General features: G+C 32.4%; 1 protein-coding gene across 1 annotated transcript; it reads left to right on the top strand.

Moving 5' to 3' along the window:
* Positions 1 to 33,139: 33,139 nt before the first annotated feature.
* LOC124539410 (titin homolog) lies at positions 33,140 to 69,032 on the top strand. The gene is made up of 6 exons (XM_047116802.1): positions 33,140 to 33,251; positions 35,156 to 35,367; positions 39,465 to 39,678; positions 57,367 to 57,544; positions 66,631 to 66,767; positions 68,899 to 69,032. Exons 1-6 carry the CDS (start codon positions 33,176 to 33,178, stop codon positions 68,979 to 68,981), a joined length of 900 nt encoding a protein of 299 aa, XP_046972758.1. The 5' UTR covers positions 33,140 to 33,175; the 3' UTR covers positions 68,982 to 69,032.
* The last annotated feature ends 3,057 nt before the right edge of the window (positions 69,033 to 72,089 follow it).

The following is a 72,089-nucleotide window of genomic DNA, read 5'->3' as shown; positions in this document are numbered from 1 at the left end:
TCAAATTAAATTCAATTTTACATGGGGTCGGCGCAGCATGCTTCATCCATACTTCTCGGCCGGACGTCATCTCACAAGTAACATTTTTTCTAAGCATGTCCTCTTTAACACTATCCCCTACCTACATCTACTTGGTGGTAGGGCTTTGTGCTAGCCCGTCTGGGTAGGTACCACCCACTCATCAGTTATTCTTCCGCCAAATAACAGTACTCAGTATTGTTGTGTTCCAGTTTGAAGGGTGAGTGAGCCAGTGTAACAAGGGACATAACATCTTAGTTCCCAAGTTTGGTATCACGTTGACGATGTAAAGAATAGTTAAGTCTTACAGTGTCATTGTCTATGGGTGATGGTGACCACTTACCATCAGGTGGCCCATATGCTCGTCCGCCAACCTATACCATAAAAAAACCATCCACATCCAAGCTCAAGACCGTCTTCCAACATGATTCTCATTCCTATTCGTAGCGAATAATATATAAACGATAAAAAAATCTCTACCGGCCTATATAGTAATCTAAATTACTTTACCAATGAATGATAATGCCGGCGAGATTGCGTGATTAAACATAATTCAGCTAAAATCAACAAGATTGTACGAATAATTTCGGTTTCTTTCGTTTCTAGAATAAATATTTTTATCGCTTCCGCATTCGCTCTTTGTGAATAATGAAATAAATCTCGTATGTATTTAGTTTTATGACGTTATGACGTGATGAGCTGATTTCTGTTTGTGTACGTTGAATATCAATGTAGGTTTTTATGACTGCCCACTTGTAATCTATTTGACCTACTTGTGACTTCCCTATTTATCTATATTATATTTTTTATGATAATTCTCAGTAATTAATTAGTTTTATATTAATTATTGAGTATTATTGTGGATATAATTCAATCAGATTAAATTGTGTATAAAATCACTTCGATGAATTTCGCCTATTCTTTCTAAGCCTTTTTCTTTTTCGCCTTTGTTTTGTAAGTATAAAAAACTTTACTCTTTTGTTTTTGAATTGAATTTGATAGTTAAATTTAAATTGCTAATTTCATTGGTACTATACATTGTTAATTTTTTATTCGAAGTACATTTATGTAATTCTATTTGAACTCTTTTTTATATGTCGACTATAAAATATAAAACAATCGTTCAAAAGCGTTTGTGTGCTAAGGATATTATAACACTAATGATTACTTAGTTAATGACCTTGGGAATGAGATGATCGCCACCAGCCCTTCAAATAACGAAAATATATTTATCGTACGAAAATGTAAAAAAATCGGATTAAAATTAAGTATATCCCGCTGAGTTCTTTAACCGAGCTGTTAGGTAATTTCTGAACTGATACTAGATTTGTGACAACGAATAAGAAAGTGTAACACTTCTACATTGAATAAAGCATTTTGACATTCAATAATTTGAAACATCACTAAGTACGATTGTCTATTATATTAATTGAATTCCCCTCAGCGTATCAGATACGCCGCATTAAACGTAAAACTTAACTGAAATAATGAATGGCAATTCAACGGAGCCATACTCGTGTTTCAATGAGCAATCGTTTTAACCACACGCTTCTAATTGTGCAATCTAGCTTGTACAATTAAGCGAGAGGAAGCGGGAATACTTGAATGGTAGCTGGTATATGTAGGGTAGTATTGTTTTTATATTCAATAATATATTTAATAAAATAACATATTTTATTTAATTTATTAAGCGTTAATATCTTGCGCTTTTATTATATATTATTATAGTAATTGCCGTATTTCCATGTTTTATTGTGTATTTAATCGTAACAGCCTGTTAATTTCCCACTGTTGGGCTAAAATTAGGAGCATATTCAACTACGGTGCTCCAGTACGGGTCGGTAGATTCATTTGACAGAATTTCGATGAAATAAGACACATGTAGGTTTCTTCACGATGTTTACCTTCAACGCTGAGCTTGCGATGAATTATAAATACAAATCAAGCACATGAAAATTCAGTGATGCTTACGTGAATTTGAATCCGCACTCATCATTTAAGATGTACGCGCTCTAACCACTGGAACATCTCGGCTAAGTTTTATTGACATGAGCTTTAATTTTAATATAAGTAAATATTGCATACTTATCTTGAAAACGGTTAAGTGAAAGAGATCGGGAGAATTTTATAAAGACATTTTCTAAGAATTCTGATAAGACCTCAGATTGTTATATCTCGTTAGATAGTCAATGGAATATATCTATTCTGTAGCATAACTATAAATAAATAAGTAAAAACACATTTACGTTCGGATATCTGCACTAAAAAAACAAACTTATTTAGTACAAAAATCGGAATAATAAAAATAATAACTTATGAAATACAATAGTTAAGAAATCGGTATTTGTTTGTTAAAACCTTAGAGTCCATTACCCTGAAAACGGTTGGGTTTAGGTTGGGATGTTTTATAGTCAAATCAGTCAGGATGTAGGGTAACTTAACCAGTAAACCTGTATATTATATTATATTTACATTACAAGTGGATCTGAAATATACCCGTAGTCGAAAACAAAACATTTCCATTGAGAGACAGAATATTTTTCCTTAAAGGATTAATGCACAAGGCCAAACATAGGCGCTATATCTAATTGGGTCACTTACGTCTTAAGCTATTATATACCTACATATATATGTGAGATAGAGCTTGATTTAATGCACAACACGGTTTTTTAGTTCATATTAACTCTATTATTTCTTTCAACGTAATGATATAAATCTTAGTGACAGACAATACAATAATTGACAGACGTTTCTGACATTACAAGTTGCCAGTCATTATCAAATACATAATATGCTTAAAATATATATAAACTATTTCCACATATATGATATCCAATTCTTCGTACATTTTTTTATGGTATAGGTTGGCGGACGAGCATATGGGCCACCTGATGGTAAGTGGTCACCATCACCCATAGAGAATGACGCTGTAAGAAATATTATCTATTGCTTACATCGTCAATGTGCCACCAACCATGGGAACTATGATTTTATGTCCCATGTGCCTATAGTTACACTGGCTCACTCACCCTTCAAACCGGAACACAACAATACTGAGTACTGTTATTTGGCGGTAGAATAACTGGTGAGTGGGTGGGACCTACCCAGACGGGCTTGCACAAAGCCCTACCACCAAAAAATTATACCACATACTAATGATATTTATTTATGTTGGGAAATACTTATGAAGAGTTTGTGGTAAGCTCATTGCTTGATACTCGATCTTCGACCAGCGACCGGCGCTGACAAAACTGTTATCTTCAGACAGAGTCACAGCAGTGCTTCCTCGTCAGTATTATCTTTGGTGTAACATTGTCAAGAGTGGTGTCTCCTTGTATCCATTGTGTATATAATATGCCCATGGTGTTAAATGGAATTTCGAGTAGGTATGATACCTATTCGATTTAAAAAATATATATGATAACATAATTAACATTTCCTGAAGTTGTGGAAAATGTTATGCAGTATATAATACACTAGCTGTGTCCGCGACCTTGTACGCGTTCGAATTTAACAAAAAATATATTATTGTAGACTAAGTTACTCCCTATTTCATCAGTTATCTGCCAGTGAAAGTCCCGTAAAAATCGGTCCAGCTGTTCCAGACTTTATCCGGAACAAACAGACAGACAGACAGACCGACAAAAATTGTAATAAATGTTATTTTGGTAAGAACCCCGTACAAATACATATATATATATATATATATATGTATTAAAATAGCCCTTTTTACATTGAGTAAAAAGGGCTATTTTAATATTAAGAACAGACACCCCAATTTTATTATATGTATAGATTAAAATGCATTCATACAGTATAGATATTCTATCAAGTAATTCTATCTGTCTGTTGCTTTATCACGTCACAACCAAATATGAACACCAGACACGAATTTGATTAAATTTATGAAGCGTGTTAGAACTACGAGGAAGGACATAGACTACTTTTTTAACCAAAAATTTCGTTAAACCCCCTTCCTAAAAAATAAGCAAAGTCGTGAGCAAAACCTAGTGTATTATAAAATTATAAAAACACATGAAAATACTTGAGCGTGTCAGGTATTGGTAGTTATGTTAACGATATGCTAATATGCCACTTTGTATATATGCCGGAAAAGGGTAGAAAGTGGAAAACAAAACAATTATTTGGTGCGTCAGATATTCAGTTGATAGATTTACTTTAAAATACTCTGATTCAAAGAACTGTCGATGCGGAAGTGACGTAAGGTGGTAGTGAATTTTCCTGCTAAATACACATCTCATTTTCTTTACTAATAAATTGCAATCCGACGAAGTTAGGTCGGTAGTTAATAAAGCAATAATGTCCGTAAACAAGCAATATTTAGAGTTTATTATCTTTGTAATTAATATACAGTTAAAATATACTTTGTATAATCAAGAAATGGTTCTGCAAAATTTGTTGTTACATAGAAAAGAAAAACCCTGGTGAACAATCTATTATTAGCATTACCGTTACGAAATAATAGAAAGCAGTTGAGGTATTTTGTAAGAAAAATGATAGACGTAAATAATAGCATTTACCATAACATTTCACGAAGAGTGTACAGTACCTTATTGTCTGTAGTTGGTTAAAACTATGATGAACAGTTACAGAATATTATATCGTCGTAATTCCAAAGTTTAACCGTCTCAAGTAAGTATTGAGTATAATATTAATGCTCGGTTTGCGAACTTCTACCCTACGGTTTCATCGGTTCGACCGCAATACCGCCTAAGAGTTGGTTTATATGAGGCTATTTTGTCATTGGACAAGTATTCACTATTTACACTACTTTTTTATCATTAATTATTTGTCCTCAGTATTTTGTTCATGATATTCTGATTTTTATTTTAAGTATTAATCAATTCCTTGATTGTGATAAATGTATCTTTTGCACTTTTATAACGCGACTTCGTTTATTCGTCGAGTCATCGCAGAGTCAAATTAAATTAAGGACAGCCATTATTCCCAGAGACGATTGCGGGTTCAAATCCAGGAAGGAACACTGATTGTTCATGTGCTTAATTTGTGTTTATAACTCATCTCGTGCTCATCGGTGAAGGAAAACATCGTGAGGAAACCTACATGTGTCTAATTTCATAGACAATCTGCTACATGTATTTTCCACCAAACTGCATTGGAACAGCGTGGTGGAATATATTCCAAACTTTCTCCTCAAAAGGAGAGGAGGCCTTAGTGTGGGAAAATTTACAGGCTGTTGATGTTTGTTGTTTTATTGTTCCCAGTGAACTTCTTTAGTCTTCCGAATGTACTATTTTTTATGGTATAGGTTGGCGGACGAGCATATCGGCCACCTGATGGTAAGTGGTCACCATCACCCATAGAAAATGACGCTGTAAGAAATATTAAATATTCCTTACATCGTCAATGTGCCACCAGCCTTGGGGACTAAGATGTTAGGTCCCTTGTGTCTGTGGTTACACTGGCTCACAACAATACTGAGTACTGTTATTTGGCGGTAGAATAACTGGTGAGTGGGTGGTACTTACCCAGACGGGCTTGCACAAAGCCCTACCACCAAGTAAATGTCTATGTCATTAGATCAGCACACATCCTTTTACACATCAATATATCGTATGTACTATTAATATTGGAATACAATATTAATAGTACATACGATACAATACATTGGAAAACTCTATGCTAATGATGGTCGGACCGGACAGTTTAATCGAGGCAGTAAATCGGACAAATGCATCGTGATCGATAGTCTTAATGGATACTGCCAATGCAAAATGTTGTATTCAAATACTATAATATATTTGGTTTATTTGTTTGCGCTATAAATCTATGTATATGTGTGTCTGTGTGTGTGACCTGACTGACTGAAATCAGCGCACAGTTTTACACATAAAGTCTTTTTAAATTTAAATTTCGAATCGTTTAAACGCTTAAGGTTTGACAGCGGGCAATGTATTTGATTATTTGGTCGGAGTTAGATTCTCCCACACATCACTTGCTAACAATCTAGGCTGCCCGAGAATTTAATACATTTTTTTATTGCTTAAATAAAATAAAATTAGATTCAAAATAATTATATTCAATTTAAAATATTTATTTCGAACACTAAAACCGTAAATGTTATATTGTCAACATAAATGACATAAAAATACTAAGGCTTAGTATCTTTATGTCATTTATGTTGACTTTATTATCAAATTCAATCAAATTAGCGTTAATTAATTACTCTCTGTTTACAAATATCTACTTAGTAAAGTAACACCCTGTAAATTTCCCAATGCTGGGATAAGGCCTCCTCTTCCATTAAGGAAAGGGGTTGGAACATATTCCACCACGTTGTTCCTACGGGTTCGTGGAATACACGTGTGGCAGAATTTTGATAAAATTAGACACATGCAGGTTTCCTCACGATAATTTCCTTCACCACCGAGTACGAATTATAAACACAAATTAAGCACACATATATATATAGAGTGGTGCTTGCCTTCGCAATCATCGGTTACGATGCATTCGTTCTAACCACTGGGCCATGTCAGCTCAATATCTACTTAAGTATAAATTATTATAAGGATTTAGTTAAACGTGTAGTTATGAAATCACTTAAATATCTTTATTCTAACTTCTGACAACAGTGCTAATATTTAAGTAACAAGTTTAAAATATAGGTAATGTTTTATTCTATAATTAATTTATGTTCATAAATAGTATATGAAATATACTTTATTGTATATTAGTAATTAATTCTCAGTATTAATACATTTCCATTACATTTTGTTTATTTTTTGTTAACAAAAACCATTAAGGCTGATACATGTGTCAGGAATTATATTTAAAATTTATTTATTCACAGTATTTATTAAAACTTACTTGATATAAGTGTACTTAATGGTAATTGTTTTGTGATTTCTTTGATAATACATGTATTTCAGAGGAATATATTAATATATATTTGAATATTTGTGAAATGCGGTTTGATAATCATATATAGTACGACACAACTTAGACATAGCATCGGCAAAATTCGTAAAACCTATCATATCCGAATTAAGTACCCCATCTCAAATTTTCAATATTTATTTCTCATGTGAATATAATCTTTACATACACGTAACAACGTATAATAATATGACCTAATATATTCGTCAATTTGACACGTCGATTTGCTTTCTCGGGTTGAACTGACGCGAGAGTCTATAGCGTCGAATGGCGCGATTGGGAGCTATTTCTATTGGTTGGGTTAATCGGCATTAATCGGTTTTACGAATTTTGCCGATGCTACATTTAAGTTGCGTCATACTATACAAGTAACATAATAGTACACTTAATATAAATATTCATACAAAAACGTACCGTACTGTACACACACATTCAAAGCGTTGGCACACATGTACACAACTCGCGAAGAAGAATTAAATTGGATTCGAAAAATGTATAGAATAAATTTTATATTATAATTGAATTAAAAGTATTCTAAGAATTTTAATACATGTTAAATAATTTTATATTACGATTAAAACGTTTTATATAAAAGCTTCTTCATCTGTTAAAGTATTGTGCTATTCTTTATAAGTTATGTTTTTTTTTTTTAATTTATAAAAAATATTTATAATATAGTCTGATCAGCAGTGATATACAACTTTGTTTTTTTTTAATGAGTGGTCAGGATTTTGTTGGATGTTACGTTGAATTATTTATAGTAAGCACATCACTTGCTTGGTGTTATGGGTAAGTTTACTTATAATATCAGTGTTATTAGGGCCCCAAGTGACAAAGCGTCTTCGTGCCCAAGGTATGTTGCACATTGATGACGTGACGTAGGCAACAATAACAACAATAACATCCTGTAAATTCCCACTGCTGGGGTCCGCATTGGAACAGCGTGGTGGAATATTTTCCAAACCATCTCCTCAAAGGGAGAGGAGGCCTTTAGCCCAGCAGTGGGAATTTACAGGCTGTTGTTGTTGTTTGTTGGAATGTAGATTACACGTAGAAATTTCGCTTCGCAATATTTGATTGAACATTATTTGTATATTTGTAAACAAATGAATTGATCAAACGTACAAACCATACGCCACTGTAATAGATATGTAATATGAAATTATTGACGTTGAAATCCTTTCGCAAATTTTTTATATATAAGTGTTTAAATTTTAAATCAATTTTTGTGTAATGCTTCATATAAATTGATTGTGTAGGCTATTTTCAAACTCAAACTCAAATTGCTTTATTGAATATAGAAGTATTACACTTTCTTATTGATGTTTAATCGAAACAGTACCACCGGTTCGGAAAAGAAAATACCCTGAAGAACCGGCGAAAGAAACTTAGCGGGTTTTTTTGTCTCATATATTATATAAACATATATACATATTATAGATTTTGTACTCCAAAATTGTCACTTATAATTACATTTTATTTTACTAATTTCAAAATAGTATGTTAATTCTAATTCGGGTTTTGTGGCTTAAGCATTATACATTGACATGTATATTTGAGGTTAATGAGAACGCTGTTTAGATGAAACAGATAATTAACTGAATGGTAATCATAAGAAAATATTAAATTTGCTTGCTCTTTGCTCTTAACTGTAATTTTATAATTATAAGATATACGAATTTTATTACTTGTGTAATTTTCTGTGTTTAATATTTTACACTATTTAATAAACATTGTTTAAACTTATAAATGAACAGTAATGAAATAAAAAAACACAATCAATGGCTAAAAAGGGATTTATATTTATTTGTTTTTTATTCATATGTCAATAAATAGGCCCACTGGCAAATGGCCTTTTTTTTTGGCTCGAAAAACGCTTTACGAGCTTCCCCCACGTGATGGAAGTGGGGGGGTGTGTGGGACTCCCCGGTTTCCTGGTGCACCCAGGACCACCGGGTTTACCCACTAAAAAACCAGCGGTACTCCTCTCTTTCGGCGGGCGCCACGGGATCGCTTACGCATGCTACCGTGACGCCCTGACGGTCGACCCGCCTATGCTGACCTCCAACTCTGGCAAATGGCCTGATGGTACTGCACATATATATACTGTTCTATAAAATTAATTAATGCGTAAACAATTTCAAATTTCATTAAATTTCAAGTTACGTTAGCTGTAGTCGGAAGGCTGTAAAAAAAACCAAAAACTATTATAAAAGTAATTTGATTAAGCAAAATTAATTTTACACGATGTAAGCTTGAACATTATAATAATAATGTGAAAAAATATAGTGGAGAATCTTGATTCTAAATTGGAGTTTCGCATTCCCGGAAAATGTACATTTTTGTTTGTTTGTCCACGTCAGCTATCCTGGGCTATGTGTGTGTAACTTGCAAAGTATATTGACATATCAAAATTGTGGATATAAATAAACTCACACAGGTAAATATTATTAAAAGTATGCTTAAATTTAGAGTATGGCACAATTCTGTTTGTTGTTGAAAAAATGTCTTACAGCAATTTGTCATATCCATATGCTCTTATTATTCACAATATATTGTTAAAAATATACTTAAAATTAATTGTCATCCATTACTCATTTTTGACTAATCTGCAACGCATAAAAACAAAAACAAATGGCCCAGTGGTTAGAACGCGTGCATCTTAACCGATGATTGCGGGTTCAAATCCAGGCAATGTCTAATGTCATCGAAATTCTTCCACATGTGCATTCCACTAACCCGCATTGGAACAGCGTGGTGGAATATGTTTCAAATCCTCTCCCTAATGGAAGATGAGGCCTTATCTTATCAGTGGGAAATTTACAGGCTATTACTTTACTTTACAGATTATTTGTACAAAATTATTGATAAAACTAGCATTATGAATACGTACGTGTGTACGTTCGCATACATTATTAACACACACAAACATACAACAATAAAAATATTTTACAGAAGGTATTGTTTTTCATATGTAAAAAATATGTATTTTATTAAATGTAATCTAGCAAAGAACAGTAAGCTAGTTTCGTATTCTAATCACCTGTACAAAGGTTTCAGAGACGTGAATGTGTACTGCACTTTATAATTAGAGCGGTCTCTACACACAGTCATTGTTGTAAAACAAATGTACTTGTTTTATACGAACTTTTGAACAATACAGCCACAGCGCGTTTTAATGCATGAGAAAACGTGAAACAAATGCTTTAAGAAAATTTAAACTGAATTGTTTGTAATTAGAGACAAATTTTTAAACGTTATGTTAAAAAACAAAATGCAAACACTCACACATGCCCACTCACTCACACACATGCACGAATACAAACACACAATTTATTTTTTTCTGTTTGACACATAACATAAAATAATCGCTATGTTAGTTACTAGTAGTCGCCCGCGGCTTCACTTGCGTTTAAGGGTTGCGTTGGTTGTTATGGGTTAGGCAAAAGTAGCAAAAGTAGCAAAAGTGGCCCATGTCCTTTCTTGGAGTTCAAGTTTGCTTTATACCAAATTTCATCAAATTCGGTTCAGCGGTTTGGTCATGAAAGATCTATAGACAGAAAGAGTTACATTCACGTTTATAATATTATAATTAATACAGATTAAAATCTTCATTTCAAGTTTTTTGTCTAAGAAATATGTCCATCTCTCATTAACTCCATGCATTAGAAAAAGAGACACATATAATATACACAGACGTGCAAAAGTTGGCGTCATGTATTCGGTAGGCACTCCTACCTAATTTCGTAGGATTAATCAACTTAATGTGAATTAACGGTTACACATTTATTAGATTACGCACGGGTTCACAGGATTGCTTTATCCCCTGAAGCCGAAAATACCACAAGTAATTCTATATTCATCTCGTTTTTAAATGATCTACTCGAAACCACTTTTCACGCGTTCCGTCCGATTTAATTCGTACCGTAATAAAACGTTATTTAATTTATTTATTTATGAACACTTTATGTGCCTCCTAATTTTGCTCGGGTAATATTCAAGTTAGACATATATATTTTTGCAAATGTACGAAAATAAAAAAACAAAAGAAAGCAATTAGTAGTTAGATACTATCTTGAAACTAGGTTCCATAACAACTAAGTATATCATTGTAATATTTTTTCTTTGTAACGTAGGCAGGCCGATGGGTAAACAACAATAACAAGTACTCCTGATTGGCGGTAGAATATCTGATAACTACCCAGACGGGCGTACAAGATTTCATTGTTGTGAATTTCAGACAACAATAATTGGTTCAAGGAAATATTGTTTAAAAACTTGATTAGAAAGAGAAAGAGCGATCGTATGAAAAGCACAACAGTTTATCCTTGAGTGACGATTTCGTTGCCAGCGCAAAATAAGTTCGTTTCAAAAAAGTCGTCTAAATATTTAAACCATTAACTTTGCCCAAACATATCGGAAGTACTTGCATACATAATCTTTAAAATTAATCAAACATGAAAATAAACCTTATCGTCATACATTTTAAATACATTTCAGACACTTAGATATTTATGACCTTATTGTAAACTGATACTGACTGTACGAAATTTGTTTACGGTAATCTGGTACTATCAGACTTATCCTTATGTCGCCTAAAATTAGAACAGAGTATTCGACCTATTCATTACAAATCTTATATATTAAGTTTTCGTGTATCTGTTATAGTCTTGGCAGCATTCGCTTGGAAAGTTACCAGACCTACTATTCTCTCTCTAACTACATCGACATAATAAGATCTCAAAAAACATACAATATAGAAGAATATTATAACTTTGAAACTATTAACTAATAGATATTATGTAAATCTTTCAATTAAGTCTCAATTGGATGAAATTTTGCATGAATTTGGTATTGTTTAAATGAAAAACGAAAATCAAACTATACTTTATTCAAGTAGGCTTTTTCAAGCACTTATGAATCATCATTTAACAAACTATATTAAGTGAAGGTACCACCGTTTCGAAATGCGCATTCTACCGAGAAGAACCAGCAAGAGAGAAGGTAATTTGTAAAAAAACATATTTCTTAAAGTATGCTCGTATTGTTTTTTGACAGATATGCTGTAGGGTTTTCTTGGCTGACACCGGCTCCAAATATAGCAATAATTATACTACATTATATAAGCGTCAATCGACTTTTAAGTAGTCTAAAATTTTTCATTTCATTTTACTTAGAAGGACTCTAAAAAATATGATGAATACGCAAGTATTTTTTATTACTTTTTAGTGTTTTACTTGTTTTAAAATAGTGTTTTGTTTGAAGTAGGTTTTTCTTTTGTTAATTTTTTTATTTATTATCATCTACATAGATCTTCTTCTATGATAAAATTAACGGCTTAATGTGGTATTTACCAACTTCTACATATTCCAAACAGTCTTCTCGGAAGAACGTTATGGTGGTGAATTATGTTTGCAGAAATACATTCGACATAATTTGCGGTTGCCTCACGATTCATTAAAGATAGATTAAGAACATGAGAACTAAGTGCTTATCGAGGTTTAAACCATCCATCCTCGGTGAGTACCTTAAGCGTCGAGTTGACCAAGTGGTCATTTCGGGTCGTACGGAGTAGATGGTTTTCGAGACAGCCCCGAAAATACGCATCTTTCTTGGGGCAAGGTATCCGTTTCTATAGTAAAATTCCGCAGACATTTTTAACTTTGCCGTTTCGTAAATTCAAGTCGTTTGTAAAAAATACATTGTTAAAAGAGGCAAATTACTCGATACAAAATTTTGTAGATGATAAAAAAGCGTGGAATTAAAACCTGTTGAGTTCCAGGCAGTATATATTAATTTAAATAATTATGTTAACTAACATGACTTTGTATAAAAGAGTAACTAGGCAGTTCTTCTCGGTAGAATCTACTTTCCGAATCGATGGTAGCTTCACTTAATTGTTAAATGACGATTCAAAAGTGCTTGTAAAAGCCCACTTGAATAAAGTTTATTTTGATTTAGCAATATAATAAAGGGCAAGCACTACTGACTGCATCGCAATTGACATGAGAAAATCTAAACATTGAATCAAATGAAATATTGGTACACGTAAATCTACAACCCAATATCTTATACTTTATAACTGCGTAATGGAATAAGCTCATAAAACTTATCGAACCGGACAAAGAGTCTGGAGCAAAGAGATTTTCACGGAATTATATTTTTTTTACACATACACAAACGGTCTGAACAAAATTTTGGTATATCAATTGTAGTTTATATTTGTGAGCGTTACAAAAGCGCCCGAAGCATCCAATTCTTTTGACATCGCCGAAATGATGTTTCGGTATATTTTACTCAAAGCCTATGTATGTACTAAAACTACGACCCATCGCTATTTTAACGGCATTTGATTCCATCGATTTAGTATTTTTTCCTGAATCCATCATAAAATAATATACATAATTTTTAATTTGCATTAGTAGTAGTATTCTATATCTATAACCAACCCATATCGACCCATATCGCAATACTGCATTTTTTCACACACAATCACAAATAATTCTTCTCTATTGGAGAAAGATACTTTACTCAGCAGTGGGACGTTCAAGGATTGCTTTAGTTGCAATGTAATTTGTTGGTCCAGAATAAATATATTGTGTTATAAAAAATGTCTATTAACCCGTTCGCTTTCAGTGGAGTTGTCATGTAAACAAATCTATATTATAAAAAAATAAATCCTAAAACACATATTACAATAAAAGATCTTTTAAGAGATGGCTAATTATTACATCGCTTTTATATAAAAAAATATATATCTTAGTTATTTTCTATACTTAAAGTTTGTGATGATACTAACGTATATCATATTCGCATTACTCGAATTCAAGTTACGAATATTGATAACCTTCTTCAATTATCATTTTTTGTAGGTAATTATTTTCCCTTTTTTATTATTATACATATTTGATTGCCTATAGCTGATATTATTGAGTTTTTTATGTTAAAGGTTTTTCTTCTTTACGTTAAAGTGAAATAAATACTTGCAATAATAATTTCAAACAAGACAGAGAGTGATTTAGTTATTTATATTCGTGACCCTGCTTAATTAATAATGCATTCCTGCTCAGACTCCGTACACTTAATATGATACACTCAATACTTTGCCGAAACTTTTTAATTTAGTCTTACAATACTTTGAAATCTCAAGTCAATAAATATTTAGATATATTATTCAATTTAACATTAGATTTATGATAAAATCATGTGTATTTAATATTGGTTGATTAGTAGCCAGGATGTAACATTCATATGTTGTTGTATATATAAACAACAAAACTATAATGAAAGTAAGAATGAAGACGATTTATAATGTGATTTAAATTTCGAATAAATGAGCTGACCAATGTTTATTGCAAATCAGTTTTATATTCAATAAAAAAAAACATGCGTTATAATAATGTTTGAAATAATCTCTCTCAAGTTTGAGGTTCTTGATTCGAAAATCATTGTCCAATCGGAGTACCTGACCGGCACACTACACGCAATTACATCTTTACCCAACCAACCTTTTTGGACGGACCTTCAAAGAATCTTTTCATATAAAATATGTCGATTTCCATTCATAAAAAATGTTTTAAAATATTTGCGGATATTTTTCCTTTTTGTAATCTTCTAAGATTCTTATAAAATATATATGAATCATTGTTGATATTATTTATAAAAATATTGATAACATGTTCATATTTCTGTATTTGGTTGTATGTCGGAAAGAGTAAGGAAGAAAGACATATACCGTTTCGTTAATGAAACTAGTGATTTAAGTAAAGATTTTATATATAGAGAATAAAACAAAGGCAATATTTTTTTAACTCCATCTATGATAACATAAGTCGGAACTATTCCATGATTGTAATAATTTTCGTGAAATGTTATTAGGAAATGTCCCAATTCCGGAGTTGTTTGGGTTGATGTGTTGCCATATATTTTTTCCTTCCATAGATTAAGAAGAAAAAATAGTTACATAATAATAATAGTTTTGTCACAAGCATGTAATTAAGTCCTTAAATATATACAAATATGAATTAAAAATAGTAACCATAAATCCTTGCCGCTTAAAATAGTAAAAAGATTGCTAGCAGCATTAGTTCGTTGAATCACGATTCCAATCCGAACGGCGGGGAATCGAACCCTGGTCTTCCGTATGACAGGCGATACCACAATACTAAATGCTAGTCATATTTACAAAAGTCGAATTACGTAATCTTAGCGTCGAAATATTCAGCGCGTTCCAAGATTCCGAGGGAACTAATCAAACTTACTATTTACAAATATGCTTTGTAGCAAAATAAGGGTAATGTTCACTAAATTAAAGAATAGATTGCCTATTTCTTATACAACGTTATACCCTTTTTAAGCTAGAACAAAATATATATTTCTGATTTGGAAAATCGAGTGTGACTTTGTCGTGGGTGATAAAGTTGCGAGGGAATGGTGCGTTCCAAATCCAAGGTCGCGTTATTTGTTTACAGCAAATGGGGATAAGTGATTCAATGTTTTACAGGAACAGAACTACGACTCCAAATGCGAGTTTACGAGGGAGAAGTAATCGAAAAATCTGTGCAGGCGAAATAGCAGTTTCTGTAATGTTCTTTTTATTATTTTACAGTCGCAATATTATCTGATATTTTGAACGGACCATGATTACTAAAGGTATCTCCGAAATGTATTAAGTACACCAGGCAATATTTGTCAAAATATTGTCTTAATGTGGATATCGTCAGTTAATTAGAGTTCTAACAGACTATAAGAATGACGTTATAGTTTAGATGTGTTTGTGTTTTGTAATTTATTATTAACTAATAGTCGCCCAGGGCTTAGCTCGCGTTTTTGGGTGTTTTTTGTTATGTGTCAGGCAAAAATTTAGCCAATGTCCTTTCTTGGAGTTCAAGTTTGCTTCATACCAAACTTCATCAAATACGGTTCAGCGGTTTGGTCGTGAAAGAGTGACAAACAGACAGACAAAGTTATTGACCTTGAGAGTCTCGAGATCTGAAAGATCTTGTTGACGGATTGGATTACGTCTCCATTGAATTAAAAGAGCTAGGAAATAGTGATTACATCTATGTTTATACAATTGCTCAGCTGAGACGGCAGAGTGGTAAGAACGCGCGCATCTTAACCGATGTTTTCGCGTTCAAACCCAGGCAAGGACAACTATGTATGTGTTCTTAATTTGAGTTTATAATTCATCTCGTGCTCGGTGGTGTAGGAAAACTTCGCGAGGAAACCTGCATGTGTCTAATTTCCTCGAAATTATGCTACATGTGCATTCCACCAACCCGCATTGGAACAGCGTAATGGAATATGTTCCAAACCCTCTCCTTAATGGAAGAGGAGGCCTTATCTCAGCAGTGGGAAATGTACAGGCTGTACTCTACTTGAATTTACTTTATACAATTGAGCAAGTCTTCAGAACAGCCTTCACCTTTGAAATTTTCTCGGAAGGATTTCCAGTTTTCTTTCTTGTGTTCTAAAACTCAAGCAAGGTGAAATTATCATTTATGAGATTAAAATAAAATTTTAATAATTGTACTTATAATAATAAAAATAATGAAATCATATAAAGCGATATCAAAGAAGTACCAGGAAACCATATTGTCATAAGAGAATTGAACAGCGAATGTAACTCGGGGGACAGATAGCGAATAATATATTTGCCTTTTCACAGTTCAACAAAGAGCTACGCATTGCGGCATTATGCAGAAAGGAACATACATGGCCATGGATGGGATTGCGCGATTTGTATCTCATATATTCGGAAAAACAGCGAGAGAAATTGCCTTTCCTCCTACCCTATTAACTGTTCGTACGGTTACCGAATACAGAATTGTTAAGGCCTGGGTTGATAATAGTTTAAGACTTTTATAACATATAATATAAAACAAATACAAACTTTAATACGCCAAGTCATTGATCAAACATTCGAGTTAGTATAGATCTATGAAAAATTCTATGTATTTTGTCTGAAATATTTTTTAACAAAATTTTAGGAATCAAATTTTGTCTATACCTTTTTTACATATTTTCGTAAGAGGAGCGTGTTCTGATAATTTCATCTATGAACTTGATTTATGACCAAACATCCGTCAATATGTTTTTAACAAGATATACATCTTAACTTGGCTTTTTAAAATTACAATTTTTTCATTATTATAAATTATAGTATTTGGTGAAGTATTTGATGAATACCTTAAGAATATTATAGAAACGAATATATTACTTATACTAATATTTCAAATTGGGAATTGAATTCTGACCGATATTGATTAGCCGGTATGAAGTTAGGCCCAAGGAAGAACTTAGGTATAAAAACTTTTTATATTTAAAACCGAAAGACAAACCCCAATAACACCATCATACAATAAAAATATCTTAGAATGTAACAAAATAAATAAAGAAATCAATTTATTGTCTAAAACCTACAGTTTATAATTTCGTCATGAATTCCATATTAAGATTTATAGTTTGATAATAATGTTTAGTAATTTAAATAGCACTTAACTCAGGATTAGATCAATCTGAATCACTTAAAATTTCTAAGCTACGTGATATTTAATTAAGTTTATGTTTCGGTATAGAGAAATAGAGTCGGTATAATAAGAGGCACAAGGGACATTAAATTTAAGTTCCTATGGTTGGCGGAGTATTCCCAGTGAATGATTAAATTACCTTATAGTAACTACATATATTAATTATTATCTGTGGTACCTTATCATTATTTACAACAACACAACACAACAACAACAACAACAACAGCCTGTAAATTCCCACTGCTGGGCTAAAGGCCTCCTCTCCCTTTGAGGAGAAGGTTTGGAACATATTCCACCACGCTGTTCCAATGCGGGTTGGTGGAATACACATGTGGCAGAATTTCTATGAAATTTGTCACATGCAGGTTTCCTCACGATGTTTTCCTTCACCGCTGAGCACGAGATGAATGTCAAAGACAAATTAAGCACATGAATCAGCGGTGCTTGCCTGGGTTTGAACCCGCAATCATCGGTTAAGATGCACGCGTTCTAACCACTGGGCCATCTCGACTCGTAACAACAACACAACAGCCTGTAATATTCCAACTGCTGGGCTAAGGCTTCCTCTTACTTTGAGGAGAAGGTTTGGAACATATTCAACCGCTCTGTTCCAATGCAGGCAGGTGGAATACACATGTAGCAGTATTTGTATGACGTTTGCTGGGATAAGGCCTCCTCTTCCATTAAGGAGAGGGTTTGGAACATCACGATGTTTTCCTTCACTAACGAGCACGAGATGAATTATAAACACAAATAAAGCACGTGAATATTCAATGGTGCTTGCCTGGATTTGAACCAGCAATCATCGCTTAAGATGCATGCTTTGTAACCACTGGGCCATCTCGGATTTCATCATTTGCATGTCCACTTCTAAATTTAAAATGAAACTTACGTTCTATCACGATAATTTATTATTAAAACGCGCCTATTTTTATAGCCTAATTTTCTCATATATTATGCTTACAAAAAAAGAAGTACAGCACTTCTATTTTTAATTTGAATAGCTTCCTATTCATGCATACTGAATTACGAGGATTTTTGTTTGGCGGACGAATGCAGCCAGTATTTTTCTACTTTTAATTTATATTATTCGACTCTTTTAATGGCGAGTGCTTTGAATTTAGAACCGATTTCATTGAGCACCGTGAATTATAATGAGGTATTATCAAGTATTTTGTGATTTAATTAAATTTATAAATTTCATTGGGTTCCATTTTGTTCCAGAATAATCAGCGTTAAGAAATTTGAAATGGTAAGTGTCAAGAGCATTAAATATTATTTTTCATGGATCGGACCTCTTCGAGAAGAATATTTCCTAAGTTTATTTCATAACTTCGAGGATGGATAGAGATTCAAACCCTGACATTCGTCAGCAGTGCTGAAATCATGATTTTTAAAAGACGAGCTGGGACAAGCCCCTCCTTCATTTTTACATAGTATAAAAGAAAGTCGCTTCCCGCCGTTTGTCCTTATGCTGAGATCTTTACAGTTGAATAACTGATTCTGATACGTTATTTTTTTCAATTTACAGCTTGATTCAATAGGACGGTTTATATGCACAATATAGTAGAGAAACACTGATAATTTTAGACAATTCTAGATATTGTAAATACGCACGGCATTTTGCTGAGCCCTACGAGGTAGATAATGTTCAGTATTGTGCTGCTTAAAGAGCTGTGAACGTTGTATGTAAGGCATTCTGCCGTATATTTAGTATCAGCATTGCATCCGTGTGAAGTCGGGACAGATATATATATGTATAAAAAATAACGTATATTTTTATGATACGCGGGTAAATAGTGATATGAAAATTACACGATGGAGTTGCTCGCTAAGCCGCCTGTTAAGTGTCGACTCGCTCGAAATAGACAGCTTCAATATTTTATTTTACAATTTTTATTTTATTACGAATTTAATTTGAAATTTTTAAATTTCTACGTTAGTATTACTAATATGAAAATAATTATGTTTTTCTTATTAATATGTTGATTAATTACTACAAATATCACTTGATTACTGTATAGCCTTTTTTTGTCGAGGGACCGGGACGGTTATGTAGGACTTAATCGTGGCCATGAGGGCCTTAGGCCTAATGCCCTGTCTTACCCACTAAATACATCCTCGGGTTTCAACCATGCCGCCCAGTGGTGAGGCAACGGGATCGCCGAGGGCTTGCAACCGTGACCCCACCAGCACTGCCGTACAGCATATTCCGATGGAAGTAGTAATAAAAATAATTTATAAAAAAATTGACCCCAAAATTGGTAACAGGTAGTAAATTAAATATAGAAAAAATATTACTTAGGACTTGCGGAATATAAACAATAAACATAAATAGATTTCTCTAAGATATCCCGAATTCAGTACACACGCCGGCAATGTTTTTGAGGTCGGTCCGGCAGCAGATGTTTTAAGCCAGTCCCCCGAACAGGCACGACGTGCTGAATGTAGCCAAAACCTATCATCGAGTCATCACAAATATAGGTTACTTTATATTCCGTTATTTATTTTCCTTAAAATGTAATATGGTATAGTTTTAAGCTTAATAAATTAATTACATGATTGGCATTCAATTCTGTCACATGTATTCATTTTATAATTTAGTTTTAATTTCTGTTCAAATTCAATTTATTATTTAAATAAACTTTTAATTCTAATTGAAGTTCTCGATACTTGACTACCTACTCAGTGATTACCTATATATTCGTATACTATACCGTACTGACGACCCGCCCCCGATTCGCACGCGTGAAATGCTGATATTATTATAATACAGCGAATCACTCTCTCTCACTCTCGAAAAAAAACCGCATCAAAATCCGTTGTGTAATTTTAGAGATCTAAGCTAGATATACAAAGGACATAAGGACAGACAGCGGTTAGAAAAGTTAGACAACTAACTGATATTCATACCGCTCGTTTAGTTTATTTTGGTTATTATCACAGTATTATGTCATATGGCATATTACTTTGGGGTAACGCTGCAGATATTGAATCTGTCTTTATTTTATAAAAGAGAGCAATCCGGTTTATTTATAATCTTGAAGCTAGAGACTCTCTTCGGGATGTTTTTAACAAAGGGAGAATATTCACTGTCGCGTCGCAATATATTTACAACAATAATATGAATATTCACAGTAACATTTACCAACTTTGATAAAATCAGTGATAATCATTGTATGTGCACTAGGGGTAAGGATAAGCTTATAAAGCCAAGTTTCCGGCTCTGCTTCTGCTAAATAATTGTATTTAACTAACATGACTTTGTATTTTTAAATGTAAAAAAAGAATAACTACTGACTTTCTTGTCGGTTCTTCTCGGTAGAATCTACTTTCCCAACCGGTGGTAGCTTCACTTGTAAGGTTGTAAAATGGCGATTCAAAAGTGCTTGTAAAAGCCTACTTGGATAAAGTTAATTTTGATTTGATTTGATTTGATAATAGGTAGCTATCTCCCTCTCTGTTTGTCAACGTTGTTTTATCATACGAAAGAAAGAAATAAAGCATACTTTAATAATCGCACCCATTTATACGTTCGACGTTTAATTTTGAAAATAGAATTTATTGAGAACAAAGATTAGACAATTAAAATAATGTTTCTCTGACAAATTAAATTAAATTGGGATCGAGTCCAATCATCGTGTCCGTAATTACTGTAATCCATTCATTCAAATCTGAAGAATATTAATGAATGAGAGTTATTTCGTATCGACCGACATTCATTCTTTTCCTCTTTGGAATTTTTATTTGATATTGAGTCAGGAAATTATTTTTGTGATTTTCATTCATGGTCATTCATTAAACATTTTGCATGGGAAATGTGTTTGCGTTAAGATGACTTGTCTCGACTTGTTATTCGAATTCACTAACGAAGCAGTTAATATTCATAGAAATGTCGTTACTTACTACTTTTTTGAATGAAAGTTACAACATTATGAACAGTTTAATCTTTTGTATGTATATATAAAAGCACATAAGCACATTTTCGAGAGTGAGCAAATGTTGATGAACAATAAAAACATTAAGATACTTTGTAAATGGCGAGGACAGGCAAAAAACAGAAAATGCTATAAGTGCCTATCATGATTTGTTACTTTTTCACTGTCATTAATTTATTTGGTGCCACTTAAAACATATGCATACTTTAAACTAAGTTAGAAGGAGACCCAAACATGAAATATCGATAAGATTGCAAGAACACGATTATATCGAACATTTGGTATTCAAATATCAAAATTGAAAATTTTTACACTCAGCACCATTGTCTTCTGGACCATTGAAATAATCAATATCATTCACAAATTCATATATCTATATTCACTTTAATAATGTCTTATGTGGTTTGGTTAATTAAATGTAGAGAATACAGACTGATTCTTTTGTTTTTTTCATTCGTATCTGCCTAATTTTGGCACTCTACCAATTAATACAAAGAGTGTTGAGTCTGGAGCCTGATATTGGTAGCGCGTATATGGGTCACCTAAAATCACTAATGAATAATACTATAAGTATGATTATAAATTAAATATATACAAGGTTTTATGGGTTTACAGCTAATCATGGTATTGTCTAAGGGCTAGTACTTTCTAGTTACATATTTTTCAATAACACAGCTGTAGTTAGTACTATTGTATTCCTGAATGAAGGTTGTCTAAACCAGTTTAACTAGACACACGGAACACAATATCTCAGCATAGTTAATATATATCTTCTCGGAAGATCTATGGGTGATCACTGCCCAGAAAGTGCCACATTAAACTGATCAGCTGACATGTACTGAAAATGTTTACAATCTGTTTAAATTAAAGAGAGATTAGAAACTTATAATAAATAGTTTGTAGTGGAGTTTGTAAACAGGTGCAAAAATACTACGCAACTGAACTCAGAATAAATTACTAGACAACTGCGCACCCATAAAGGAAATAAGCTGGCGCTTAAAGCGCTTTTATGTCTTAAGGATCCAACGAATACAATTATATCCACCAGCAAAAGCGCTTGTTAGCCAAAGCCATACACCCACTGTCCGTGTAATACAATTAACGTACGTATACGCCTCATTAGCTTCCATACCAGGATATTTGGAAACCGTCCAAAAAGGGACACTTTTTGTCGGGAAAATATTATTTTATTACGGTACCACAGTTCGCACGACTCTGTGGGATGGGTTAGGGGTGCGTTTCCATTTCACGCTATCATTGCTAAACACAAGATAAATTTATTTTATCCAATCGTCATTATATCATTACATAGTATAAAACAAAGTCGCTTACCGTTGCCTGTCCGTAAGCATGCTTAGATCTTTCAAATTACACAACGGATTTTGATGTGGTATTTTTTAATAGATAGAGTAATTCGAGAGGATGGTTTATGTACATTTTGGATCAAATTTTGTAGAAATTCTAAAGAATATTTAGTATCTGTGTTGCACCCGTGCAAAGCCCAGTCGGGTCGCTAGTTTACTATATTTACCTAGTGGTAGGACTTTATACGAGTCACTCTGATGGATACCATCCGAGCATCATATGCTACTAGCAAATACTATTTACAAATATGATATTTTGGCTTAGCGTGAGTGAGCAATTGTAACTATAGGCTCGCAAAGGGCACACAAGATCTTAGCTCCCAAGGTTGGTAGCACATAGGCGGTATAAGGAATGTTTAGTATTTTGAATAGCGCCAACGTCTATAACTAGTGGTTCCTACTTACCTCCAGGTTAACCATTCACATACGGATACATATTTCAAAGATATAATTTTACCAATCACCATTATTGTATCAAAAAAAATTAGATAAAAGTCGTTATGAATCTGTGAAAAAAAAAACAATATCTATGACGTAATTTTCTAAAGATCTAAAATAACTAATAAGGTTTTATTAATTATTAATAATATTCGAAAAATAACCAGAAAGTTGTGATGGGAATGTTTCCTCATACAAAGCGTTCGGGCGGCCATATGTTAGGTTTTTTTGCGGCCAATTTACTTCGTCCCTTTTGTACGTCATGTGGTATTTTTTGTTCTTAATTTAAGACGGTCGTGGTATGAACGAGAACCTTTTTTGTACATTCTGCTAAATTTTCTTTTAAATTATTTTTGTATACAATTTTATAACACGTGTTATACTTGGTATTCACATAATCTATAACATATCACATCATAATCGTCTTGGGGTACCTGGCTGGAATGAAATAGTTCGCTGTATTATGTATTTAATCATATATAATTAAAAATATCATCTGATAAAAAATCTGATTAAACAATATAATAAATATAAATATGAGACAACATCACATACATTACTCTGATCCCAATGTAAGTAGCTAAAACACTTGTGTTATGGAAAATCAGAAGTACCGACGGTACCACAGACACCCAGACCCAAGACAACATAGAATACTAATTATAATCTACATCGACTCGGCCGAGAATCGAACCCGGGACCTCGGAGTGACGTACCCATGAAAACCGGTGTACTCATCACTCGACCACGGAGGTCGTCTAATATAATATGCTCAAAATTTTATAATATACACCATATTTAATGGTAAGAGATAGAGAAAAAGAAAGAGAGGGTTGCTTGGAATTCTACTGTAAGGCACATAAAAGGCGTTTCAAAAATGTTGACATATCTTTCTTTATTACTTATAATTTAACTGATAAAAACGATTCTTAAATATTTTTATGAAATTTCTAGAAAAATATTTTATTTTTTATTCCTCGTGTGCAGAGATCATGGTTACAATAGTCAATTTCCTTGCCAAGAATATCTTAGGATTACGAGTCGACGCCACAAGCGGCCATTTTATATCCGAGTGAGAAGTGAAAATTCCATTTAGAGTAACTGATTCTCTTCGGTGACCACTTTGCATTGGATTCTTGGAATTGTTTAAAATCGTGACCTATTAAACGTAAAAATAGAGTAAATTAAAGTCTGTAAATATCTGAATGTGGATTCTCTTATACTCATGTAATTGAATTTCATTTAAATTAGACACATGAAGGTTTTTCCATCATATTTTCCTTCACCACCAATCATGTATCATAAACACAAATTGAGCACATAACAATTCTGTCATACTGGTTTACTAATGGTTTCAAATCGTTTATAAAAAATACATTGGTAAAGAGGCATATTATTCGGTACTAGATTTTGTAGATGATAAAAAAGCTTCGAATTAATACCTGTTGACTTCCAGGCAGGATACATTACATACATATATAATTGTATTTAACTAATATGATTGTATTTTTTTAGATGTTGAAAATAGTAACGAATGAGTTTTTTGCCGGTTCTTCTCGGTAGAATCTATTTTCCAAACGGGTGGTAGCTTCACTTAATTGTTAAATGACGATTCAAAAGTGCTTGTAAATGCCCACTTGAATAAAGTTTATTTTGATTTTGCAATTATAATCATCAACCATAAAATAAATATCACACCAGAAAATAGTTATATGAAGCCTTATTGTCTATCATGTTGAAGTGAAAATAAATTAGAACTGAAAATAGAATATGCGGGTAGGAAAAAGATTTTTGTAAATTATAAGCAAACATATAATACGTACAAAAGAATGAGAATAAAGTCATAAAGTAAAATACATATTTAATAGGTCTCTCATAATGCTTATTGTAACTTACCGTGTAAATGATTAATAATTGGGTCTTGAATAATGATACTGTTTTTTTTATGACTGCTCGCTCTCTTGTTATTCTAATAAATGCTCGAACGTTTTGACAGGTTGTTTTTTTTTTATAATCTTAATGGTGTTTGCGTTTCCAATCCTAACCAATAAAATGTAACGAAACATTATGTTGGTCTAAATTATTTTGTTGATCTAAAAAATGATTATATATCTATATAATCATTCGGATTTACTGCTAGGTTTTAATGTACTTTATATTTTATTGTACACCATATAGAGAAGATAAATAAATACAACATGGTACATACAGGGGCACAATTGTCGAGAACCAACGGTGTAAGTTAGGTAAAGATAGCTTATAGAATATATGCCCATATGAGTGGGCGAGGTGTAATAATATACACAAAAAAATTATCAGTCTTTAGCTAAAATCTATATAAACAAATAATATCTATCAATAATTTTATTCTCTTATCAATACATATAAAATAGAAGTATAAAATAATGTATTACTTTTTTATTATTAACAATTGAAATATATGAAATTAATAATTAGCACACCCGTGAAATAGCGTCCCTTTTTACGGTGATACCAAATAAGTTAGGCAATAACTGAAAAGGATTTCGTATATTACTGTTGTAGGGTTCTATTTATAGAAACTAATCTATAGAAGTGGGTCAACCATGAAAATTGTCATAATATTTCGTATACGTTTACCAAACAAAACGAATATCATCTAGACTCTCGTTACTTTTTATGACAATTATCAAAAGCCAAGAGCATGTTAACATTAAGTTATTATCATTGAAGAAATAAGTAGACGCGACTTAAAACCTTGGAAGCAGATTGTAAGCTATAGGCTTTTTCTTCTTTAAAATAAGTCATAAATAGAAAGTTAAGAGAAGTTATTACGTTGACAACAGTCCATACAAAGATTCAATATTAAAAAGCAATTTCAAATATTTTTAAATAATAATAGCGTAAGGCAATTTCCAGTGATTATGGGATGATACCTGCACATATCACACACGTGTAATTTGAAGAGGTCCAGCGGTAGATGAGCAAAGAATGAAAAGGGTTTCTTGAATGCAATTTACTTGGTGGTAGGGCTTTGTGCAAGCCCGTCTGGGAAGGTACAACCCACTCATCAGTTATTCTACCGCCAAATAACAGTACTCAGTATTGTTGTGTTCCGGTTTGAAGGGTGAGTGAGCCAGTGTAACTACAGGCACAAGGGACATAACATCTTGGTTCCCAAGGTTGGTGGCACATTTACGATGTAAGGATTAGTTAATAGTTATAATCGGTGTGTGCACATAAAAGGTGCACACACCGATTCTCATGGGTACTCCGAGGTCCCGGATTCGATGGCCGGCCGCGTCGATTAGAAAAAGTTCATCAGTTTTGTTTTGATTTTCCATTTGATTCTCCATAAAACAAGTGCTCTAGCTATATAAAGTATGAGAAATAATTAATATTTACATAAAAGTATCAATACATATTATTTGCTCGTCCGACAACCTATACCTTAAAAAAATATCACTGCTTGGCTGTACCAATAAAATTCATTTTCAGAATGAACTATTAACTGTATGCTGTAATTTTTATCAAATCCAAGCATGGTATGATGGTCTGCATCATACTATAATTTTTCGACGAAAATGGAAAATATTCTCAACTTAATAAAACTTCTAACGTCTACACAGAATTGCTTGTTCAATGAAATAATAGCTGCGGGGAATAGCGTTACCACGATCGGATTCTGGTTTAACCCTTAGGTACTTTTCTTGCCTGTGACACACAAATTCCATTTAGGGATAAATGTCTCTTTATACTTAATAAGATTGAAAATGTAATGGAAATATTGAAATAAGATTTTATTTTATTATATTAAATCGATTAGGGATTTTTCTTCATGACTACTAATGCAAAGACTTAGTTATAATAATATGAGTTATCATTGCATATTATAAAACAAAGTACCCCACGTCTATCTGCCTGTATGTTCGCGATAAATTCCAAAACTACTGAACGGATTTTAATGCAGTTTTTTAATACACAGAATAGTATGTCGGAAAAAAGCAACAAAAATAAATATAAAGGTAAACATAAAAAAAGCTTATGCCCATCCATGCAAAGCCAGGACGGTCCGCTAGTAACGAATAATTTATGAGTACAAACATGTAAATCTTAACTGTGCATTACGTGGATATTATCGGTACCGAGTGTATTGGAATATCCACTTAAAAACCAAAGATACTTATTCCGTCTCTTTCGCATGCTACCTTGACGACCTGGACTATTGGCATGCCTAAGCGAGCTTCTAATAAATATAGGACTTTCCAGGGAACAAATAATCTCCCTAGCTTGAAAGACGCTTGCGACAGGGGTAGGCGAAGCATAAAGTATCGCCACTTTTGGTGGGTACGTCAGCGGACTTTCCTCTTGCATCTGCTTTGCGGCTAAAATTTTAGCATTTTTGAAGACCTTTTCTTTTCAATAAATCAGGCTTATGATATCTCTTGCTCTGAAGTCCGCAAACATGCTATACTGACCCTAATATGCTCATTTAGTGTCTGGTTAGTATTATGCTATGTTCCAAGTCCTTAACATGAATGGAAGGCAATTATGTCTGTTGGTAGAGTAGAATTTGATGACTTAATTTACCCGGATATCATGCAAAAAGGCGTACCATGGGAAATTTAGAGGATGACCAAACAATACTTAAATTTTCATTTATATCAACAGTACGAATAGCATTAATATTATTTTAGTATAAAATACTAGTTTATAACACTAAAAGCGCTCGTCTAGACTAAATAAATATCACAATGGAAACTAACTAATTAATTTAGATGAAACTTGTCACTGTTTCGCATTACAAGTCCGTAGTGGCCGTGCAAACTTGTAATTTGATGAATAAAAGACAAAGAACCAAATGAGAGCTGCACTTTTAAACATACTTGGAGTTGAGGAGTTTTATACACAAGTTGGGGAGTTTTATACACAAGTTGAGGAGTTTTATACGCAAGTTGAGGAGTTTGTTTTAACACGTTTTATCACTTTATAACATTTCTCGATGGAGTTCTGAAGTATGTTGACATTTTAAGGTAACGTATGATGATGTAATTTAGTTCGACAGTTTGTTTTATATATTAATTACGACAAAGTTTATATTAATATGCAACTAAATTAGAAAGGTCATGAGTTTTTAGAAAATTAATTGAATCGAGACACACTTTTCTAAACGATGTAAGAACGAGTAGAGGGAGAAAGGATGACATAAGAAAACATGGATGGATGGTGTGAGGAGGGATATGTGAGAGATGAATATGTGGCTCTATAAAATTACAATTATTTTCACTCATAATGAATTGAGTGACTTTCTTATTACAGAATACCTGTTCACTTAAACTAAACAGTTTCAGTAATATTGCAATTGTAATTATAATTCCAAAAAATGTACAATTTTCTAAAAATCAAAAAAATCAAAATCAAAGTATACTTTATTCAAGTGGGCTTTTACAAGCACTTTTGAATCGTCATTTAACAATTAAGCGAAGCTACCACCGGTTCGGAAAGTAGATTCTACCGAGAAGAACCGGCAAGAAACTCAGTAGTTACTCTTTTTCAACATTTAAAAAAATACAGTCATGTTAGTTAATTTCTAAGTTTCTTATTCAATATAACGAATGATCTACTGTAAAGACGCAAGCACTAAAATAAAATAATATTTCATTAGTTAAAAGTACAATTCCTACAATAACATTTTTAAAAAGAAAAACAAACAAAAGTCGTCTAGTTTTCCTTTTCACTAAGTAAAAAGGACACTTGACATCACATGTTCCCTTTCCATTTATATAGGAAGGAAAGAGACGGAAAACTCATTACATCACCCTCCACGCATAAATCCTTCGGATGATCGCCTCGCATATTGTGCATGAAAGTAAAATGCAACTAGGGTTGTCACATACTAAAAAAATATACGATTCAAATATTTATAATGATCATATACATTTGAACGTGGAAAAAGTATGACATTTTTTTACTATTTCTTATTCATTCATTTGTTGTGTCATACTAATGTATACATAGCTAACCTAAGTATAAGAATATATAGTAAAAAAAAATATTTGATCCCTTTTTTCCAGGAAATATCGAAAAAATACAGAACATACATTTATAGTTGAAAGAAAATCATTATGCCCTTATAATAATTACACCTACAACTTGTAATTTTAATCCATTTTAAATTTGGAATAGAGATCGTTAAGGTTTGAACGCTTGTATTTAAATTAATGATTGCTAGGGTCAAATCCAGGCAAGTACAAATGAATTTTGATGTGCTTCATTTTTGTTTATAATAATTTATGTTAAGGGAAAATATCGTGAGGAAACCTGCACGTTTCCAATTTCAATGCAATGCTTCCTCATATGTATTTACTAAAACGCATTGTTGTGGTGGAATAAACTTCGAACCTGCTCCTAGAGGGAGAGGAGGCCTTAACCTAGCAGTGAGACATTTTCCTTTTTCAACCCATTTTGAAGATTATCCTGGACAAATATGATTTGTTTTGTTTTAGTAAGTTGCCAGTATACATTGGCTAACATATGCAGTTACTATGAAATCACAAACAAATAAATTAATTTTATTTATTGGTGGTATATAAAAGCAGGGGATGAGAGTAACGTAAATCATATTATTTTATGACTGCACAGAAATGTCGTTTCACAGACGGGAATAAAAAATATAAGGCGATCTTTTATGACAGCGAATGCCGTAAAATGTATTTATCAATTAATTAGGGATTATTTTTGTAAGTTTTATTGTCAACTATGAAGAAACACTTCTCATAAGTAAGCTGCATTAAGAGCTGGGTCACTTGGAATATTACATATATAATTCTATTTTTTTTTTTATAAATGTCTGGAAAATTGACTTTTTAAAATTGCAAGACATTAGAAATATACCAAAATGAAGAATAAAATAATTAACGATTATATTTGAATTTTCACAAGAGATATAGTTTATTATTTATTAAATAAAAAAAATTATAAGCTTGATCTATTCCCATTAACAATGAGTTAACACTAGTCAGTCACTTGCAAAAGTTCACGTTTATTAGAAATGTTTTTAGGTATGTCAAATCCTATGACAGATTCAAATTTATTATTATAATCATATATTATTTTTAGTATCAAATTTATTTAATTTTTTTATTCATATTTGATGCTCCAGTTTTCAGATATTTAAACAATAAGTATTAACGTTTTGTAAGGACTGCTCTCTTTATTATAAACCGATGGAAAACCAACCTTTTTTAAAGGATTTTTTTTACTGTCAAATGTATTAGTCTTCTATAACCGGCCAGGACCTTTTTTCCGCCCTCGAAAATTATTTACTTAATAAATTGTAACAAATAAATAAGTCATAATCAATTACTCTATATTTTTTCTGTACATATAGGGATGACTAACTTAACTAAACTAAACTTAAACTCTTAAAAATAGAACCATGATTGACTGATTTTTAATGTGGTTATCGATCCATAATCACAATGTATAATATTATATTTTAACCTACATTTTCAACCGACTTCCAAAAGGAGGAGGTTATCAATTCGTCTGTATTTTTTTTTTTTTTTTTTTTTATGTTTGTTACCTCATAACTTTTCACTGGGTGGACCGATTTTGATAATTTTTTTTTTGTTTGAAAGGTAGTGCTTCCCGTGGGGTCCCATTTTTTTATTTTTTTTTCCGATGATGGTATCCATATGAAAATGACATAAGTCTTGAATTTGCATTATGTATATGCGCGACAAATAGGTGAATAACTGAAAATCACGTTAACCAATTTTGATAATTCTTTTTTTATTATAAAATATATACTTCAAGGGTAATTTGGTGAAAGTTTGGTAAGGTTCTGAGCACAGGATCCATGACAAAGTAACGGAACGGAAGGGAACGGAACAATTCTGAGGAGCACGTTAGCGATACTCGGTCGAATCTTTTATTTATAGGTTATTTGGATATTTGAGTCACCTTCCGTAATGTGGTTATGTTTATGTAATTATCATAGTCGAATATTATAATCAACTAGCTACCCACCCCGGCTTCGCACGGGTGCAATACTGATACTAAATATACTACAGAATTTGTTTATCACATCGCAAACTTCTAAAATTATCAGTGTTTCTTTACTAAATTGTTCATGTTTTATATACACAAACCTTCCCCTTGAATCACAATATCTTTTAAAAAAAACCGCATCAAAATCCGTTGCGTAGATTTAAAGATATAGGGACAGAGAAAGCGACTTTGTTTTATATACTATGTAGTGATGGAACTCCTATACGGCTCGCAGTTAGGGTGCGATATGCGGCAGAATTTCTTACTATCTTTAATCAAATTTTGTGTATGTGATGTGATGTCATATGATGTACGAAATATAGTTGGTCTTTTTCAAAGTTTTTTTGCTGAGTTCGATTACAGCTCTTTCGAGGGATCCTTGTAGTTTACGCCGCGTGACGTATTAAATCCGCATTTTCGAAAGTCTATTTTTGCTTTATTCGCAAGTTTCCTTTGAAATTGTCCTCGAAGTAGTTTCTGACTCATATAAACGGAACGTTTAATCTATCCATATTAAAAAAAATTAGTTAGTCAACATCAGCTTCACTTAAAATCAAAAAATAAATAAAATTTTAACAAAAAGAAAAACCGACTTCAAACAAAACACTATTTTAAAACAAATGAATATGCACGAAAAAGTAATAAAAATAATTGCGTATTCAACATATTTTTTAGAGTCTTCCTAAGTTAAATGAAATGAAAAATATTAGACTACTTAAAAGTCGATTAACGATTATATCATGTAGTTATAATTATTGTTATATTTGGAGTCGGTGTCAGCCAATAAAACCCTACAGTATATCTATCAAAAAACAATACGAGAATACTTTGACAAATATGTTTTTTTACAAATAACCTTTTACACAATAATTTACTGGATCAATCAAGGGGCTCGTATCGCTTCTTTCTTTTGATTGTTGGGGCAAGGGCACCGTGGCTGACACCGGCTCCAAATATACCAATAACTATAACTACATGATATAATCGTTAATCGACTTTTAAGTAGTCTAATATTTTTCATTTCATTTAACTTAGGAAGACTCTAAAAAATATGTTGAATACGCAATTATTTTTATTACTTTTTCGTGCATATTCATTTGTTTTAAAATAGTGTTTTGTTTGAAGTCGGTTTTTCTTTTTGTTAAAATTTTATTTATGAATTAGGCAGTTCTCATAAACAAATGTTTATATTCTGTTCTTCCATTTCTTTTATTGTATATTATCTTTGAAGATATAATAAAATGTTACAAAGAGAACAATTTTTCTTGGGCTTGAGGAAGCTTGGCACGATATTCATTGTATTTTAATATTTGCATGACTGCGTCTAGTCTAGTTCTGACTGGCTTAGTATCTAACTTATAAGGCTGCAATCTCGAGGGTTAAATCCTTGGTACAATCTTCGGGTTGGAATATATTAGTATATTATATGTTACTATCCATAGTAACATAGATCACTTTGATAAAATCCGTGATAATCATTGTATGTGCACATGAAGTATGGATTAACTTATAACGCCAAGTTTCCAACTTCGCAAAGTCAATAAATACTTCTTGGGGAAAGGTATCCGTTTCTATAATAAAATTCCATAGAAGCCGAATTTTTTACAAATGATTTAAATTTAATATATTTAAATCATTTGTAAAAAATAGAATAAAAATAAATAGAAAGATTATACAGATCATAAAAAAGCGTGGAATTAATACTTAATTACTTCCAGGCAGAAAACATTACATGCATATGTAATTATACTTAACTAACATGACTGCATTTTTAAATGTTGTAAAAGAGTAAATACTTAGTTTCTTGCCGGTTCTTATCGGTAGAATCTACTTTCAGAACCGGTATCCTTTTAATTTTAACATACAATAACTGTTGTTACAGGGTCAAAGGCATCTAGCCAGATGAAATCTATGGCGTCTGCTAGTGATTGACAAGATGACGTCAGCTGCCCTGCTCGTCTTCAGTGCACTGCTTACCAGGACATTATGCGTGATCGCTCCCCAAATACCAGGTAATTATAATCAGTGGAAGGAAGAGAAGAGAGAAAAAATGTCTCTATGATTCTTTATATCCATATACTAAGTTTACTTTCAATACAATTGTTCATAATTATCATTTATTAATGCAAACTTTGATACATATTAGCTTATCCAATTTAATTCTGTTTAGATGATTCTTCGAACGTATTTTATTTTAAATTTGGAACATGTTCCATTTCCACACAAGAACATGAACATTAGTGACGTTATCCATAATTTATAATCATATTAATAATTTAAAAAAAGAACAAATACATGTATCACTTAATTAGAAATTTAAAAAAGGAAAGCTAATTTTGTGAATTAACCTAAAGTATTCTAATTACAAAGAAAATAAATCCTGAATTTGGGTTAAATACACGCATATATTGGTCTAATTTTATGTCCGTACACTGAGCCTAAATAGCTCATTCCATTTAAAGTCATTCATGCTCTTGACCCCTTAAGGTTTTATTGTATCCACTTGTACAACATGTTTACAAGCAAGTTGGAGAAGAAAATTTTGCATTAAAACGAAAGAGACTAATTATTACGAGATATTTTTTAGCACAGAAAGTGTTGTAGCATTTTTTTATAAATTTTAGTAATCATTTTAAAATAAAGATAAATACTTACTGAAAGGAATATTGTTTATTTTTTTATAGCTTAATTATGATCACTTGGTGGTAGGGCTTGGTGCAAGCCTAATTGAGTAGGTACCACCCACTCATCAGTTATTCTGTCTCCAAACAACAGTGCTCAGTATTGTTGTGTTCCGGTTTGAAGGGTGAGTGAGCCAGTGTAACTACAGGCACCAGGGATATAACAATTTAGTTCCCAAGTTTGGTGACACATTGAAGGATTAGTTTGTATTTCTTACAGCGTCATTGTCTATGGGTGATGGTGACAGCTTACCAATATATTACCTATCAGGTGGCCTATATACTTGTCCGCTAACCTATACTATAAAAGAGATATTAAAGTGTTTATTTTAAAGCATTTTGTTATAATAGTCAAGATCTATCGTCCTCGATAGTGTTTCAGAATTTCAATTCAAATAGAAAACAAAATAGTGTTTCGTTTTATATGAAACATCCTCACTTAACTCTGTAGCATTAAATTTTCATTCGATTTTCTTCCCTTAACAAATTTTAAAGTGTCCGTTTTATTTTTGTTTAATATTCGTTTGTCTCGCCTTTCGCAATTTCGTACGAGCGTTTCTCGCTTATTTCTGCTTTCCAGGAGTCTTCAAATGGCAGAGTTGAAAAATAATGTGACGTTTAGAAAATTTTCCACTGAGTTAGTTTCAAGCGTTTGCGTTATAAAAATTTATGATATTTTCCTTTACACTAATAAACAAATATATATTTTTTCGTTCGAATTCTGTATTATGCTTATTATATTAGTTCAAACGGAAATTAATCTGTCCCTACTTTTATTTTTACAAGAATTATAAAGAGCTTTAATTGTAAAAAGATCTGTTCTGTCCGGAGCTAATGATCCAGTTTTAAATATATTTCACTGGTAGACTACATTATTATCTATAAATTATATTATGACGTAGTTTTTTGAACGAACGAGCATATGGGCCACTTGATGATAATTGGTCACCACTGCCCATAAACAATGGCGCTGTAAGAATTTTTAACCATTTCATTCACCGCCAATGCGCCATCAACCTTGAGTACTAAGATGTTACTTCCCTTGTGCCTGTAGTTGCACTGACTCACTCACCCTTCAAACCGGAATACAACGATACCAAGTACTGTTGTGTGGCGGTAGAATATCTGAGGAGTAGGGCTTGCACCAAGCCCTATTACCAAGTAACTGCTTTACTAATGAATTGCATGTATTTAAAGTTGTGTTTAATATTTACAAATGTTGAATTTTAATTTAGATTTCAAAACCGGTGACAAGAATGTGATAAAGGGGCCGTTTTGGAACGAAGTCTTCACGGAGGTGTACGAAGATCAGGAAGAAGACATTTCGACGACCACATCGGAGCCATTGCCGTTCTTTGAAGATGACGCTTCAACGAACAATGTAACTGCACAGTTGGGGAGCCGAGTTCACTTACATTGTCGAGTGCATGATTTAGGCGAGAAAACCGTAAGTTTACCTTCATAGTCACGTCGGTAGCTCTTAAGCCGGTCGTCCACAGCGACTCGCAGTGATATAGCAGAAATGCTATCGCGGGTTACCATCGATACAGTTGCGAAGCTGTAGCGCTTTAGCATCATTTCTGTAGCGCGTTGCAAATGCGACTGACGCGCTTTAATAGCATCGCTTCAAAAAGTCGTCGTGGGTGATGGTCCTTAGAGGCCTTGGTTTGTATCTAGTACAATAAGTTCTATCACCTTGAAACCTTTTTGTAGCGATACACTCATAGCAATGATGTCGCGCGTCCGCATCGATACAGTCGCGATGTGGTCGCTGGTTATGTGCCATTGCTCACAGTCTCACATTCAGTCACGATGCAAATCCATCAGTAAGAGCACAAAAATACCTGTGATTGTTACAGTTGCAACGAAGTCGTTGTCAACATTTGTCGCGATGCAAACACGATACCATCACGCTTCCATAGCGAACGCGATTCAGTAACGGCAATCCTTCCATTACTTCCCCGATGTCCAACACGGTTGTGCGTTTGCATACAATGGCGAAGCTATAGCCCTTTAGCATCACTGTAGCGCGTTGCAATTGCGATAAACGCGTTAGTAGCATTGCTGTAAAAAGTCGCTCTGGATTAGCGGCCTTTGTTTATATCTAATACAATTAATAAGCGTCACCTCAAATATATTTTATACGCTAAATTTGAAGACTTCATATGTTATACACGTATTGGTTAACGGGCCACTAAGCGCTGTAAAAAGTTGCATTTTCGATCTTGGTCCGTCGGACTATTGTCATCTCCAGTCCTAGCACAAGCTTTAAACTTAAAATCAAATTAAATTAAAATACTTACGTGTAAGTAAGACACATAAGAGGCGAGGAGAGGCCTTATCGGTAAAATGAAAACTACAGAACTATGCAATATACATATTTTTAAATTTGATTTTTGTTGATGTCCTTTCTTCGTTACCCAAAAGTTGATTGACATAGAATTATATTATGCAAATATACATTAAATCTACTAGTACTAGTACTGTGAATCTTCTGTAGTCAATAAAGTTTAAAAAAGGAAAAAAATAAACGGATTATGAGCCGTTTTCCAGGTGAACAACAAACAACGTTGCCAACTATGGAATAAAAGTATATATCTGTGAGTGTGTATTACCATGTGAGCTGGTTCAAACAAACCATATAATTATTACGAAATATACAAAGCTCTAATCAGGAGTAATTCAAGGAAATTACCTTAGTAATATAAATACAAGCAGTTTTATAACAGTTTCGACACACTTAATGTTTTATATTGAATTAAATCACATAACTTTGATCTTGAAGTAATAGTGCAAGAGTATTTAATATAAAACTGCCGGCTCATTGCATTCAGCGTTGACAGGAGCTGGTTTATTTTTCACGGAGCGCGGTATTGCAATACGACGGGGAAATGCTTGTAATAGAAATACTTGCCACAGCGTGGTCTTGATTTATTAGTAGCTAGTTTAATTTTGAATTGTTTGTAATTCCTTGGTGGTAGTGCATTTGAGTAGTATCCGTCAATTCTATATCCTACTGCGTATTCTACTCAGTATATTTTTGTTTTGCTTGGAAAGGTGAAAGAACCAATGTAATTTTTGCAATGTTGGTTTTGCATTGGTGGTTTGAGGATTAGTTATATATTTCTTAATGTGCCAATGTTTTTGGGTGATTATGGTAACTTTCCATCATGTGGGCTATTCGACTATCTACCTATTCAGTGTTAAAATAATAATTGTGGTGAAATTAGGTACATTATATTGCTTGAATTTTAAGTTACTAAATTAAATTTATAGCTGAATCTAAGATAGGCATGTTCTATAATGTCTTGCTATCATCGTTCGCTTATTCCATTCCATATATGTAATGTCATACAAATAAGGAATATAATTTTACTTTCAGCAAAGCCGATGTTATGCTTTCATTGTAATTCTTTTGAAGTTGTTAATTTGTTGATGTCCTGCCAACATATCTTAAGTTTTCACATGCACCAATGGTAAATAAAAATAAGCGGCTATTTAAAAAAAAATTGTAGCCGAATTAAAAAAAAAAACTCAATAAAAAATGAGTGTCTACAACGCCTACAAAGGAGTTCGAATTATAAAAAAAAACCGTATTGAATTTAACCATATTTTTTTCGACTACCTAAAGCGGCATGTGTTGAAACATTCATATTTTTTTTTCATAAACCGTACGGATCACACGCTAGCTATTGTACGTTGATGGTACTAAACTATTCCACAAGTATCAATAACAACTGTACAAAGTCCGAACGCAAACAGCGAACGTGGCTGAGGACGCATGGAATACAAACAAAAACAGGCATTTATTTGTATCAAAGTAATACCAGTGATATATAAACGACCTCCGTGGTCAAGTACACCGGTTTTCATGGGTACACTCCGAGGTCACAAGTTCGATTCCCGGCCTAGTCGATGTAGAAAAAGTTGATTAGTTTTCTATGTTGTCTTGCGTCTGGATGTTTGTGGTACCGTCGTTACTTCTGATGTTCCATAACTCAAGTGCTTTAGCAGAGTAATGTATGTGACGTTGCCTAATATTTAAAAAAATAAATCATTAATGGTTATTATAAAAGAGTTCTATACCCTTATATGTAGTTTAGTTTCGTTCGCTTTTAAACCCGTATCCTTAGTCGGAGATCAAGCTGCCGATAAAGCAATGGACAGATCAACAGATAGAGTTAATTTCGCATTAGCGTCGTATAATATTAGTGTAGATTATATGTTACTAGCGACCTCCCCGGCTTCGAACAGGTGCAATGCTGATACTAGATATACTACAGAATTTATTTATTTACGACATCATATCAGAAACTTCTAAAATTAATCTTATATTTACTACAGAAACCTTCCTCGCGAATCACTCTATCTATTATACGGCATCAAAATTCGTTGCTTAGTTTAATGATCTAAGCATACGTACGGACCTCAGTGGAAAGCGACTTTGTTTTATATTAAGTTATGAATTTTTTGTTAAAATAATTCATTGAAATTCACTTTATCTTTAAATATCCCATATAAACCCAAAAATTATATATTATATATAAAAAAATATGCCGTAATGTTATATTAAAAGAAGGGTATATCGGAAAAGGTTAAGGTGCAATCTGACGTAAATGGCTGGGAAGTTTTTGTGTAAGCCCGCGTGGGTGCCCCCATTCTCTTCGTGGGAATTCAGTTGTAAATGTATTCAAAACAACTTATTCCAAATTTAAACTAAACTGTTACATATAATGTCATATTCCGATGCCATATACTTATCGTTGCTTCTCAAAATTATTTACTTTGACAAAGTATCAGATATAAAAGGGTGTAATAAACTCCTATAATGTTTATGAAGATAGCGATGGAAAATATATAATCTTTATCATAGTATAAAAAAATTGTTTGTTATTTATTAAAAATAACTGCTTATTTTATATGTGAAATTGACTGGAGAATGGCATTCTTTAAATTATGAATATATAAATTAATAGAAAATGAAATTTGTAGCTTTCGAATTTTATTTACTATATAATATAATAGTAATAATAATTAAATAACCGATATAAACTAGTTTGATTTTTATCATCTAATATAATATAATACCTATAATTTGACTTGACACTTACTCACAAAAGTCAGTTACAATTCAAATTTCATAAAGATATTTTCATGAGTTACTATAAAAACAATGTTTTTACGTTAAAGATTGTCACCCCCTTAATTTTTTAACTATAAGATTGAGAGATATGAGCTACAACTTATACCTAGGAAGGTTTAAATTACTGTAACACTCTGTTTTGAATTTGGATAACCGATTTTGAGGTTCATTTTTTAAGTTTTATTTTTGAATAGTTATCGTATTTTTTTTTTTTTTAAATACACGAATACTTTAAAGCGGGATTTCGTCAGATGCAGAAAGTCGAAATCCTTTAGCTTATCTTAGAAACATTCCGAGTGAGAATGACAAGCAATGGAACACACGGTTGAATTATGTAAACAAGATTAATATCAATGTAAATGTCATATATTCTAACGTATTTTTATTTCATTTTTCCATAGATATCCTGGGTAAGAAGGCGAGGAGATGACCTGCATCTACTATCGTTTGGACGTCATACATACTCAGCAGACTCGAGATATTCCTTGGCGTTTGAACATCCTAATGACTGGCGCTTACTCATTCAGTACGTAAGTGAAAGGGATGAAGGATATTATGAATGTCAAATGTCGACGCATCCTCCCCTCGTGAGAAGAGTTCATCTCGCTGTCGTTGGTAAGGAAATTAATTTTATATAATTTGTCAAAGAAATATTGCTGATCTAAGCGAGTTTGTAGCTTTCTATAGATTCATATCGAACATTGGGATTATTCCGACCGAGAAAAAAGTGCTTTCGCGTCCTCACTCGTGGGTTTCGTAAAAGCCGATTAATGGGATCTTGTTAAATACATACGGATGCGTTTAAAAATCATATGACAACGGGCAGATAACGACTTAATCAAACCATGTGAAGGGTTATTTAAGAATATTAGGTTTACCTACAGGTAAAAAATAAGTCATTAATAATAATGCTAGTAATATAAGACTTTTTGTTGCAATTAATCATTTTCTTGAAGGAATTTTACCCATATGGAAGTTATCGATATTAAAATAATTTCGCTTATTAAATAAGCACGTGTAACTATCTACTTAAAGGTTTATTTGTGTGCACGTATTGTGATCGCAAAAGATTATGAAATAGCTTACCAGCAAATAACTGTTAATATTAAAATAACATTCCATTTTTAATTGCGAGTTCGTAGAATGAGTTTTATAATTTAATTATAGCTCATGAATCATAAAGCCAGATAAATATAGACTGAGTTATCCAAACACAATGATGATACAAATAAAAGAAATATAAATGTCGAAACGAATTTAAGAAGATCACATTTTGATGAATTCATACTTCTCTAAATAACTTCGCATCAATATTAAGACATATGTCGGTTTAGCAAAGCAGTAAATATAGATTATGTTGTTCTAGCGTAAAGAGTTAATAATCCTGTGTAATTAACAGACATGAGGTAATTAACCCTTTAACGTAAGGGTTGTGACATAATGTATTATGTTTGACAAAATATTTGTCTAGTAGGAAAACAAATAGATTATGATTTAGATATTAAGATACATTATATAATTATGTCGAGTCTCTAGAGTCGAGATGGCCCAGTGGTTAGAACGCGTGCATCTTAATCGATGATTGCGGGTTCAAACCCAGGCAAGCACCGCTGATTCATGTGCTTAATTTGTCTTTATAATTCATCTCGTGCTCGGCGGTGAAGGAAAACATCGTGAGGAAACCTGCATGTGACAAATTTCATAGAAGTTCTGCCACATGTGTATTCCACCAACCCGCATTGGAACAGCGTGGTGGAATATGTTCCAAAACCTTCTCCTCAAAGAGAGAGGAGGCCTTTAGCCCAGTAGTGGAATTTACAGGCTGTTGTAGTATATAATTATGTATTCTCTTCATACTCTTTGTGTCCATACGGGTATATATTTTGTCCTTTTGTTTGTATCACAAATTGTTAAACGATTTGTGAGTGACTTTTACCATTGTCAGAAGCTTCAATTCAAACCATACAAATGGTATAGGAATGCATCCAGTACATATTAATGTACAATAATTGTTGAGCATAAAATAGCACTCCATCTCTGGGCTACGATCTCACGTATTTTGAGGAGAAGATTTCCCAGTCTTCTCCTTTACAACAAATCGTTCTGGTGTTATGTCTGTGATACGCATGTGATCTATTTGAATCCCCAATCAGCTGATTGTTTTCATGTTTTATTTCAGAAATGAAAAAGACATGAAATTTGACAAAAAATTTAACTGTATTCCTAAATTCACATGGCTATCTTGATCCTCATATTTATTTATTTATTTATCTAAGCAACTCAAGTTCGATGGACATACCCTCCGTACTAGGTGAACTGTATGACGGTAGGAGCACATTTCTCGATCGCGAGTCAATAGCTGCATAGTATAAGCAAAAGTTACATGCCGCTTCCATAATTGTTCTAATTATACAGAGCACTTATTTTCATATAATATATACATACAAAGCAAGATGAGACTACCTGTAAATAGTAGAAATTTAACCTTGATAATTTTGAAATGACATGATACATATAACTGTTAATGGCAAAGCTGGTAAACAAGTTATTTCTATTTTCTACTTACATAAGTGCAAACGACTTATTAGGAGTGGAAACGCTAATACTCCAATAGGTCAGGATCAATAGCCAGCCACGTCACGTCACTCTGCGGTCTAGAGCCATCGAGCTATTGTTGATATAATACAATAGATTGTAAGCCCTTACCTTATATAAGGCATATATTTAAGTAAACGGCTGAGATTTTCTTTAGCATTATTATTATTAAATACTTAACATTTAATATCTGTGAAATAAATGAGGTTAATTTGTAAAATTTAATTATAATTTCACGAATTTTAAACAGAACTTACAAGCGTACATCTTAACAGATATTTTGGTGTAAAATCTTGTAATTTGTGTTCATAACTCATTATCAGGAGGAAACTTGCATATGTATAAAACACTTTTGCCACATTTTTTATTAACTACAGAAAATTAATAACAAAAAAGTAGCAAAAATGAGGGCCAAAATCATATCCTGAAACGAATGGAGTCCTAAGTTCAGCAGTGCGACATTTTCCAAGTAAAGTTACTCAATTTTCTTTATAATTTTTAAGCATTAAAGTGCTTTCTATGTAACAATAGATAGATATTTTTCATTGTAAACTTTTCCAAGAATATTTCAGAGTTATACAAATCTTCCATACAAAGTTTTCATTTATAGTTTTGTCAGCGTTCGCGGTTAAAGCAGCTGAAAGGATGATTTTCGCAAACAACATTTATAAACGAGGTGTTGCTTCAAAACCTCTTAAAGTCTTATTTAACTTGTTATATCTCTAAATTGGTTGAAATATATAAAAGTAGGATACGTACATTCTTTGTCGTGTACATACGACCTTTTGATAGTTAAGATGTATATTCTTTTGTATAAAATGTATTTCATGTCGCCTTTGAATTGGTATTAATGTATTCCTTCGGAATAGTTGAACTTTATAAATTCATGGCCGTATAAATTCAAATAGCATCCTAGACAGAGAAATACCAAATTCGAAGGACACTTGGTCTACTAGTTTAAAATCGGAGAGTAATACAGAAATGGCATGAAGGAAGCTCTACCTAGCTGGTTCTCCAAGTTTTAGCTGATGTCTCTCGAATAAAATGCACTATGTGTCCATCGACTCGACTGCATTGAGAACTAAAACGAGCTTCACGAAGTTTTCTTACCATTTCATTCGCAGGCGGATTTTATAAAATAATTTGTTTTGAAAATAAAAATAAATAAAATTTTAACAAAAAGAAAAACCGACTTCAAACAAAACAGTATTTTAAAACAAATTAAAATGCACTCAAAAGTAATAAAAATACTTGCATATTTAACACATTTTTGAGAGTCCTCCTAGGTAAAATGAAATGAAAAATATTAGACTACTTAAAAGTCGATTTACGATTATATAATGTAATTATAGTTATTGTTATATTTGGAGCCGGTGTCAGCCACGGGTACCCGCTTCAACAATCAACAGAAAGAAGCGATACGAGCCTCTTGATTGACCCAGTATATTATCGTATAAAAGGTAATTTGTAAGAAACATATTTCTTAAAGTATTCTCGTATTGTTTTTTGGTAGGTATAGTATAGGGTTGGCTGACACCGACTCCAAATATAGCAATAATTATAACTACATTATATAATTGTAAATCGACTTTTAAGTAGTCTAATATTTTTCATTTCATTTTACCTAGGAGGACTCTCAAAAATGTGTTAAATATGCAATTATTTTTATTACTTTTGAGTGCATTTTAATTTGTTTTAAAATACTGTTTTGTTTGAAGTCGGTTTTTCTTTTTGTTAAAATTTTTTTTTTTTTTTTATTTTAAGTGAAGCTGATGTAGACTAACATTTTTTTCTTAATTTGGATAGATTAAGCGTGCCGATTATATGAATCAGAAACTACTTCAGGGACAATTTCAAAAGAAACTTTCGAATAAAGCAAAAATAGACTTTCGAAAATGCGGCTTAAATATGTCATGCGACATAAACTACAAGGTACCACTCTCGAAAGAGCTGTAATCGACCTCAGTAAAAAAACTTTGCAAAAGAGCTATTCGTATGCTATGTCGTACATCATATACACAAAATTTGATTAAAGACAGAAAGAAATTCTGCCCCAAATCGCACCCTAACTGTAAGCCGTTTAGGAGTTCCGTCAATACATAGTATAAAACAAAGTCGCATTCTCTGTCCCTATATCTTTAAAACTACGCAACGGATTTTGATGCGGTTTTTTTTAATAGATAGTGTAATTCAAGGGGAAGGTTTATGTATATAATAAATGAACAATATAGTAAAGAAACACTGACAATTTTAGAAGTTTGCAATGTGATGTCGTAAATAAACAAATTCTTTAGTATATTTAGTATCAGTATTGCACCCGTGAGAAGTCGGGGCGAGTCGCTAGTTGATTATAATATTTGATTATGACAATTACATGAACATAACCACGTTCCGGAAGGTGATTCAAATATCCAAGTAACCCATAAATAAAAGATTCGACCGAGTATTGCTAACGTGCTCCTCAGAATTGTTCCGTTTCCTCCCGTTCCCTTAATTTGTCATGGATCCTGTGCTCAGAACCTTAACAAACTTTCACCAAACTACCCTTAAAGTATATCCTTTAGAATAAAAAAAGAATCATCAAAATTGGTTAACGTGATTTTGAGTTATTCACCTATTTGTCGCGCATATACATAATGCAAATTTAAGACTTACGTCGTTTTCATACGGATACCATCATCGGAAAAAAATAAAAAAAAAATGGGACCCCACGGGAAGCACTACCTTTCAAACAAAAAAAAAATTATCAAAATCGGTCCACCCAGTAAAAAGTTATGAGGTAACAAACATAAAAAAAAAAAAAAAAAAAAAAATACAGACGAATTGATAACCTCCTCCGTTTGGAAGTCGGTTGATAAGTTGTGTTGTGTTTAATTTAATTTGGAAATATAAATACACATATGCAATCTAATTTTAAACTATCATTATCGTAAACATGAATGGAAATAGTTTATTGGTAATAAAAATAGATGGCGCTTTACAGTATTTATTTAAATTAAATTGAAAATATTAGCATTTAGACTTGTTGCTGTAAATTGGCACATTATATAATTTTATGTATAATAAGTAATATACCTATAAACATAAAAGAGATTTGATTTATAAAAAAAAAATAATTAAAATTAATAGGTTCATTAGGTATTTTACCGCCAAATATCAATACTTTTAATTTCGTATCCCGTTTTGTAAGATCTGTTAGCCAACGAGGACAAGGGATTCCCAAAGTTTAAGGCGCATTCGTAATGTGAGGAATAGATAACATTTTTTACAGACCCATTGTCTATGGGCGGTGGATCATTTACTATCAAATCCCTCACTTGCCAGTCCACTATTACAAAAAACAACAATTTGATTGATTGATGTCGTTTTCATTTTCGTTTGATTTCGATCACAGTAGTCATGTAAAACATGAAGAACAGCCAACTCTTAGGATACATAAAGTGTATGTGGAAATATTACTCACTACACAAAGAGTGGACAGAAGTAATTTGCAAGATCAGCCTATTGGTGTCAAAACTGACAAGTTCTGCCTAACATCGAACTGCTCCAAAAAAATCTCCTGTGACCGCGTTTACTATGCGCTGTTGCGGAGGAAAGGCGTGCTGACAAACAACATTCCGCATTTACGTAATGGGCGGCTGTATCGACATTTGCACTATAGCGTAAAAAAAAATATTAAAACATATTTATATTTTGCAAAAACAAGCCGAAGGTTCTCTTGGTATTATATTATTAAATGATAAAAATTGTAAATGAAAAAAAAATCATAATTGCGAAAACGAGGGTAATTCGTAAAGGGTAATAAAAAAAATTAGCATTAATATAAAGTAGTATTACTTTATATCACTGCTATTTTTTTAAAGCGAATAAGCATTGCTTTATTCCATATAAATTATATTTTAAAAAGTTTTTAAAAGGGATTACCGAAAAAAAGGTTTTAATGAAATTTAAAGATTAAATGAATTGAATATATTTTACTGTACACCACAAACAAAAATAAAAATGATTAGGATTAAACACAGAAACAAAAAAAAAAAACAAATTAGCAAAATGAAAACATAGAAAATAAAAATGTCCATCTTATCAAATTATAATCATGCTTTAACGATTAATGCTTTTGAATATGGAAGGGAAATTTTGTAATTTCTTTATTGTTCTTTTATACAAGAAAAATTTAATTATATTCGTGAAATGTTGTATTCTACACCAGCTATTGTAAGACCATTTCTAAGGTAGTCTTTGTTCTTAGATCAAACAATGAGGGAGATAAAATTCCAAGCACAATTCTCGTCTAGATAACAGAAAGCTAATCCTGCGTCGAATGCCAGCGAATAAATAACAAAAATATCTTAAATAGAAAATGTTACGAAAATATCATAATTCGAAAGATTTTGTTTGCTAAAAGTGACAAAAGACTTTTTCGTTTGGTCGCGAATTATCTTAATATATCCAGTAATGTGATATGCATAATGACATTTAGTAGGGTGGCTTTGTATGAGCTGATTTGGGTCGTACCTTGAAGGTTAACCGACCATGTGAAGGACGTATGTGATAGTCAAAGAGTAAAAGGTGTAGGTGTGCGCATTTTAATATGAACGTGAAATTGTCCCATAAAAGGAATAGTATAATCTTACAAGTTAAATAAGTTATTTAGATCAATTGTATTTTTCAGCATTAAGAAATGGGTATGTGTGTGTGCGTTTGCATTACCGTGAGTTCATTATATATATGTACATATGCATTATAAAGATAAAGATAGCTAATACTATTTTTATTTTGAATAGCATATCGAAAAGTCAATCACAGAAGCGAACATCAGGATATGATTCTGATAAATGTAAAAGTAGCTCTGCCTGTCTGTTTCTATGTCAGCCTTTTGCTTTTCCACGCTCAAACCACGGAATTTTATTTATATTTTTCTTAATAGATTTTATTGAATTTCCTAACCACTACAAATACAAGTTCAGCAGTAAAATGTTGATAGGGTTATAGGGAACTACAATTTGGGAATAAAATGAACAGGAATTTATCATTTAATGAGATATAATATATTTACGTTCAGTAAATAATGTTTCGCAATCATCTCACGACTCTGAGCTTTCATAATATATGCATTCCGAGCGTTCCCAGTTTTTTATTCATACGAGCAGTCACGATGCCAGCATTCCAGGCGGCAACGGTACGTTTTGCGGTACAATATCATGCCAAAATAACTGCGGGAAATCGAATATTTTCATACATTCGATTCCGTATTTTATCGAAAATACATAATTTATATTTCGATGACTGAATACTAACAGGTGTAACGGCAAGTGTAAATATACTGATTATAATTTTATGATTTAACTATAATTATGTAAGTGTTTATACGATAAATAAAAATAAAAGTAGCATTTAATATTTGAATTCGACTTTACATTTGAACAACGTACGACTTACTTACTGGAACTTTGCGTGCTGTTTGATGTAGTGGAATATACGAAATTTGTATATTCGAGTACCTACTACTACTAATGTATAAGACCTTAAGGTCTGTCATAAGCTTACCCCAAGACTAATAATAATCAGTAAGTCAATGAATATTTGATGCGAGCTTTAAGCTTCTTAACATAATTGAACTTAATCTGTTCCATTATGCTTAAAATTACATTAAGCTGTAACGCGCAATATTGATTTTTATGGGTAGATTATTGACTAAGTAGATCCTTTCCATAAAGATGGACCAACACAAATACTTCTGGTACATAAAGCATATTGTAGATTTTATAAATATTTCGAAGATAAATTAAAATCTAAATATACCTATAATGAAATTGGGGTGTCAGTTTGTAATATTAAAACAGCTCTTTTTTACTCAATGCAGATTTATACACGGTACATATACCAAAATAACATTTTTTTACAATTTGCTGTCGCATGCACAGCTTGTCAGTTTATTATAACTTTCATAATCAAATGGTATTAATCACAAAAATATCATCAACCATTATACAGCTCAACATCCAGTACATTAAAGCCTCTTCTCCCTTTAAGGAGAAGGATTGGAGCATATTCCACCACGCTGCTCCAAAGCGGGCTGGTACACATGTGGCAGATTTTTTTTTTACAATTTTTGTCTGTCTGTCTGTGTGTTTGATCCGGCTATTCTCTGGAACGGCTGGATTGTTTTTGACGGGACTTTAACTGGCAGATCAGTGATATAATAAGGAGTAATTGGGGCTACAATAATATTTTTTTTTGGTTAAGTTCAAACGCGTACAATGTTGCGTACACAGCTAGTATAAACTAAAAACATTCGTGATAAAGTTATATAATATACGTATATACGTAAACGAAATGGAGTTGAGCAATAAATTTACTAATGATCCTTTCAAAAACTTTGTAATATCCAGCAGTCGTAAAAACAGTACCCCTTGAAGTTGTATACTCGAATCAAAATGGTATGTAATAGTTATTATCTTCAGATGCTGAATGGTTCGATCGTAAAGTCAACTAAGTATGTAATAGGATATTTTTTATTGCACTGTTATTGGTCCTCTGGTGGAAAGCTCAAGAGATTCTCAGACGCATAATATACGCATTGGGAGACGCGTATGCCATTTGCCTCTGGAAAATACGAGATATGATAATGAAAGAAAAATTATGAAAATCATATGACATTATTTTTTTTTATTTATCCTTATTTGGTTCTTCAAACTTAAAATACCTCTACGTATTTTAAGCCTATAAATTATTTTGAATATAATATTTATAAATAATCATTAATGGTTGTAAAGTTTCTAGCTATTGACTTACATTCACAAAATTATAATTATATATTACAATCATAAAATGATACAAATGTAATGGATACTTTTTGGTTTGAAATATTTATAAATAAAAGTAGGAATGAATATTACCATACCATATTAAATATTGTTAAATTTTTAATTAAATAAAAAAAATATATTGGACAACGTCACATACATTACTCTGATCCCAATGTAAGTAGCTAAAGGACTTGTGTTATGGAAAATTATAAGTAGGTAACGACGGTACCACAAACACCTAGACCCAATACTGTAAATGGTAATGTTCCTGTTTATTTCAAGCTCGGCCTTCTGTTTATATTTTTTTTAAATTCATGCAAATTTTACAAAGTTAAGCCATCTATAATTCACATAAGTTATACAGGATGATGTAACTTTAGGTGCAATTTGAAAAAAGTTTAAGCAAACAGTTCAAAAACCAATGCTTGAAGTTTGAAAAAGATAATGAGATTTAACTTTGCACGAATACCCGACTCAGGGATTACAGTTTAAAATTATGGTCACTCTTATACCGAGCATAATCCGATCTCAGACTCCAATTACACGTCTGTGTTCTCGGTAAGAACTGAGATTAAAACAAAATATAAATCCATACTGATATTATAAACGCAATAATAACTTGATCTGTTATACTTTTATGGATAAGCCAAGATAAAGCAAGATTTATTATTGCTGTGTGACGTGTATCATTTAGGTAGACGTACCAATATAATCATCACCATCAAAAGACACTGTGATACTTACAACTTCTTATAACAAGAGGCCAACCAACCAACCCAGAACTCAAAGGTTCCGTTCCTTGTACAATACTAAGTTTGACAGTAGAGTCTGAGCAATCTGATGAGTGTTGCCAGACTTTTTTTTTATGGAATAGGTTGGCGGACGAGCATATGGGCCACCTGATGTTAAGTGGTCACCATCACCCATAGAAAATGACGCTGTAAGAAATATTAACTATTACTTACATTGTCAATGTGCCACCAACCTTGGGAACTAAGATGTTATGTCCCTAGTGCCTGTAGTTACACTGGCTCACTCACCCTTCAAACCGGAACACAACAATACTGAATACTACTTTTTGGCGGTAGAATAACTGATGAGTGGGTGGTACCTACCCAACGGGCCTGCACAAAGCCCTACCACCAAGTAATCTCCTAGTACCATCTTCTCAGATTGTGCCCAAAGGCTTGTCATCAGGTAAATTCTATAAAAAAAAAATCTTCGATTTGATTTGGGTTAATAAAATGTAACATTAACAACTCACTATATGCAATTAAGTATTTCATACAGGTTCTATGACCCTTAACACAGATTTTAAATGTATTACGTTCAAGTACATTTTATATGTAAATTGGGTTAGTTATCAAAATTTAAATTTTATCGGTGTTTGTAATTACTCACCCAAATTAGTTGTGGACTTGTATTTGCTTTTAATTTTGAGCAAATATGATTATATTACGAGTTATGAATTTAAAAATGGAATGAAATAGTTCTATTTTTATATTACTGGGAAGCTGAATGTTAAATAGGTTACCTAATGAGAACGAGTGTAATGAAATCGCACGTCCCAGATAATCGACGTTATAGATCGAATTAAAAAATGTATACAAATTAAAAACTTATGAAAGATTAATAAATATATTAAAAATATAATTCATTTTTTTTATAATTGCTTAAAACGTGATTACTGTTGCATGCATTCATCAAAAGTTGAGGCAAAAGACAGATAAGAATCAATCTGTTTGACATTCCATTTTCAAATATATATATATATATATATTTTTATTTCAATCGACAATTGTTAGTAAATGAATTTTTGTTCATTTGGTAACAATGGTTTCGTCTTGGTCTATATATAAATAGATTAATTTATTTTTCTACATTTAATTAAACCAGGATCGTAATGATTGAAGTGCTACATCAGTTTACTTTAATAAAGAATATTTAAATTTTATCCACGTGATTTGTGTCCTTTAGAACCCGTAATTTACATATCTTTGTCCTTAACTGAGCACTAAATTGTCATCTCTATGTAAAATTACATAGTTATCGCTTTTATTTAGGCGTGAAATTATCATTAATAATATTAGCTTGATTACGTGCTACGTTCATATGATTGGCAGAAGCATTCGTGCTGTCTGTAAAATCTTTGATCCCTGAGGCTGTAAATTTCCCGCTGCTGGGTTAAGGCCTCCTCTACCTTTGAGAAGAAGGTTTGGAACATATACATCATCATAGATCATGCACCTAATATTTGAATTCTAACTATTTCTGTCAGATTTTTCATCCCATTGGATTATGAGAGTGAATGAGAGCGTTCTAATTTTTGACCAAATTTAATCACTATATTTAATTTAACACAGTACACTCATCTTGTTTAATAGGCATAGTTACTGAAATTGTAAGAGATGTGACAATCAACATAAAATACCATTTTTATAAAGGAAAGACGAAAACACGGGACATCTTGGGCCAAACTTTTACACCAAGCATTCAGTTGTATTGAGACTAAAACCTGTATCAGGTAATCTGATTAGAGATTTAATGTTAAAGCAAATGTTTTATACGGTTAGTCATTTAATTGAATGTATTTTTTTTTTCTTATAATTTATTTATAGTGTACCAATGAATTCTATATCACAAAGGTTTACATAACTAATAATAACATCGAATTTAAATTAAATTCCAGGATCCAAGACGATCCAAAAACGTTACGTCGACCTTAGAAAAGATTTATTCATAATAACGGCATGATTATAATCTAAGCTAAATCATTTATTTTATCGTCGGGATCGGCACAAGTGGGTCGTTAAAATATAATAAAATCATAATCATATTGACATTTTAACAAGTAAAATAATTACCATTTTTGTTGGTCAAATATTTTCGGATTATTCGATGTAACGAGGGTCGTTAAATTTATTGTCGTCTAGCTATTTTAATGAAATTCCATTCTAATAAATATTGGAATAAATTTCATCTATATTTTATACTAGAAACCCGCCCGGCTTCGCACGGGTGCAACACTGATACTAAATATACTACAGAATTTATTTATTTGTTCACGTCATAACATTACAAACATCTAAAATTATTATTGTTTCATTACTATATTGTCCATGTATTATATACAAAAACCTTCCTCTCGAATCACTCTATCTATTAAAAAAAACCGCATCAAAATCCGTTGCCTAGTTTTAAAGATTTAAGCATACAAATGTACAGACAAAGCGACTCTATTTTGCTATCGCCATATTTTTTTTTAAAATAGTGAATCTAAAACACTTTCATTAAATTGCAGCTTTAAAACAACTTAAATGAAAACAAAACATTTGTTTCATCAAACAAAATTATGAATTGGGTCGTTTGTTCGTTTTGTGTTCAAATAATTGTAAGTAAAATTGTATCAACTTTTATTATAAAAAAGAATAACATTGTTTTTTGAATAAGGCGCTTTGTAATGCATAAATCCGATTAAAATTTAAAACAAAATGTTTATGAGAGTGGTAAATCGTGTATATTCGAGTGTACCTTTATTTATATAGCGATACAACAGCCAGGTGAACAATACTGTACATTTGCTTAACGTGTTTGTTAATTCAGGGCTAGTGTCACGTTTCGAAATTTATTGGAGCTTACGTAAATCATATTGTTTTACGCGTTAATTTACGGATTATTGCCTATGAGAGCTCTAACGAAACATTTGCACTTTAAACATTGAAATCATTCGTTAAAGACTTTGATAAATATGGGATAGATATGTGTACTCATTACATTACATGAAATTTAGTATACAAATAGTCTAGAGCTTGAGATAGGACATAGGCTACTTGAAATTACGACGAGGAAAGCCGCGGGTAACAGTTAGTAGATTATAAAGATGATTGTATTTCAGTAATATTAAAATGAATTTAAATTTTAGGGAATTAATAATACTACATAGTTTTGCCGTAATGGAACTTGAGGTAACATATCTCATAAACCTACTGCAGTAAAATTTTTTTTTTTCTTATACATGCAGAAGTTAATAAATAATATATGAACGGATCTCTTAATTGTAAACTTAGAAATTTATGGAACAACAAAATTGTCACAGGCAACCTAGTACTTAGCCGTGATATAGGACTGTTCTGTATTAATATACAAAGTTTATTTATACTGGTGGGATAAGGTGGGATAAACTAGTTTCAGCCGGTTCTAAGAATTAATTTCGCTGTTGATTACCATAAGTTTATGTTTCTGTTTCATACCAGATTCAAAGTCTTTGGGTATAATTAATGCCTTTTGCATTTTCAGTTATATTTTGAAACTAAGTAGATTCCCCCAAAGCTTCGCCTTTCCTCGAACTGAGATGGCTCAGTGGTTAGAATACGTGCATCTTAACCGATGATTTCGGGTTCAAGCCCAGGTAAGCACATATATATATATATATATATATATATATATATATATATACATCCTACAACCGTTTTGGCGTCATGTACGTGGTGCATCATTACGACGTCCCCAAGTTCCCCTTACTTTACTTAACATGTCATAATGAATACTGCTTAGTTTTTTGATTTCCAGGTCCTTGGGATACGTTGTTTTCCGATAAAAAGAAAATCCGCGATATTCGTCTTTCAGTCATGCCCAAACATTTTTGAACCCCTAACCATGATGATACATTTAAGGCTTCCTAGATATATTGATCATAATTTACCCATGTCATCGATTATTTAGCGTCCTCACAGGATGGACTGTATTTGGAAGTGCGACGTTGCCAGCTTTAGGTTTGTTGTCTCTTTCTTTTCCTATCGCTGTTCTGTGCAAATAGTTCAACGTTTATTTTGTTCCAATATTCGTACGGCTTATACATATACGGATGCCCAATATGTTATAATATGTAAATACTAATCTTTTGCTTCCTATCCTGGATTACGCCGACGACTGTTATACACATCTCACGGAGGATCAGCGAAAAAATCGGGCGATTTCAAAATTTCTAAATTAGATTCATATTTGGTTTGCGTAAATATGATCGTGTCTCTCATTTTCGTGGCTCTGCCCATAAAAATTCATCGGAATAATTATGTCCTCTCTATCATATTATTTTGTTGTTGTATTTGTTATCTCCTGTGTTTTATTTTTCCTGTATGTCCTAAATGTCTACCTACCAATTTTTATATGTACAATAATAAAATGATAGTACTTATAATAAAATGAATTTACTGGGAACAGTGCTTTCATTTTATAGTTGGTAGCTTGCAGCCACATAGTACCACCTCAAATAATACTGTATGCCTCAAGATCACTATCGCTCGGCTATCGTACAAGGTTCAATTTTGGGTACCTTTCTATTTCTGGTATATATAAATGATCATCCTTTCTATGTTAAAGGTATTTGTGATATAGTGTTGTTTGCTGACGATACTTCACAGATTTTAAAGGTTAACAAAAAAAACTGACTATGACGACATGAACGGTGAGTTATCACAGATACACAATTAGTTTACAGTAAATAATTTAGTTTTGAATGCTCAAAAAACAAAATGTGTAGTTTTTACCCTACCCAATGTTAGAAAGCTAAATTATAAGATATCTTGAAACGGTGACCGTCTTGATGTAGCCGATACTGCGGTGTTCTCAGGATAGAATTGGATTCCAAACTTCAGTAGAGTCCTCATTTATCATCCCTAAAAGGAAGACTCAGCTCCGCAACATACGCGGTTAGAAAAGTTTGACAACTAACTGATGTTGATACCGCTCGTCTAGTATATTTTGGTTATTTTCACAGTATTATGTCATATGGCATATTATTTTGGGGTAACGCTGCAGATATTGGATCTGTCTTTATTTTACAAAAGAGAGCAATCCGGTTTATTTATAATCATGGAGCTAGGGACTCTCTTCGGGATGCTTTTAACAAAGTAGGAATACTCACTGTTCCTTCACAGTATATTTACAACAATATTATGTATATTCACAGCAACATTGATCACTTTGATAAAATCAGTGATCATCATTGTACGTGCACTAGAACTAATGATAAACTTATAACGCCAAGTTTCCGACTCCGCAAAGTCAATAAATCCTTTTTGGGGCAAGGTATCCGATTCTATAATAAAATTCCGCAGACATTTTTAACTTTGTCGTTTCGTAAATTCAAATCGTTTGTAAAAAATACATTGGTAAAAAAGCATATTATTCGAAACAAGATTTTATAGATGATAAAAAAGTGTGGAGGTAATACCTGATGGCTTCCTAGCAGGATATATTAATTTATATAATTGTATTAACTAACACGACTTTGTATTTTTTAAATGTTGAAAAAGAGTAACTACTAAATTTCTTGCCGGTTCTTCTCGGTAGAATCTACTTTCCGAACCCCGGTAGCTTCACTTAATTGTAAAATGACGATTCAAAAGTGTTTGTTAAAGCGTACTTAATTAAAGTTTATTTTGATAATTTTTTTTTAATTGGGTGTCCGTATGCAGCTATTAGACGTCCGTATACAGCTATTTGGCGTCCGTATACAGCTATTTGGCGTCCGTATACAGCTATTTGGCGTCCGTATACAGCTATTTTGCGTCCGTATACAGCTATTTTGCGTCCGTATACAGCTATTAGACGTCTGTATATGGCTATTTGGCGCTTGTACAAAGTACTAAGCTTTACGCCGGTTTATTTACACCGAATAATAAAAACTACCAATCACGAATAACAGAAGATTTAACAGTACAGATACCAATCACGATTGATATAGATGTTGTACAAACTTTCACCCCCTTTTAGTCCCTTAGAGGATGATTTCGTGGATGGAAACTATCCTTTCTTTCTACTTTCCTTTTTTATCTTGTTAGGGTATGATTTTGGAGACAAAATTATCCTATGTTCTTCTCTACAATGTCTCCATACTAAATTTTATCTAAATCGGTTCAGCAGTTTAATCGTGGAAAGATAACAGACAGACAGACATACTTTATGTTATTATTATGAATAATGAATATAAATATTAATTATTGTAAAATATTTAAAAATTTTCTTCTACGAAGTCCTCGGGAATTCATATATTCATTATTAATATATTTAATAAACATTAAATAAGTTCCAATAACAGTTTATTTCTACACACTGATGTAAAACAAACAATAATCAAGCACCGAATAGGTATTATTCAAGTCGTAAGTGAAATGAGCGAGACGGCAACGTCGCAATTTTGGACGCCAAACAAGCGAATCCGTAGTCAGGAATTCCCCTAGATATACTGTGTGCGATATACGCGCTGCGGCAGCGCCTCACCTGCGCGGTGATTTCTTCGGGAACTTTTCAATATTTTATTTCAACTATTTTAAGCGACTTTTACCTTCCGTCGATTTTTGTACTACAGCTAGCTAGAATGTATAGGACCTCAGTGTCACCGGCTAAAAAAGTGGCGTCCGGTATACGGACGCCAAAAGCAGGTGGACGCCAGTTTAAATGCATTTTCGCCTTCAGTGGACGGCCAATTGTTTGCGGGATAAATAAATATATATATATATATATATATATGTGCTTAATTTATATTAAAACACCGTGAGTTTAAGCGGTGGTATTAGGTACAAGTACAAGCATACTTTTACCAAATTCCGGTCAGCGGTTTAGCCCTGACATACAGACAAGTTACTTTCAAATTTATAATGTTATAATAATAATTTTAATTTAATACTTTTACATCGAAATTTGACCAAATTTAAAAATATCAGACTACCATCAAATTTATATTCTACCGACATGAATCATAATTAAATTTAGTTAATACAGTAGTTGTGAATTAAAATAGTTACTGCATATATCCTGAAGGATTGGAATGGTGGCAAGAATGCCAACAATTCCCCGTTGAACCGTAATACCGATCCTCTAGGCAAAAAACGGACCAGCCCTCCTCACCAGTAAGGGAATAAGGCGTACAAAATCGATAATTTTTGTGTCATATATGTTATAATATTGTATAGAATATTATTAATATGTTTGATATTTTATGAAATTACTAGCTGTTTCCTTTTCGCGCGGATAAAATAAGGGTCTACATAAAATTTGTATTGGAGAAACACACAAAGAAATGTGTTAGTTTTTTTTTTGGGCCACTTGTAATACATGAAAGCCTTTTTTATAGTATAGGTTAGCGGACGAGCATATGGGCCACCTGATGGTAAGTGGTCACCATCGCCCATAGACAATGACGCTGTAAGAAATAATAACCATTCCTTACATCCTCAATGTGCCACCAACCTTGGGAACTAAGATTTTATGTCCCTTGTGCCTGTTGTTACACTGGCTCACTCACCCTTCAGACCGGAACGCAACAATACTGAGTACTGTTATTTGACGGTAGAATAACTGATGAGTGGGTGGTACCTACCCAGACGGGCTTGCACAAAGCCCTAAAACCAAGTAAAAGAGCCTTTGAGAGATTGTACTATCGTGTTAAATATTATGGAACTGAGACTATCAAGTGACTAAGTATAACTATGAATCTTGAATTTTTATGGTGCTTAACTTCTAATACATACGAAGTAAGCCTATTAAAGTTCATTTTCATGTCATGGAAAACACCATAGGGAAATCTGACAGCGTTATTGAATCTGTGTAAAGTTCAGTAATATAATGTTTTGACTACATTGGGGTTACTATCATGTAATTTTCGCTTTGGAATTTATTGAGACTTTATTTCTACAGAAGAAAAAGGAAACGCATCTAGGTATTAGTTAGTCTGATAATAAAGCCAGGTACCAGACACTGGCAAACAGATAGAAATTAAAAAGATAAGAATAGATAAACACCAAAAACATATATGACGATAAAAATATTTTCGAAGGTTTTCTTACTCTGACTGTACAATAGTTTTGCCTTGCTGATATTTATTTACTTGTCCAAACAGTGCCAAAAGTTGAGATAGTGGACGAGCGTGGTCGACCGCTACAAGATAAATTCTACAAAGAAGGGTCGATCATAGAACTGAGATGCGTGGTCAGCGAAGTTCCACAACCGACGCGACAAGTCAGCTGGAAACATGGAGGCAGATTGCTCAACTACGATACGAAAAGAGGAGGCGTTAGGTATGTTGTCATTGATTATATTCAACTTTGATATTTTATTTGAAGTATTATTTATGTGTTATGAAAATATTTGTTTATATATAGGTTTGGCGAGTTTTATTTAAAATGTGCGACTTTTTTGTAGTATGCTCTAAATTAAATTCTTGGTATATCGAAATTTGATGACTGTTTCAATATGGATGATAATTTGTGAATATTTTGGACATTTTCACATTCTGATATTGATATTATAATTAAAATAACTAAATCATTAGATATTACTGCAATATTGTGTAGGTATTAATAATATAATTTGTTAATACCATCAATAATTAATAATTACAGTGAAATCATTGAAGATTTTCGCATATTGACCAAAATAAGTACGATTTTGCAATACCGGGAATTTAAATTCGCTTTGCACTTTGTATACGCTTTTATTGCATCTTTGTAATGCTTGTCACGCTCCATTTCCTTTTTGTTTTATAATATGAGAAGGAACAATAGGACAATCGTAATTCTTCCGAGTTGTATAATCAATTTTAAAGCGTAGGTTGATCCGTGAATAAAAACAAATTCGATATTCTCTCCTTAGCAGGTTAATGGCGAATTATTTTTCAGAACCTGTAGGTTACGTTTGGATGTTTGGGTTATTATCATGCTTATATTATATACCTATAATAAAATTAGAGTGTCGGTTTGTAATATTGATGTAACCCTTTTTAACTCAATGCATATGTATATATACACGGTACATATACCAAAATAACATTTATTTTACAATTTTTGTCTGTCTGTCTGTCTGTTTGTTCCGGCTAATCTCTGAAACGGCTGGACGGATTTTGACGGGACTTTCACTGACAGATAACTGATATAATAAGGAGTAACTAAGGCTACAGTAATATTTTTTTTTGTCAAATTCAATCGCGTACAAGGTTGCGGGCTAGTTAAATAAATAAAAACCGAAGATAATTAATTATTATATTTGATTTCAGAAATAATATTAATAAAATTAACGTAAATAAGTAAATAATGTAATTCATATGGAATTGTTTCGATTTTTACATTTTATTCAATAGGTAAAATCTCATTCATTAAAACATTATTATGGTGTTTAATAAGAATGTATGAGCTTAAAATAAATAAATGTGATTTATTGGATATATAAAATAAATCATCAACAACAACATTCTGAGAATTTCTCACAGCTGGGCTAAGGGCTCCTCTCCCTTTGAGGAGAAGGTTTGGAACATATTTCACCACGCTGTTCCAGTGCGGGTTGGGGGAATACACATGTGGCAGAATTGTGATAAAACAAATCAATGATTCATCATAAATTTCATATACTTTTAAATAATACCGTTATTGTTCACATATCGCTTAAGATGAAAAATATCTATGTAAACTTTAAATATAGAATATTATGAAATATTTTTTTGTTTATATGGAATATATTTTTGAAAGATATTTTTTTACAGTAGTGATTAGTAAAATCAAGTTGTCTTTTACTTTTGTATGTCAAATCAATTATGTCAGAAAGGGAAAAACAGTATAATTAAAAATCGTCTAAAAATATAGTCGTTAATATAATATATCAGTGTAGTAACATTGGTCGTTAATTATTAAACTAGCTGCTTATTTTTCGCATTATTTATTATTATTTTTCGAACGCAGCGCTTCTAAAACATAACACTCAAATACATTTACAAATTTTCATGGAAATCTGCACAATCGTTTAGGAGTTCAATTACAAACACATGTACGTAAGCCTTGTATATATAATTATATGAGTTTCAATTATATGATATGAAATAATATACATTAAAATATATGTTATTTATATGAGCTTAATGTTGCTCTTGGCGTGTGTCAATACAAGGCTTTGCTTTTAAAAGGTGGAACCTGCAAATAGGTTCTTCTCTGTGAATTTCTATATGATACAAATTTAAGTATACATTTTCGATGTTGCACATAAAAAATAATAATAGTATCATTTTTTATGAGGTGATTCGACTGTAGTTAACTTTAATTATTTATTTATAATTCAAAATACTCCGTTTTCTTATGATCAGTGCTTTACTAGTGGAAGAAACGTGACGGAATTTAAAAAAATAATTAATTTATTTTCAAAATAAAACCTCTTTAAAGGTACTTGAAGTTTACTTAAAAAAATATAGTTTAGTTTCAATTATTATGTGTTCGCTGCTTTATTTAAATTTAAATTGAAGTGAATATAGATTTTAATGAAGAATTATTATTTTGTTGAATATTGATTTCAAAGATAATTATGTTTATTATTTTTAAAACCGACCAAAATGTTGTGTGGCTGACATACAGCCGCCGCACTTTTTCGCTTTGGATTCCACGGGGAAGGATTTGTAGAATGCGGTCACATATTCATGGTACGCTCCTTTTATACACAAATGCGTTTTTTATTTTATTTGAATGTGAGAGAAATGTAATATATATCGTCGTACAATTGTAAATATTGCTAGATTATAATTTTATAAGAGATAATAAGATCGTATTCAATTGTTTTAGATGTTTCATAATCTTTTGGTTAGGCTAGTTAAGTCATAGTAGCATACTACCTAACCTGTAAATTTCCTATTACTGGGTTAAGGCCTCCACTCTCTTTGAGGAGAAGGTTTGGACAAGATATACATAATATATTATTTTAAAAGGAGTTTTGCATTGACAGCCCAAAAGATATATTTATTTTTCTTATACATTAAAAATGTATATTTTACTTTACCTGTTGCAGCTGCCATCTTGTCTTCGTATAATAAATTAAAAAATATATAATTAGCACAGGAAGTGTAATTAAAGTTCAACGGAAAGATAATTCCCTTTTCTATTTAGACTTAATTAATACAATCGCCCATAAATCTTTAAGGCTGTTTAAATAAATAAGGGCAGCTTTAATTTAGGTAATTTCTTGGGAAATAAAATGTTTTGTATATATTTGGAGAAATGTAGTTTGAAATATAGTGCTATTGTATTTAGAATGATGCAATTTGTTCTTGGAGTTACTTCGTTTCGTTATTAACAGCCTTCAACATGAAGAGATTTACAGAAAAGGATTATTACATATATAAGGTGATTATATACATGAACTAGGTGATCGTCCCGACTTTGTACGGCTTCAATTAATTCAAATTTACGCGTGATTTCTTCCTCTTGAAGTTGAAATTTCCAAAAATACTTTATAAATAACTGCCTACGATGGGAATGCAGTAACTATGCTTAATTTAAATTTTATAGGGCAAATAGTTTCGAAGATTTTGTTAAGTGTTATTTCACTTATTTATAATGCAAATAATTATTTGGTTTTAGTATAAAACAAAACACCACCGAGTATATTTGATTTGTACATATCAGATTTGAACACAATACATTGATTATTATAATACAGTACAATACCTTTGATTCCTTCAACAAAGCCACAAACAAACAGAATGAATCTATTCACATAGGCCTTTTAAAGTCCTTAACCCCACATATAATTATAATATATTCGACAAACCGCCTCCCCATTTTGTTTTATACTTTAAAAATATTTTCAAATCAAAACTATATTTATGTACAATATATCTTACTTATTTTTACATAGCCTATGTAGATTAAAATATAATTAGTTAAAACCAATTGTTTCATGTTTTAGTAGTAGTCGTTAGTAATTTAGTTTTATTTATTTACTAAGTTAATGTGTTTATGTTTATGTTGCTATGCAAGTAATATGTATCTAATGTTTACATTAAAGCAAATACTGATTACATTTGCGAAAATAATGTTTTTAGATTGCAATTTCAGTTTCTAAATTTATCTACACCAGATAGTCAGGACGCATCATCAAAACGTGTGTAATGACTTTAATTTTGTAATCGGTAAGCTTTTGCTTTTATTTTTTTTTATATTGGTAAATAGTATTTTTCATCATAAAATATAATTAAATAGAAAAACTAATTTCAATATTATTAATTTAATTTATGAATTCCTGTAATGTCTTCTACATACCATTACCTACTTTTTATTATTAGTATACAATGTATGATATCTGCATTAATATTATAAATACGATACTCATATCATACCTCTTTGCCTATCATATCTTATATAGAAAGAATTTTTATTAATATGAATATTGCATTTTATTTTTTAAAAAAAGAATTCTCATATTGTCCTTAAAATGATTTCATAATTCACTCCGCGCTATAGGAACATTTAATATGAAGAGGATAAAGCTTTTAAAAAATTAAATACATATTTTTACGTACGATTTTATAAAAATAAAATACAATAAGTCTTTTTTCAACGATAAATTTCACTTTGCGAATATAAACTTTAACATTGTACGAGTGAATGACGTTGATTGGTCAGCTTGTGATCCTAATCTCTGAAATCTCACCAGTAGAAGCTAGTATCGGTTGTTTGCTATTGCTGACTTTTGCTGCCGTTAAGGAAAAATTTTGTACTGATGTCTCACCAGTGGAAGCAAGTATTTGTTGCTTGCTGTTGCTGTCTGTTGCTGCCGTTAAAGCAGAATTTTGTATTGAAATCTCACCAGTGGAAGCGAGTATCTGTTGCTTGCTGTTGCTGTGTGTTGATGCCGTTAAGGCAGAATTTTGTATTGAAATTTCACCAGTGGAAGCGAGTATCTGTTGCTTGCTGTTGCTGTGTGTTGCTGCAGTTAAGGCAGAATTTTGTACTGAAATCTCACCAGTGGAAGCGAGTACGAAATTATGGCAATAGTTTCGACAGCTGTTTGTGTTTATAACAAAACATGTAAGCTGAGATCAAATACATTTAATTAAGCGATATTTTTTGTCACACGTGAAGTGGGATGCGGTGTGAATATGGGTCTTAATCGTACCGAGAATGATCATAGAGAACCGGGATACTTACTAAAAACGAAGCGGTACCCTCACAGTATTTTCAGCGGCATAGGATCACTTTCGCTATCCTGTAGGTCTAACATCATATACTGATTTGTAGTCACTTTTAAAAAAATATCTGATGATTAAACAATAGAGAAGGAACTTATAAAGAGCAGTGTGTGTTATAGCAGCTATGAAAGGAACGGAACGAAACTGAAATAATTATTATATAATTCAAAATATAAAGAATATTAATCCGAATTTGTATAGCCTATTCCAATGGAAAAAGAAAAGGAGATATCCTGCCCTTCTCCCAATTTTATTTGGGGTCGGCACAGCATGTCTTCTCCTTCCATACTTCTCTGTCAGACGTCATCTCACAAGTAACATTCTTTCTAACCATATCCTCTTTCACACAATCCATCCATCGTTTTCTTGGTCGTCCTCTAACTCTATATCCGTTCACATCCATGCTCAAGGCTTTTCTCACAATATGTTCCTCATTCCTCCGCATTACATGCCCATACCATGATAGCCGGCCTCTACATAACTTCTCGGCTATCGGTGTCACTTTCAAATTTCCTCTTATGTACTCATTCCTTACTCTATCCATTCGCGTAACACGCATTCCTCTTAGCATTCTCAACTCCGCAACATGCAATTGTCTTTTAGTCATCCCTTTTGTAGTCCAACACTCTGATCGATATAATACAGCAGATCTGATCATGGTCTTATAGATAAAGGAGATAAACAACCTTACATTAATAATAAACTATTAACGTAGTCCATGAAATTCTTTAATAGCTCATCAAGTTAGTGAACTATTAAACTTTGTTGTTTTATAAAAAAATATTTATAATGCAATTATAATCCCCTAAACTACATACATCCATTTTGGTTTTACTTCCAACACAATAATAGCGGTTTCGTTGAAAACATTTTATTCGAACTTTCGACCAATGGTGCGTCAATTCGATTTTCAATTATGTTTATTTGGCTTTTGTCCTCTTGTGGCTGGAATAGAATATAATGATATGGCTTCAACCAATTGTAACTAACCATCAGGAGGCCAATTTGCCAGTCCATCTACCTATTATAAGTGATAAAAATTAAGCCTTCGAATTTGGCAGGCGTCCAGGTTTTAGTCGATGAATAACTTAATTGGAGCATATTTGAATAAGTAAAGTCATTCCAATGCTTTTGACTTTTGTTATAATAGAGTGCATAGTTTGAGGCTGATGATAAGCATATTTTATAACAGATTTTTTTATCAATTCATTTATTTGTTTCATTATCCAATTCTTTATTTGAATGATATTTTTGAATTAGCGATAATAATTTCGCTGTTAAAGTAATAACTGAAAATGAACGTCACTCGATATAAAAACTCTATTACCCTGTTTTTTCAAGCCGGCGATAATCATTGTATAATCACCTTAAACAAGTACATTTTACTCTTGACGAAAGAACGAATATCACTGCAGAGCGAGAAGTTACACACAGCTACACGTTTTAACCTTAACAAATAACTAGCATAGGAACATAAGGATCAAAACATTCCAATTTATCTTTTGAATAGAACTTTTATTTGTAAACGCACTAGTACGGTATTTAAAATAAAAGTATAAAACCAAAGCAAAAACAAAAATAGAAATATAACTAATAATAATGCGAAAATAAATATAAATAAATAGTATTATTACTGTCTGTGAGATCGCGGACGTAGGTGGATCAGATTGTTGGGTTGGTTATGTTTTTGTCGTATTAAGAAAAAACGGAATCCACGAAATCCAGTTAATCCCTATACAAATCTTTTCACATTTTCATAATAAAATTTCGCAATACTCAAAAACGCTTCTTTAAATATAGCAATAAATGCTGTTGCCAAATTGTGCTAAAAATCTAAAAACGGCTTATATGGAGCAAGGTTACTCATTCTTTTGTTAAAATTGTTTTATTATTAAATCTCAAATAAGAGCGACGTTCGGTCACAGTTGCTAGTTTTTGCGAAAAACTTCACTCTCGAGGTTTGTTCCTTTACTGTACATAGTACGGAAATTATTTGAGGAAATTCTTTTCGGTAACTACCAATATTACGAAAAATGTTTGCATGTCGAGTTTTTTTTATTTTTTTTTTTCATACGATATGGGCTACCTGATGGTAAGTGGTCACCATTACCCATAGACGATGACGCAGTAAGAAATATTAACGATTCCTTAAATCGTCATGCGCCACTAACCTTGGAAACTAAAATATTATGTCCCTTGTGCCTGTAGTTACGCTGGCTCACTTTTCAAACCGGAACATAAGAATACTGAGTACTGTTGTTTGGCGGTAAAATAACTGATGAGTGGGTGGTACCTACCCAGACTGGCTAGCACAAAGCCCTGCCACAAAAAATGAGTATAATTTGATAGTTTTTTTTTAACTAGAGAAAAATCTATAGCAAACTGGCTTTGTAGGAATCACTAACTAGTAATTGTGAAGTCATGATATTATATCCCTTATGTCTGCAATTACGCGCACTCAAACTTGTGAACTGGAACACAATCTAGCATATTGATTTTTGAAAACAGAGTAACTCATGAACGGATATCAAATCAAATCAAATCAAGATAAACTTTATTCAAGTAGGCTTTCACAAGCACTTTTGAATCGTCATTTTACAATTAAGTGAAGCTACCACCGGTCCGGAAAGTAGATTATACCGAGAAGAACCAGCAAGAGACTCAGTAGTTACTCTTTTTGAACATTTACAAAATACAGTCATATACGGGTAATACTCTACTATCGGGTGATAAGTGGTTTAATTATAATGTTCAAGTCTTTCGTATAAACGAACAGTATTGCAATTAGATATTTTGGTTTAAAAAGAGAGAATGTCGATACTTACTCGTAATTAACTAATTACTCCTGAAATTTACAGGAAATTTTATTAGGTAAAAAGTCGTCATTCAAATATAATTGGCCCATTGGTAAGAACGCATGTATCTCAACCGATGATTGCATGTTCAAACCCAGATAAGTACCACTGAATATACGTCTTCTTAATTTGTTTTTATAATTCATCTCATGATCGGCGGTGAAGGAAAACATCGCGAGAAAACCTGCATGTGTCTAATTTAATCGAAATTCTGCCACATGTGTATTCCACTAACCCGCATTAGCACAGCGTGGATGAATATACTCCAATCCTTATCCTAAAAGGGAGAGGATACCTTAGATCAGCAGTCGAAAATTTACAGGATGTTAATGTATATTTAACGTAAACAAAACTTCCGCCCACCCATAATTTAGGAAAAAATCTAAAACAACAAAACATTGCGTCATTTTTATTTCATATCTACTTAATGTTAACAAAGCAACAATATTTTAAGAATAGATCGCAATCAAACGGACTTATAGAAGTATATTGTTTTGCGATCAACTTTCCTTTATCCGGCTCGACGGACCAATAAACAGAAACAATGGTATCTGTAATTGAACTGAGCCCTATCACGAAATTCCATGAAACATAACGAAAAGGATAGCCGATCTGAGCGTTAATTTCACCGCCAATTTGCATCCAAGAAACTTGAACAAAGAAATTGTTTGCGGTCCTTTGTTAACGTATGTGACATTTTCGGGGGTGAGATTTATTTGAAAGAAATATTACGGTATTTGGGAGTTATCAAAATCGAATGAGTTTAATTAAAACACTAATTCCGTATATAATAGAGGAAGAGGAAAGGAAATGGACCGACTTTTATATATTATTAAAAATTTCAAGAACTTTTAACAGAAGTAGTTTTAACGTTGTTTTATTAATCGTATTTTTAAAAATGAAACAGTTCCATTTTTATTTATAAATAGAAGATGAAAAATTGTATCCTGTATCAGTTTGCAATTATACTTAAGTCCCATCAAATTATGACAGCAATATATTGTACGCTCATAATCGTGAACATCTATACTTAATATTATAAACGTGAGAAAGTAACTACATCTGTCTATCTGTCGCTCTTTCACAACCAAACCAATGAACCGAATTTAAAAAAATTTGGTGTGAAACAAACTTGAACTCCAAAGGTTACTTAATTTACTTGACAAACCAACCCCCTAAAGGAGAGCAAAGCCGCGGGCTACAACTAGTATACAATATGAGATACGTACTAAATGTACTAGAATTATTGTTAACAATTTTAATGCCATTAATAAAATAAATTGTACATAACATCTCGTTTCAACAGTGTCAAGACAGAAGCCACGTCTAACGGCGCCTTGTCAAGACTCTACATAGCAAATGCGAATAGAAATGACTCCGGTAACTACACGTGCTCATTAGCGGATGTCGCAGCCTCAGCAGTATCTGTTCACGTGCTCAGGGGTAAGTATTTAGAGTAAGTATATAAATAAAAAAAATTAAAGTCACTAGATTCTCTAGAAGGCTAACTAAATACCCCAAAATAATCAAGGTCAAGAATAACAACTAATAATGACTACTTTTCTTTTCGTAGCAGTAATATAATTTAAAGTTAAACAAGCTTGGTTTCAGTAGGTTGTGCTTAAGCCTTTCTAATTACAGCCACAAGAAACATGACATCTCAGATCCTGCGGCTGGTATTGTATCAGCTATTTAAACCCTCGATGACCTTTAGTCAGGCTGACAGCTTAACTAAAAGATTCAATTAATTTTAATTAATATTAGGTTGGGGAAAAAGTCTTTTCGCATATAGTATGTATGAACTTGTAATAAAATCTCTTTGGCTATACCATTTGTATCTGGCTGGTTTTGGTATCATTAAAAAGTTTTAATTTTAAAGAAGGCACTTCCAAATTCAAATTAGGAATTTGTGTGATTTTCATTTGTTTTTGTTGTTGTTAAAATGAGTGAATCTAAAGAAGAAATTCGATACATTTAAAAATTTTACTATAAAAAAAGGTAAAAATGCAACTCAAGCCGCGAAAAAAATTTGTGGTGTTTATGGACCTAATGCAGTATCTGTGAGAGTAGCACAAGTTTGGTTTAAGCGTTTTCAAGCCGGAAATTTTGATATCAAAGATGCATCTCGCTCTGGTCGCCTTGTTACGGACAAAATTGATGCCATTTTTGAAAAAGTGGAGCAAGATCGGCATATTAGTAGTTACGATGTAGCTGAAGAACTGGCAATTGACCACAAAACGGTTTTGACTCATTTGAATAAAGCTGGGTACACAAAAAAGCTCGATATATGGGTGCCTCATGAACTCACTGAAAGAAACCTAATGAACCGTGTACTCATTTGTGATTCTTTATTACGACGTAATGAAACCGAACCATTTTTGAAGAAGCTGATAACTGGTGATGAAAAGTGGATCACATACGACAAGAACGTGCGAAAAAGATCGTGGTCAAAGGCCGGTCAAGCTTCACAGACTGTGGCAAAACCCGGATTAACTCGCAACAAGGTAATGCTGTGTGTATGGTGGGATTGGAAGGGCATCATTCATTATGAGCTGTTACCGCCCGGCAGGACCATCGATTCAGAACTGTATTGCGAACAATTGATGAGATTGAAGCAAGAAATTGAGAGAAAGCGGCCAGAATTGATCAACAGAAGGGGTGTGGTTTTTCACCATGACAACGCTAGACCTCACACATCTTTAGCCACTCAACAAAAATTACGAGAGTTTGGCTGGGAGGTATTAATGCATCCGCCGTATAGTCCTGACCTTGCACCTTCAGATATTCATCTGTTTCGGTCTCTGCAGAATTCCTTGGGCAGTGTCAGGTTAACATCACGAGAGGACTGCCAAAACCACTTGTCGCAGTTTTTCGATCAGAAGGCCCAAAATTTTTACAGCAATGGGATCATGTCACTACCAACAAGATGGCAAAAAGTTATGGAACAAAATGGCACCTACATACTTTAGTCAAATGTAAATAAACTATAAAAAAAACTTTTTGATGTTTCATATAAAATACGAAGAAAAATTTTCCCCAACCTATTATAATGATCGTTATGTAACGATTTTATATAATGCGGAATGTCATAATTTTTCTGATTCATTTTAATAAATTAATTGTTCTAAGTAATTGAAAATCATCCATTTATAGAAATAGAATATAAATAGAAAGCCTTTTATTTCTCGCATAGAATTAAAAATTAATTATGATTTACGTTTCATTGCATTTTTATTATGATATTAGTTAAATTTATAATGGTAATTTTGTTTTTTTAAATATATATATATATATATATATATATATATATATATATATATATATATATAATTAATTTAATATAATTTAAATGAAATGATAAAATCTTAATTAAAATATAAGTTAAAATATTTTAGTTGTTTTTCATGCAAGCATGCAAGAATCCCTCTTATGGGAGGGTAAAGTTCTCCTCCAGACTTTTTCATTTGCCTGAAAATCTTCTATTTAGTCAAAAAAAAAGCTTATTTGGCAATTTTAATTCTGTCCTATATGTATTGCGTTTAAACAAATTGTTGATTTATTCAAATCATTACAGGCGAGAATCCGCTAGCAATGCAAAGAGGGAAGGCGTCCATCTTACATCCATCGCTGATTTTGTTGGGCAGTTACATCAGCTGACATATAGCCAGCGCGTTATGTACGCGCAACATTGTGTAAAAATTGACTAGATTTAATCATAGTATAAGGACAAAGATTTTTGTGGAAATTTTGTGGTTATTATATAAATTTTAAAATGTCTCAAGTTTAACCAACTTAAACTTTAACCTTTAATTATTTAAAATAACGTAAACTATATCTGACGTCTTTCTAAATAAACATGATTTTATTAATTAAAATTCAATCGAGCACATCCGTTAAATATTTAATTTTATATCAAATCGTGCATAAATTCATACAAACTATTAGTCAACCAATATTGATTTTAGTTATACCATCAACTTTAATTGAGAAGAGTTCATTTATTTGCTACTTTGGTCATACTTTGGAAAAGACAAAGAATGGATTTAAAAAAAAAAAAACATTCCGAATGGACGGTTGATGCAACGGCAACACCTTATATTACACTATTGTCAATATTTGTTGTGTAGTCATTACTGCGTTCGAAATTCAAAAATAAAAATATCATCGCACGTTGTAGTCGTTTCAATTTGTCTCCGTGATAGTGTATGTGTGTGTGTGTGTGTGTAAGTGATAAGGTATGGGTGGTGAATATTTGCTAAAGCCATACGGATATTTATTGCGGCCAGTGTACGTGTCGTCTATGTGTGCGTTTTAAACGCAAAAATAAAATTTAATATCGGAGATGTCGTTGAATTTATATTTACGTTTTGTATATTTTGTATGATCCATACAAGCAGCAATCCTGCTGAGATGCCAAAAGAACGCCAAGTACTACTGAGTTATCACATGCTTTATTTGTGTATGTATTCAATACATAGTATAAAACAAAGTCGCTTAATGGATAGAGCGATTCGAGAGGAAGGTTATTGACGTAATACATGGACAATATAGTAAAGAAACACTGATAATTTAGACATTTTCTACTATACGTATTTAGTATCAGCATTGCACCCGTGCGAAGTCGTGTCTGGTCGCTAGTTAAGTAATTGTGGCATAATTTTGTGAGAAAATCGTAAGTGTAGGTTGAAATTCTAATATTTGTATCCACCAATACACGTTACAACATAATGGAATAACCTCGAATCCATTCACGTAAATCTGATCCCACCAAAAACATTAAATATAAAAAAATGCCAAGTCTCCCGATGCAGTCTTTCCATCGTAAAAAGTTTTGAGATCTCATAGAAGCCAAGTCCTATTCAAATTATTATGTAGTTAAAAAATCAACATTTAATAATTGTGTCAATAGTTTGCTTTATTATAATTATAGTGACTCAGATATTTCTACATTTATTTTAACCATTATTAATAAATTTAAATTTATTCCTAGTTATTCCATAACGATAATAAATTAAAAAAAAAAAACTCTTGCTCGTGCGAAATGCTTTTACCTTTTATAAATTAATGGTTTTCTTGCTCATTATGCATCTCTAATATCTTTAAGATTTCAGCTTACGATGAATAATTAATATACACTTTTTTCTCTAACATTTAGAATAAAAAAATCAATATATATTTTCACTATCGGTCACATAAACTCTCATCTCGTTTGGCTTAAACGACATCTTTCCATGTCGAAGGAAACTTTTTTAATTTAAAAATTCCACGACAAGTACGAAACTACTTTATTGCTAAAACGGCGTCTTTCATTTCAAAATGTAGTGTCATAACACTATCTTACGGCGTTTTTCTTCCGTTTCACATTGTTTTCTCCAGAACAACGTGTATAAATTTCACATAGCCGTCTAACTGCAACTGTTTACGATGAAACTCACTCCACTCGAGATTAACTTTGAATTTCAACGAATATAACTCGACTCGCTTTCCTTTGGCCGGTGAAATTAAAAAAAAAGTTTGCGAGATTTTCAAGTAACGTAAAATAAATGTTGATTTGAAATTAAATATAATTTCTCAACGTGATGTTAATTTTTTTAGAACTGGAACGGTTAAAGTTTTTATATGATTTGCATGTAAAGTAAAGTAAAGTAACAGCCTGTTCCCACTGCTGGGCTTCACCACGCTTTTCCAGTGAGGGTTGGTGGAATGCACATGTGGCAGAATTTCAATGAAATTAGTCTCATGCAGGTTTCCTCACGATGTTTTCCTTCACCGCCGAGCACGAGATGAATTATAAACACAAATTAAGTACATATATATAGTGGTGCTTGCCTGGGTTTAAACCCGAAATCATCAGTTAAGATGCACGTGTTCTAACCACTGGGCCATCTCGGCTCATGATTTGCATGTACATAGTAAAAATTGTTATTACTAATAGTAAAAGATGAATCATTAAAAAAATAACCATTGCAGTAAAACGTTGTTCATTGAAAACGGCAAAATAATAATAATAATCTCTCCTGGCAAAGAGAACTGGCGCAAACCTGTAGTACTAAGTACTGAGAACCGCAAGAAGGTATGGAAGAGCAAGGAGTTACACGGACGCTTCTATCGGGCCCTTCACGGACCCGATGTGGACTTTATGGCGTCCGTATCTTGGCTACGGTTCGGTAACCTATTTGGTGAAACCGAAGGTTTTGTCTGTGCGATTATGGACGAAGTTATCATGACGAACAATTACCGGAAGTATTTTGTGAGGGATGGCACGGTGGACATATGTCGGGCGTGTCACACTCCGGGCGAATCCCTTAGACATATTATTTCCGGTTGTTCTCGTCTTGCTAACGGAGAGTACTTGCACTGACATAATCAAGTGGCCAAGATTATCCATCAACAACTTGCACTTCGATACGGTCTTGTGGTATCAGAGGTACCATACTACAGGTATGTGCCCGACCCAGTTCTCGAGAATGGTCATATCACACTGTACTGGGACCGATCTATAATCACTGACAGGACTGTTGTCGCCAACAAGCCTGATATAGTGGTGATAGATCGGTCAGAGCGCCGCACGATAATTGTTGACATCACCATCCCTCATGACGAGAATCTCGTGAAAGCTGAGAAGGATAAACAAATAAAATATCTTGACTTAGCTCACGAGGTTGTCGACATGTGGGATGTGGATACAGCAGTTATTGTGCCGATAGTTGTTACAGCGAATGGCCTAATGGGCAAGAGCCTCGACCAACATCTTAAGAGACTCTC

The sequence above is a fragment of the Vanessa cardui genome, chromosome 22 (genome assembly GCF_905220365.1).
Source record: "Vanessa cardui chromosome 22, ilVanCard2.1, whole genome shotgun sequence".
Taxonomy (NCBI): Eukaryota; Metazoa; Arthropoda; class Insecta; order Lepidoptera; family Nymphalidae; genus Vanessa; species Vanessa cardui.
This window is presented reverse-complemented; position numbering and strand designations above follow the sequence as displayed.

Bases quoted from the DNA above. Each gene is read 5' to 3' on its own strand.
- LOC124539410 (XM_047116802.1), top strand. From the start codon at position 33,176: ATGACGTCAGCTGCCCTGCTCGTCTTCAGTGCACTGCTTACCAGGACA. The intron at 57,545-66,630 runs GTATGTTGTCAT...TCGTTTCAACAG, and splicing joins ACGAAAAGAGGAGGCGTTAG to TGTCAAGACAGAAGCCACGT. The intron at 66,768-68,898 runs GTAAGTATTTAG...AAATCATTACAG, and splicing joins ATCTGTTCACGTGCTCAGGG to GCGAGAATCCGCTAGCAATG.